Raw genomic sequence first — 72,089 nt, forward strand, 5'->3', positions numbered from 1 at the left:
CTGATATATCCTCTGTCACCCCTACCACCATACCTCCCACATCCAGGTCCAACCCAACTGGACCCACAGAAGATCTGACTCTTCCTGCTCCTTCTGATTTCAGATGAAAGATTCCACCATGATACATGATCAACTCTTTCAGTGGCTACCTGGAGAGGTAAGGCAACACCACCTGGAAGAACAGGTGAGCTAACATAACACCCTACAGGGCAAATGTGGACCGGTAAGACAGATGTCTTCCTCCCCCTCCCAGACTGACTTCCCTGCAGGGAAATACTTCCATTCAGCCTGTCTAAAGATGTCCTTGGTGCCAATAATGAGCTGTGTTTTCCTATGAACCTGTGGCCAGCTCCAGTGAGCCTCCTTGTATTTGCTTTTTCTCCTTCCGTGTCCCACTTCCCCTTTACCCTTTCTCTTGCTGCCCTGGTATTACACCTCCCAATAAAGTCTTAACATGCAATTCTTACTTCCTTCTTTTTCTTTTCTTTTTTTTTTTTTTTCTAGTGGTATGGAGATCAGAGAACCTATTTGAACATTAATCTTGAATGAGGCTTAGCCAAAGAAAATAAATCAGAGAAGTTATTCAAAGCTTTTCACCTCAAAGGCATCCAAGATATACTTCATTTCCAACTAGTAAAACCCTATTAAGCAGAAATGAATATAAGCCCTGAGATCAGACAAATCTAATTTCAGTACTTGGTTCTGCCGTCTACTTGGTCTGGCCAAGTCACTCATCCTTTCTTGAGCCTTAGTATCTTTATTTGAAAAATGGAAGTAATCATATCTGTTTAATAGAGACACTTTTAAAAGACAGCCAGTCACCATACAAAGAACTGGTACATCACTAAGCATATAATAGGTAGTTGATAAATATTAGCTCCCCAGTTTGAGGTCCTAACTCCTAGGGATCATGAGTTCTGTGAATATCCTAATTCCAGACCTCTCTAGCTTCTTCTTTTCACTTAAGTCCTAGACAGACCATATATCAGAAGGAACCAGTGGTGGTTGCCAGGGACAATACATTTTCTGAATGGTATCCACATGGCATGGGATTGATATTTCTGGCACCCAGGTGGCCCATTTCCTCCCAGATGCCTGTCACATCTCAGAGACCTTATGTCATTCTTCAGAACTATCTTGCCAGGGGACAACTTCCACATGTGGCTTCTACCTATGCTCCCCTTTTGGCAGAAGACAAATGAGAAGATATAATTCATAATCATTTTCATACAGTACAGAAAAGCAGCTTGATATTTAATCTGGCAACCCTTCCCAACAAAGTTCTCCTGAATCTTAGGATCAAGTTCTATGAATAAATTGTCATTTTCAACCTTCTGTGTGGGATATTCTTTCCCATTGAATCCAGGAATATATCTACATAAGTATGAATATTAACATGCAAATGCATGGAAATGAGGCCCAAACGGGGCTAAATTTAGGGTTGTAAACGAAGATTAACTTGTATATGTGAGCATATGAATGCTCTATATGAAAAAGGCATTCAGTTATTGCTCTCTACATTCATGAAATCTACTCAAGAAGAAATTGCCTACAACAAGAGAGATCTTAATTAAACATAGGGAAGAACTACTTAATTTTCTCAGAGCAGGGAGATAAGCACAAGTCTAGAATGGGCTGCTGAGGAAAAGTATGGCATCTCTGTCCAGTCGGTTTTAGCCATAACATAGAAAATGTTTGGACATCAATATGCCTGGAGGCAGGAAGAAGGAAAAGACTTGTTTCACAAGACGTCAAGGCAGGGAGAGATCTGAACACTTATGCACTCTAGGCCTTCCACTATCCTATTCTATATGTAAGGAAACTAAGGCCCAGGACAATAAGGAGGACTTTATCCCTTGGGACTTCTGCTGCCCCCATACTGATGGAACATTCTGGAAAAAGACCTGAGGAAAAGAAAGAGAGAAATGTGAGCTGGGTGGGAGCAAAGGGAAGCAAGGGAGAGTGAGACCTCCATGGGGCAGAGAGGTCTTTGGCAATTTCACCCTACTCCTCATCAGAGTGATCACCAGCATTCATTCCAGGCTGGGGTTCATTCTTGACAATCTGAGACATATCTCCAACGTGAACCTAGGTCCCAAGCTCACCTCCCTAGGACACTGCTTCTTCTGGGCTGCACCTAGAGCTGCGGGGCAGATCATCTGGGGAAGATCAGAGGGATATTCAGAATGGACCTGTGCAAAGATGCTCCTCTCCTACGTGGGAAATTATTTCTGGAGAGAGGCTAAGGAGCTGTGTCTTATTCATCAAGTAGGCCCCTTAGCACACAATACAGAGCCTTTTAAATAGTGGATTCTTGAATAAAGTGCCCCACACATCCCACCACTAACTTACTCAGACTTCACTAGGTTTCCCTGACATGACTGCCAGCCAGGCAGAGTCAGCATCTTTCAGCAGTCAACCAGCCAGGTTGCCTTCCCAGACTTATTGTCCCCATGGAGCTGGGGCCATCAATGTAGCCCCATACCCAAGGGAAGAGCCTCCAAGCTCCTTTTTTGTCATTTGTCCCTTTGCCTACTGATCTGCTAAGATCTTCCAAAACCCTCCTGTCTCCACGGTCTTTCCATTTCAGAAGTGAAGCCTGGGTGGACTCATCTGAAGCTCAGATGGAGCGTGCCTTTTCTCTCTAGGATAAAAATCCAGTCCCTTAAAGGAGTAAAACAAAGGATGGAGGAGGAGAGAGAGTAGGGATGAGAAGAACACAACCAAAAGGCACAATTCTGACCTTGCCTAACAAAGAAGCCCCTGTTTACCTCCTCTGTGTGTCACAGAGAAAGTACTCTGGTTTATTTTGAGTTTTCTGGAAGGACACAGAAGAGTGAGATGAGCTTTTTAACAAGATACTAGGGACAAGAAGGGAGGTTAGGTGGGCAGAGGCCCAGAGGTATGCAGAAGGGGGGTCTGTTTGAGAAGATCAACGTGACCTCCCACTAGAATGTGCCTAGGCTGCAACCTTCAGACAATTTTTCTAAACTGTGGTATTTGAGCCAGACAGCCAAGAAGAGATGGTGGGGTAACAATAGGTTCTGAATCCCCACTCTTTGCTTCATTTACAAGGGACCAGGAAGAGAGAACACGTTTGTCAGACCTGGCCTGAGGAAACAGGCCCTGCCTGGGTTTGCTTACTTTCCTTGAGGGCACAAGAGGGAGGAAGAGCAAGAAAGAGGAACACTAGGGCTCCTGCCTGTATGGCAGGGGAGCTCTCCTCCTGGTCCAAGGTCACTTAGTGTATGTCTTGGGTTCTTACCAGTCCTATTCTTCCTCCTCCCTTGCCAAGTGGGCTTGCCTGGAAGTGTGGGGAAGAGGCCAGCCTGGCAGGAGCAGATGGTTGAGAACCTACTTCTCCCACACTCGGCATCCAGAGACATGCAACATAAACAATTTTGTACATAGAAATAATAATAGAAATAATAGCTAACATTTATTGAAGCAACACTGAGGCCTGCATTGAAAAGTGTCTAGCACAGAAGATCTGCCTTACAGATATTATCTACTTTAATTCTCACAAAAATCCCACAAGGGCTGCACTACTAGTGTCATCTCTATTCAACAGATGAGGAAACAGAGACACAGGGAAGCTCTATGATCTGTGATCCAGAGAAGTACAAAATGTTCTGGAAGCCCATGTAGGTGTGTATCAGGGGGAAGGTCATGTGACCCAACTTGAAGGGAATATAGAAATACTATAAAAAATAATGACTTTGGAGTCATCCTTGACTCCTCTTTCTTTCATTCCCCACATACAGTATGAGAAATACTTCCAGCTCTATCCTGAGCATATATCAGTATCTGACCGCCCCTCCCCTGGTGCCACTCTGGTCCAAGCTGCCATCACCCCTGGCCTGATCTGCAGTAACTTCCTAGTTGGTCTCTCTGTTTCCACTCCTGTTCCCCTTCAGCTTATGTCAGCCCATCAAGCAGAACTTGTTAAAACCTATGTCGGTTCATGCCACTCTTCTGCTGGGGACCCCCAAATGGTTTCCCATCCCACCCAGAGTTAGACCAAAATCCTTAAAACAGCCAAAAGTTCTCTACAGGCTGACTCCAGTTTGCTGTCTGACTTCATTTTATATTTTTCTGCCCTTGTTTTGGTCACATTCCAGATGCCTTGGTCCCCTCCTTATCACGGGAATAGGCAAGGCACACCCTTTTCTCAGCACCTTTGCATGGCCTGCACCCCCTTCCTGATCCAACACCCTTTACCCAACATAATGCGTCTCCCTCAAGCACCCTTAAGTCTTGCAGCCCTCCAGTCTTTTCTTGAAAATCTTCTCTTAGTGAGGCTCTCGAGATAGCCAGTCTAAAATTCTCTTGCTGATTTTTCTCCTTAGCCCCAATTGATAACACTATTACCATACTCATCATTTCTAAGATGATTTGTTTTTCCTGTTTTAATGTCTTTGAGATCTTACAATTGATGACAAGTCTTGGCTTGGGTTCCCCCAAGGAACAGGGTTAGGCTTGAGGCACTAAATGCCAACACCCACCCCCACCTCCTGTGTCTTAACTCCCCCAATTTCAGGGTTATGTCTGTGGTCTGGGCTGAGAACTTCTGTGGCATCTGAAAAGCCAAGCATATTAATTAATTTATTTATTTATTAAATTATTTACTTATTGTTGTTGCTGTTTTTATTTATTTTTATTTATTTATTATTATGTTCAGTTAGCCACCATACAGTATATCATTAGTTTTTGATGTAGTGTTCAATGATTTATTAGTTGCATATAACACCCAGTGCTCCTCACCACATGTCCCCTCCTCAATACCCATCATCCGGTTACCCCATCCCCTCACCCCCCTCCCTTCTGAAACCCTCAGTTTGTTTCCCGAAGTCCAGAGTCTCTCATGGTTTGGCTCCCTCTCTGATTTCCTCCCAAGGGAGGGAAAACTGAATGGGAAGAAGCCAAGCAGATTTTTTAAAAAGTCATCCTGGTGCACATGGGATGCAGACCTCTGACAAACATGGGTGTGAACACCATAGCTGTGGGACATCAGGTGGCAGGAGGGGTCACAAGTGTCCACTACAGCACTTCTGAGTTTTCTTGGCATCGTATTTCTTTCTTAGTGGCCCATAAAAGAGTCGTACAAATTATAATCAATAATATATTTGACTTAATAAAAGATGGATATTTTCTTACTTACTGGGTGCCTTTGCCCCTGGAATCCAATCTCCATGTTAGCACCCAGTGCTCCAGGATGGGTACAAGAAGGACAAGCTGCCTTTCTTGAATATACCTGGCACACAATAGGATTTAACAAATTGTTGTTGGATGAATGAAGCAAGCAAATAAATAAATCCTATACGAAAATGCAACTAAATGAATCATCATAGAGAACGTCCTTCAAAATTCCAACCACAGGCGCAGTTAGCGGGATCATCTAAGTGACTCTACAACCAGAGATGGTCTCCTTGATATGGTTAGAGAAAATGGTCCCCAGAAAAGATCCAACACCCTTTACCCAACATATGCCAGAGAAGGAGGTTCGGATATGGACAAAGCCGAGGATGTTACTGGGCTGCCAAGTTGGGGAATGGGAGTGTTTGGCTGGGTGTTGGAGGTGGGACAAGAGAAAGGACTTTTGGAGTGGGGAGCAAGAGTTAGGTGAAGGCTCTCACATCAGTGTGGTATGGTCTTCCCTCTGGAAAGTCTTTAGTTCCTTTAGAATGTATCTTCTTCTCCTTCCCCACACTGGGGGCTGCTGCAGCATAAGGGACCAGAAGGAGAAGGGGCTTCCCTCACCTGTGAGATGTCAACCAGGAAGCAGCCCCAGGGACAACACACAGCTCTTGGACAGGCCTCTGTGGTCTAAGGGACAAAGGATCTCTTTCGTTGGCGAGCAGGGTTGGGACACATGCGGGTCACAAGTATTCCTTTGGACCCGATCCAGCTCTTCAGCCCTGGAATTTCCTACAGGGAACCAAAGCCAAACAAGTCACAAGTGTCAATTTTTTTCATTAAGTCCTATCCACCTGTTTCTCATGTGACATTTTACATCAGTTGGCAGCTGCAGGGGGAGAGGGGAGTTTGACATCATTTGAATATATGTCCATCACATTCCAAGGAACCTCTACAAAACCATTAATCATAAAGGGATAGTTCTGTGAATGTGTTTCTGGGGGCCTCTTACCATCTAGGTTTCTATAGCTCCAGAATCTATTATGGTGCCCACAAATAATAGAGATTCAATAAAGCTGTAAGAAAGAGAGTAGAGGGAAAGCTTCATAATAAATAAACCAATACTCACTGGCATTTTGCTTTAAACTTTCCTTTCCACTATTTTACATTGAAAATAAGCACAACAGGGCTCTGTTTAACCCTGGGCAAGTCACTTCTCATTCTGGGGTCCTATTTTTTCTTCTATAAAAAAGGGCACAATCTATATTATCCCTCATATCCTCCCTGTCTGTACTGTTTAATGGATAGATGTGATTCAGTTTCCTAGATTTCTGACCACTAATTGTTATCTCCAGTAATAAACCTCAAATGGGTCGATAATCAGAGGTCTCATATATCCTGGGATGAGGAGGATAAATATTTTAGAGAAGGGAAGGCTTTCCAAAAGTCCCTATTTTGGCCTGGATGATTACTTTTACCCCTGCCCCACCACACACAAATTCTTATGTTTTCAAAATACCCAAGTGAAACATTGGAATTTTCCTTAGACTTTTAGGTCCGTGAACTACTCCCTAACCACAAAAGCTTTATGTGATTCAGCATACCGACTGGTGGTATCTGTAAAGCAAAGAGAGAGGAAGCACCAGTATCCTCACAATTGCTTTCTTCTGTCCAGGCTTTCTGCGTCCCCTTCTGCTGCTGGGGGACCTTGCCACCCTCCCTTGGCATTACCGCCCTCCACTTACTCAGTGCGGGGGCCAAACTCCCTTCTGAGAACAAACACAGGAAGAAGGGCCAGTTCTGCAATAGACTGGAAGTGAGAGGCTAGGGCGACAGGAGAAACCAAATCAAATCTTAAAGATGAAGGGAGAGGAAGGGTGTTATCACTACCAGTGCAGCCCTCCTCCTGGGCAAGAAAGTTACACTGTAAGAATAACTCATTACCCCTCCACCTGTAATGCAATGTTTCCCAAACTAAGTAGTTACTTTACGGGCAACACACTGATGTAACAATGTTAAGGCCACACCTGTTCAGCAGAAGATCTGGTACAGAAACCCTGAGAGAGGCTTCCTTGCTTGACATCATGACCAGAAGGATGCATTTCAAGGAGGATCTACATGAAACAGAACATAGATCAAGTACAGAGATTTAAAGACCACCCTCATGTCTGAAAAGTTAACACCATTGTGCATTTCCTCGCTGGCATTTCTCCAGGTTAATTATGTTTTCCCCATTTGACAGATGGACAAATCAAGACAAGCCGAGAATGATCATTGACCTGCTCCAATCAGAAGATCATTTGGGTCTGTTTGTTTTTGCCTTTGGTACAATATAACAGCTGTACCATAATGGATTCCATATGTATCCATTAGGGATGCTTGGTCTGCAGGTAGTGGAAAACACAACACAGAGGGGCCCTGAGCAACAAAGACCTCAAATTACCTCATGGAACCCAAAGACCAGAGCTTTTGTTCTTCGGCTTAAGTGGGCCAGCAAACACTCAGACTCCTTCTAAATCCTCCTGGTCAACTGACCTCAGAGCCTCTGCCTTTCTTTTTCCTTTGTTTATTGCCTTAGGGTCACAGAAAAACTTTAGCTCCAGACACATCCTTTCAATAATATCCCTCTCAGGAAAAAGGGAAGAGGGGCTAAATGCTTTCTCTCTTTAGGCTCTGATTTTTATTTGAAAATGAAGCCCCTCACACACTCCCTCACTGGGCAGAGCTGGGTTATAGTATGCCAAACACTGGCAAAGACAATGGTGTTTCCATAGCAGCTTAAGATCAATGAAGATCGATTCTCAAGGGGCTACGGAGGGACGTCCTTTCCCAAAAGTCATCACACAAATGCTGCTGGTCAGACTGAGACCAGAACCTCGGGTCCCCTAACTGCTCCCTGCAAGGACTAGAGTCCTCACCATCAGAGCCTGATAAAAAACCACCAGCAAATCAACAGCTAAACTCGCATTATCCACTAAGGTATTTTTGAGGCCCATGTTTTAATATACAAATGGGAATGAAATGTCAGTCGCAATGCATTTTCTAAAGCCAAAGACTATCAACAGATCCTCTCTCCAGATGAATCAGAAAACAATGATTTGGAACATGGCTCTTGACCTAAATACCATTTCACAGAGCTTTGACCCTGGCATGAGAATCTCAGGCTCCCTCACCATCCAAACCAAACCGAGCCAGGCCCAACTACAAGCTGCTCTGTCTAAATAGATAGGAGCTGAGTATCAACACAGGGGCCGCTGAAGTGGAGTGAAGAGCCTGAATCTGGAGTTAGGACTGTGTTCCCCACACAGCTCTGACACTTGTAACCTCTCTGAACTACAGCTGTTCTGCATAAAGACAGGGAGCCCCTTCAAGGGAGGGGCTGTGCCAGGATCACCCCTAACTTCAGCTCACACCAGATGCCTAGCATACTGTTGAGACTCAGTACATTCATTCATTCATTCATTCAATCATTCATTCATTCATCTGTACCAGGTCCTATCCAGGTGGTGGAGACATACCAGTGAATAAAACAGATCTATCCATGTCTCCAGCACATACAGTCCAGCCAACAGTGATACAGACAATGAAATCAGCAGTTACTTTAGAGTACTATCAGTGTCTCTATGAGGGGAGGGCTCCTGCAGGAGCACGTATGAGGGGCAGCAGTTACAAGTCCAAGAAATCCTCATTTATTAGGGATGTGTCAGCTGGGCTCTGAAGCATGAGTGGAAATTAGCCAGGTGAGAAGGGAGGGGAGACGAAAAGCACCCCAGGGGGATGGAACAAAGACTTGAGAACAGGAGACAACTTGATGCCTTTGAGGAAGTAAAAGCAATTCCAAACAACTATAGTACAAAGTACACATGCACTTGGGGTCAGGCTTAGGGGGGAGGGATGGCTGCTGGTGTCAGCAGTGTTGAGAATAGAAGACAAGAACCTGGACAAGCAGACAAAAGCCAGAGCCTGAAGGTTTCTAGAAGCCCTGCAGTAATGTTTGTTCAATATCCCAAATGCGGGGAACGAGTTTAGGCAGAGGAATAAAATGATTGTATTTGCATTTTGTAAAATATCAATTTGGTTCCTGTGTAAAGAATGGATTAGACAGGGGCACCTGGGTGGCTCAGTTGTTAAGCGTCTGCCTTCGGCTCAGGTCATGATCCCAGGGTCCTGGGATCGAGCCCCGCATCGGGCTCCCTGCTCCACGGAAAGCCTGCTTCTCCCTCTCCTACTCCCCCTGCTTGTGTTCCCTCTCTCGCTGTGTCTCTCTCTGTTGAATAAATAAATAAAATCTTAAAAAAAAAAAAAAAGAATGGATTAGACAAGGCCAAGACTGATGGTGTGAAGATTAATTAAAAGGTTATTAAAGTAGTCCAGGCTAGAGATAACAGACAAAAACTATGAGACAGAAATGGTATTACTTGATCCATCTGTCCCACAGAATGTGCATTCATTCATTCTCCTGTTCATGGACTCACTCATCAACGTTCACTGAGCCCCCACTCATGAGTACCTAGTCCTACTACAGGGTGGTGCAGGCTCCCACTATGGCCATCAGGATTGCAGCCTAGTGGAAGAGAGAAACCATTGAGTTGGCATGGCAAACATTAGAAAGTAGAGTAGTAATCTGAGTTTCTTATTTGTTGCTTTGTTTTTGCTTATCCACCCTGCCTTTAACTTTTCTCCTAATACCAGAAACTGTCTTTCCTGTGGAAACCCATTCTATGTGGTTTGGGTGAAGATGAGCTAGTAAATCTGATCCCCTGACCATATAGTTATTTAAATTTGGATGTATAAATCTCCCAGACACAACCAAATCCCCACCATGAGATTTAGCACATAGACACTGAAAGAGAGAGGGTCTCTCTTCTTTAGGATCACAACTTGTACAGACAAGAAAGACTCAGTATTGCCGAGGGCCAACTTACGTCCACACCCAAAGATCTGCTGAGATTGAAGTGGAGGTAAGAGGGACTGAGAGAAAGGACACCAACTCCCTAACTGCAACATTTAAACCTTAAAGTAAACTCCATCATCTCCCTAGCCTAGCTATGTGAGCTAACAATTTCCCTCTTCAGACTGTGTGAGTTTGAGTCAAGTTTCTGTACAGAAGTTTCCTAGTATAAATAGATTCATGGGAATACAGAATAGGAAAGTAAAGCTGCTTGTAGAAAAAATGAGTTCCCAGAATTTGATCTTGAATGATAGGAGTGAATCCACCATGTGGGATGGGGAGAAGGAGGCATCTAAGCAGGGAGGAATGGAACGTGCAACATTTGAAGGCATGGAAGGCAGGGAATGTCAGGGAAGCCCATGTGCTTTAATGTTGTGGAATTCATGAGTGTCTGCAGGCAAGTGCATGTGTGTAGTGGGCTAGGATGGAGGCAAGGCTGGAGCCTTAAGGAAGGTCCATGGATGCTTCCTCCTTCTCCTGCCTATACATCTCCCCAAACTCACACATACCTGGACTGAGGAGAGGGAATGCTCTAAGCTGTTCTTACCTGACATGGACTTTAGAATCACCTGGGTTTATCATTATCTCATTTTTACATCTACAACCTGTGTTTATTTCCCCAAGCCTTGTTCATGGCATTCCCTACAGTTTGAGTTTTCCTTATTTTCCCTATTGTCTGAAACCCTTTAAAGACTTAAAACACACACACACACACACACACACACACACACACACACACACTTCCTTGGAGAAACCTCCCTTGATTTTACCAGGCAGAATTTACACCTCTGCTCCTGAGCTCCCACACCCTTGGTGTGTGTCACTTTTAAACACTCATTTCATTCTGCCTTATATGAAACTAATTTCTGTATGGCCCAAGTATCATGAAATCTTTGAGAGCAGGGACCTTGGCTCACTCATCTTTGAGGAGTCTAGCAGTGTCTGGCCACAAGATTTGTCAAATATGTGCTTTTTAAAAATTGTGCAACTGATAAATTGTTGAACACTGTATCTGAGACTAATGATGTACTATATGTTGGCTAATTGAATTTGTATAAAAATTTTTAAAAAATTAAAATGGTAGAAGCGTTGACAATAAAATTTTAATTGGTTCAAAGAGTATCAGTTTGAGCTCAATTGCAACATCTACACTGCAAATGCAAACCCGAAGGACATATTTGAACTTTCTGGGTTGGTTACAAATCTTCACCTACTCTACAAATAGTTACAAATCTTCAAGTTCTGAAACTTTTCATTAAATTAGAGGAACGTGTGAGACCAATTTTGCTCATAGTATTTCAGCTTGACAGTTTCTGGGCTCAGTTAGAGTCAATGAAGAAATTTAAATAATGGAAAAGTCCACCCACAAGGTCTTTTGGAGCAAGAAGAAGAGAAGTGAGGGAGCTTGACCGTCTCACTTCTGTGCTTCTGGGATGGTTTTTATAGTGCCAAACAGTCATGTTGAAAGAGAAAAAAAAATCCAGTTATCGTGCTCCAGGTTTGCAAATAATACATCTGGAAACTTGGCTTCATAAAGACCCTCACTGGAAAGCTCAGGTGATTTTTCATCATTCATACAGATGTTGTAATGTCAAGCAAACTCAACTCATGCAGCATGTTTCTACCAATATGGTTGCTGATTGATGGTTCAGAAGGAAGTAAACACGAAACAGATTCCTTGGGTATAAAGGAGTTTGAAAATACACATACAAAGAGCACACAGACCAATGAAGACAGCAGGTAACTCAGGACTTCCCGTCACCAACGTGGTGTGCACTGCGGCGGAAATGTGTCTGAGGTACCAGAGAGTCCGGGGGAAGGCAACAGCTTCTGGGGAAGAGAAGAGAGTTGGAGAGAGATTCAGAGGAAAAGATGTCTGGACTGGGTTATCACAAGTTGGATAATCATAAATTTCAACCGGAGGAGTGGGCGGGAGAACAACGTAGGCACACACGTGTGAAATGGAATCCCGCCACATCTGTGGAATGCTGAGGAGCCCCGTGAGTCTCTTCTCCTCAATTTATAGAATGCAACTGGAAGGACAGAATTATACTGACCGGATATATTGGGGTCTTCTTCGGGGCTGAACCAGCCAGTCAGTACCTGGTAGCAATTTATTGCAGTGGTAAATATCACTGGAAATGTGAGTTAGAGAAAATGTTGTTTATCAAAATGCTCTGGGAAAAGTATTCTGATAAGACATTTAGGGGCCAATGGAGAGTGAAACCTCCCCAGAGAGCTTGAAACCTCAGATGCGCAGAAAATAGACTTCCATGGAGAATAAAACTGGGTCCTCCTAGAACTTGCTCTGCAGGGTGAGAGCTGGTCTGTTGGGCTGAATCTTCAGTGGCCCCACCAAAGAATCGGAGTCCTACACTGGTAAGTCAGCCTCTTTCTCCAACTTTTCTTTATGCCAGATTCAGCCTTTTCCTGATATTGCTTAAAAATTGCTATTTTTATGCAACTCTGTTGCTTAATTATTGTTAGGCATATATTCAGTAAATATCAGCTTGGAGGGTACTGAGGTACAAATCTGCACAGACCTGTCTTGGTCTCCCCTGGTGACAGCCCTCTCTGTATAAGACAAATCTCAGGGCTTTCACCTCACTGGCTGATTCACCCTCGCAAGTTACTACTAAAAGGTTCATATAATATAGGCTAATTTTCCAAAATGAAGAGGCTGAGGCTCAGAGAAGGGAAGTGACTTTTCCAGGGTCTCAAAGCTAGAAGCATGACATCTAACAGGTGAATGCTTTATCCGGATTCAAACAAGAAATCTTGCCATAACACTCACCCCATGCCACATTCCCTTCCTTCTTCCTCCTCCAGCAAAGGGCACTAATTATCCCGAACTTCCCTCCCTCATGGAGTATCTGCAAGGATTTCACATGGTATCAGGGCAGACAATCTCTAAGTTCCAGTCCTAATAACTAACCATGTGACTGCCCCAAAATGAATTGATTACAGCACAGGGTAACCAACACCAGCCTTACCTACCCGGCTGGCCTTCCTTGGGGCTTCAGGGTGACACAGCTGGTTAGGTGATTAATGAGTTAATAATGAAGATGAAGGTTTCCAGGTGCTTGAGCAGAGGGTACCTGTCCACCAAAATGGATTAGCCTCATCCAACGGGTGTGGCCCTGAGGGGAGCCTAGCTTTATGCTCCTCCAGTGACCTTGTTTAGCACCAACAACTTGTCATAAGGATATATTAAAAGAAAAGTAGTTTGGGCTGCCTGCTTGGAAATGCTGGCTGCTTGATGATTTTAGGTCTGCAGAGCCAGTCCTACCCCAGAAGAGGGGGAACAGAAAGGGAGACAGAAGCCTGGCTTCTCTTCTCCTCTGGAGCTACTTTGTATGTGACCTTGAAGAAGTCACTCCCCTCTGAGCCTCAGGTTCCTCACATATAAAATAAGAGTATAGGACAAGGTGATGGCCAAGACCCTTTCTGGAAAAGATGATACATGATCCTATTATTTAAGCCACTGAGTAAACTGTCAGTAAGAAACAATTCACTGTCACCGAGAAGAGCATCTCCTGTTAAAATGGAGTCAAAGCCGTCAGTTGGAAGTTGCCTCCCAGTATGACACAACATAAGAATCATCTTAATTCAAAGCGTTAAAATCTCAGTCTCAGCTTCCACCATAGAAGGAAAGGATTATAAGTTCCAGGGGAGGATCCTGAAATCAGTGTTTTTAACAAACACCTTGGGCGATTTTGATGATCACGCAAGTTGGGAAACACTGGGATCCAGCAATATAGACTTGATGGTGCCACGTGGAGTCTACGGAGGTCCCAGACCCACAGCTGTCAAGCTTGGGAACCCGGGAAGCAAGCAGGAGCTTTACAAATCCTGCCACCCTAGTGCCATCAGACATTCAGACTGAATTGATCTGGGGTGTGGCCTGGGCTTTGGTGGTTTTAAAAATTCCCCAGATAATCCTTATATGCAGCCACGATTGAGAACCCCTGTCCCCACTCAAACTGTGTGATTCCTATGCCTTCAACATTCATCCTCTAGAACCAATGGGATAAGTGGCTGTCCAACCAAGCTCTGATGTTCCCATAAGGACTGTTGGCCATCCAGCACCCGGAGAGACTCTGAAGACCAGAGGATCAGGTCGTGTTCCACCACACATCAGCATGGAAGCAAGGGATAGGGGTCTCCTCTTGCAAAATGGGAACAGCCACGCCTCCCGCCATGTTGCCTGGAAGACAAAACTCAGGTAATGTCTCCTGAGATCATGAGTGCTCAGTGAGTGCTCATTGGATTGAAATCTGGGAAGGATCAGGAGGGTTTTTATGAGATGGCAGGGATCTTTCTCAGTCCTAACATACTCTCTAATAGCTGCCTATAAGCATGTTTACCATTTTATTCAATTTTTAAAAGCAGAAATAGTAGTAACTTTAGCTGCCATATTTTGTGCTCCAATGATGTCCTCTGTGCTGGGTGACACTCCACAGTTAGTGCTGCCACCCCTCACAGCAGCCAGAAAGTAGGAGTGTGACCCCACGTGTCTCAGGTGAGAACACTCAAGGTCAGAGATGAAAGCCACACAGCCAGAACAGAACAGAGGTCCAAATCCACATCCACCCGATGCCCATGCCACACCAGTCCTGCAATTTGTTTGGTAGATTGTTTTAGCTCTGAGTAATAAAGTCTCCCCCTCTGCCCATCACCTAATTCCATATAATTTACATGAGAGCTCTGTCACTGGAGTATTGTCTCTGTGGGAGATGTCAGCCCGTCTCAGCCTTTTGGAATGTCTAGAGCAGGAGCCGGGCGCCAATCTGTGGGAGGCGTTGTAGCACTTAAGTGATCAGCATGAGTCTATTAAGGGAGGAGCGTCCATTTTGAGTGACTTGACATTTTTAAAATGTCTATTTGTCACCAACAATATCCTTTCAAACCTTTCAAAATCCTCTAAAACCAACAAAATCAGCCACAATGTGAATCAGCCTGTCTTCCCTGTCACTGCTGAGTGGCGATATTTTAGCAATGAAGGAGATGCATGTGTACGTGTGTATATGTATGTGTGTGCATGTGTATGTGTACACATGTGTGCATGTATGTGTGTGCACATGCATGTGCCTGTGTGTATGTATATGCATGGCTGTACATGTGTGTATGTGCATGTGCCTATGTGCACGTGCATGTGTGGCCATGTGTGTGCATTGCATGTACATGTGAGTTTATGCATGTATGTGCATGTATGTGCATGCATATGTCTGTGTGTGTGCACTGGCATGTCTACTGCAGGCATACATGTTTCTGTGTGGGCACGTGTGGGGCACGTGTGGGGCATGTGCATGCCTATGTGTGTGGATGGATGTGTGTGTGTGGATGGATGTGTGTGTGTGGGCATGAGTGTGCATGTGCATGTATGTATGTGTGAGTGTGTGCATGTGTGTGGGCATGAGTGTGCATGTGCACGTATGTATGTGTGAGCATGTGCATGTGTGCAGGCATGGCTGTGCTTGCATGTGTGTGCGTTGAATCCACGGGCTGAGGAGGCCACGGGGACTAACATGTATAGACAAGACAGAAAACTAAAAGTGAAGTGGATGTAGAATGGCACCAGAAGGCCTGGGTTCCACCCACTTTCACCAGCCAAAGCAAAGACAAAGACACGGATCTGAAGGCATCACCAGCCCATGAATCCCAGCTCACACCCAGGGATTTAGCCAACAGATTAGGGACCCAGACCCTTCATCTGTAAAAGGAGAAAATAGTGACATATGGGATTGATTCCCACCTTGATCACCTGCAACTCCCAGCGAGTCATTTGTTTTCTTGGTGCCTCAGTTTCCCCATAGGACTGTAATGATGATTAAATGAGCTAATAAAAACAAAATATATGGCATATAATAAACATTGCTATTATTCCTAACTCAAAAATTTTATTGGTTCATTCTGCTTCACTATTCGGGGAAGAGATTAAAGACATATTTCCTTTAATATTCAAATTAGAAGAACTCCCACCCCCATGACTATAGATCAACAGAACATCCACTCTTTCTCCTGGGGTTTCCCTCTCCCCAAATTTTCCCGACTCTCCAAATACCGTTTATAGGTTCTACTAACCCACTCTGGTTACAGATTTTTCATTCTCCAGCTATCCATGCTCCAAATTGTCATTGCCCTAGAATTTCTTTAACAGAAAGTATCATGATTTATTCTAAGCTTAAACAAAACTCTCCTTAAACTTCTGCCCTAAATATCTCAGTATTGCATGGGGATATATAAAGCCTTACTCCATTCTTGAGGAATAAAGAAAAATAGAGCAAAGAATGGCTAAGATGCCTCCCAAAGTGGTCTGTGGACCTCACAAACTGTTGACAGGACCTCTGGATTTCATTTCACACCTGGCAGGCTTCTTATTGGAGGAGGCATCCAGCCTTTACTGATGAGACATCCCCGGCCATGCCCTCCTTCAGAAACCAGCCAGTCATTCCATGGCACACAGAAAGAAGGTCCCTTCTCACTCCCTGTCCAAACCCTGCACACACTGGTTTCTTTTTGAACCAGAATTAGAAATAGCAGGAGGATCTATTTCTTCTTTGGGAAACACCCTGCTCTCCTTCCACCCACAGGATGGAGCCTGAGTGTCTGGGACAGGACAGTTGCTCTTGCTGGCATTTCTTGAAGAGTGAGTTGTTCGATCTTAATTAGCACTTGTTGAGAGCACCAAGAGTTCTGCAGAAATCCAGATTTAGGAGAAGTAACCCTTCAAGGGCCCACACAGGAGAAAAGTACGCTCAAATTACATCAAAAATCCAAATGCTCAGTTCAGTAGACTAATAGATGGTAGGTTTTACGGCTATGTAAAATGAATCAGCACTAATTCTCCAAAAGGTAATTGATGTTCCCCAATTTCAGGAAGCAAATGTTATCTGTGACCCCAAAATGTCTATATTCCAATGAAAGAAAAAAAAATTAAAGGCTTCTTCCTTGGGCACCTCATCAACAGGGATGTGGTGAAGACAAAATGAAACGTGCTTTGTGAATTTTAGAACATTTAGCAAATGAGGGCACGGGGGGGCGGCCCTCAAGAGGAAGACACCAATTTTCCTGCAAATCAGGGTAAATAGATCCTAGAGCAGTAACTCAAAGCATTTAAGAAGTATCAGTGTTTTTGCCCCAAGCTGGTGACACCGGCCGTATCTGGAGCCTGAGGGAAGCTGTCTACCTTACAAGCTGTTGTGTGGAGTAAATAAAATAATGGATACAGATATTGCATTTCTGTGCAAATGGTTGTTCGCTCCCCACTACCTCTCTTTGCATGGCGCCCAGAACTGCACCGTATTCGTTGGAAAGCCTCAGACGCTTTTTATACAGTAAGTGATGAATATAAAGCTGGAGTCTGGGGAGGAGGTCAGGGGCACGCTCTGTTACTCCAGGATCAAAGGAAGTGAGGGCTCAAAGGGACCTCAGAGATCATGCCAGCCGAATCTCCTGCTGTGCAGATTAGGAAAAAGATGTCTGGAAGGACTGAGGAGACTTCCCATGACCACGGGATGAGCCTCCTCATTTCCAGATGGGAGGCCCCTCTAGAACAGCACATGGCCTCCTCTTCCCCTTCTGCTACATCACACACAGCCTCCAGCCTTTACTGCTGTGCATCATGACAAAGTACCAGCACCTAATTTTCCACCGGCAGATACATGCCTGCCCAAATACATTAAAGTCACCCCCCTCACTGAGCAATTCCTTAGGCACAAGCGTGTGGGCTGGCAAAAACAGAGAGGCGGATGGGGGTGTACAAGAACTGAGGAAGAGTGGGAGAGACATTTCACAATTTATCAAAGTTATGACCATTGGCACATCATCTTTCACAATAGAAGTGTTCTTTGTATAGACTACACATATGTGTGTGTGGAAAAGAGAAAAAAAATGATAAAATAAACTATTTCAGGTTTCCGTAGCCAAGGACAGAGTTGCTATTGTAAATGAGTATCAAACCCTCACCCTGGATCATTCCAAATGTCTTTTGATCAATCCTTTCCCACAGACTGCTTGGAATGGATAGAGCAAATCACATCACCCTGCAGATTGGTATCACTGTGAAGGAATCGTCGTTAGGCTCAGACAGCTTTTGTCCTTATTCTACATCCTGGAAGAGAGGAAAGCAAGAGGTGGGGTGCCTGCTCCAAGTGGGCACTAGGTGAGTGCTAGTAAGTTGTTCCCTATCTCATTAGTTTGGCCTAATCTGGGCAAAGAAGAGGATATTACGGCCATTGATTACAACAATCATGTGCCCATTGGGGCACCTTCATGACATTAGATGGGTCTCATGGATGGAGGCAAATTGTGTAGGCTTCTGTAAATGTCAGAGACACAGAGGCAGGGAAGGTAAACACCTGTCAGTTCCAGGAATGACAAATCACTACTCTGCAGAGTATGAGGACTCCGATGGAAGCGAGGTCCCACCAGTGGCTCGTGGTCTCCGTGTGGAACTGTGCCATAGCACGAGCTTGGTGTTGGTCTCTGCAGTTGACAGGTCAGATTTGTCAGCAACGAAACCCAGGTCAGCCTTGGTGAGAGGGAGCCCATGCTGTTGGGTCCATGCAGAGCAGTCCTAAGGCTCATTCTGCGGGCAGCTGAGGACAGAAGACAGAGCCAACATCCAGGAAGAATCTTGCCTTCCTGTTGTTTGAGGGTCTCCTTTGTGGTACATGAAGCCTGGTGGACAAAGAAACAGCATGTGCCTACACCCATAGACTCATCACCTGCCTCTTTCCCAAAGGTCCTTGTCTCTGATAGTCAAATCATGCTCCTTTTTGGCCTCTGATCAACCAGCCAAACCATTCTCCTTGGCTGGGATTCCGCACAGTCCTGTAACTCGGGCCACGTTTTCCCCCTTGTCCATTTGATGTGCTGTACGCAGCCCGGCCTCCTCACTATTCTTTTTCAGGGTGTCTTGCAAATCATCTACAATGCCCATTTTCAAATGACACAAACGTACAGAGCTGACCCATCCATGAACCAGGCCAGAATAGTTCTCCCTTCTCTCAGTTAGTTGCAGGGAACCATGCATAAATGAAACTATAGATGTGAGCTTAAGGTATAAGTGTTCTTATAATAGAACAGGTGACTGGGATCTGGGCCACCTCTCCAGGAACTTCCTTTTGCTCTCTGGAGCTGTTTAATCTTGATCCCGATTGTACCATCTCCATAGAATGGTGGATCGCTGATGTGCCCGCCCGAACTTATGATTGGGTGGGCCTGACTATATCCAGCTTATAAACGGTGGCTCTGGGTGCATATTTCCCAGTCCCATGATGTCTCATGATCAACATCTCAGTCTCCACTAGAGACCAGAAGCACAACAGTGACTGCTTGCTCAGCTGACAATGGTGGGACTTGAAGCCCCCTCTGCCTTCATTCCCTCAACCTTACAAGTATTCCCAAGTCACTTCTTGGAAACCTGAAGACTCAGTGAATCACTACTAGCAAATAAACAAATTGGGTATTTTTTCTGATGCCTTCCGATTTGGCGCTGATGTTTGTGATGTCATTCTTGGATCAATTTCTATTGTTGTAGAAGAAAAGCAAATAGAGACCCTCCCAGTTTCAACAGGTGACTACTGTGTCTCTTCCCTCAACATCCCCACGCCCCAGGTTGCCTCTTGCCCCACTATCAACTGCAGGTGACCAAGCAAGCTGCAATATTCTTCCCATTTGTTGCAGTTTGGGGTCTCATGCATCATACTGTCAATGGTGACCACAAGTCTTGGCAATCAAATGCCCACTGGTATTTATAGTCTGAATGCCGAAGTGGGCAGTGCCTCTTTCCTGGGGCAATCCTGTTCTTCCGTAAGAATTCACCATTTCTCATTTCACCTACCAGCCCCTTCCAAAATTACATTAGAAGCCTCTGATTTAACCCATCAGTCAAGTGTTATAGAGCAACATCTGGGGAGGAATGTAAATGACCAGGGTCCCGGTCCTCAAGAGCAATAGCAACTCAATCCCCCACCATTTACACACTAATTTCACACTCATTAAATAATTTCCTCGTTTCTGGCAAAAATATTTATGCCTGAGGTTCTTTGAAAAACCCATATATAAGCTGCAGAACCCAAATGAGGCACTTGGGACGTACCAGGGAGAAGGTGACCGAGAATGGACATCATGGGGAAGAACGTTTGAATAGGGAACAATAATGGGTTACCCTCGCTTTGAGTAATTTTCTTACCTCAAAAGCCAGTGATACTGAAATAATCTCCCAACTTCCTCAGCTGGGAGGAGGAGGCATGGCAGGGCTTCAACGCAGGCCACTGCGGAGGGCATCGTGGCAAAAGAGGAGCCTCGATGAAGGAGCACCCCTCCTCAGTATTTGTGTAGAGCTGTGGTATCACAAACAGGCATAGAGCCTTTGAAAGACGGCAGATGCTGCCACAAACCTTCCAGTTCAAACTTTAAGTCCCTGCAGAAGAAGAAGGATTTTAAAGTCTTGGGACACCAGCCCAATTAGAAGGAAGCCTGCATTTGCTATAGACCAACGGAAGCAACAGCAGATCCACACCCTCAAAGGGGAGTGTGAGAAACCTGCAGGAGGAGGTACAGACCTCAGAAACAAAACAAGAACCAGCAGAGCCAAGAACTCCTCTCTCAAGACCTCTGTCGGACTCCTGAGAGGAAGGGTTATTACTTAGCACCTGAAGGATACCTCGGAGGAGCTGTGATCTAAGACAGAGGCTTTGGGGATATGACAGACCTTAGTCTGCCCCATTATGTGCTAGTGTATGACCTAGGGGAAGTTCATTACCACCGCTAAGCATTCACTTCTTCTGGAAATAGGAATAATATTTAATTCACAGGGTGGTTGTAAGAATAAAATGGTGCCTGTAACTTTCTTAACATAATGTCTGATATAAAACAGGTGGTTAAAAGTGTCAGTTCCCCCTTTCCTTCTCCTTGCACACAATGTGATTAAACATATGTATTTTATATCTTAAAAAATATATATAATCTCACATGAAAAAGTTGTCTGCCTGGAGCCTACTTTGTGATGGTGCATGACACATGGAATAATTACTCATTATATTTTCATTGACATGAACACCATCGCCATCATCATTTAGTGAAGGCCCACTGGGCTGGCCAAGTTTTGAAAGACTGGATCTATACACTTGCATCTTTCTGCTTAGCTCTGCCACCAACAGCCTGTGGGATTTAGGCAAGATAATTAAAAAATCAAAGCCTCAGTTTGCTACTATGAAATGAACATTTAGCCAGGTCACCTTTCTAGCCTGTTACCAAGAAAGCAGTGCAGACACAAAGGGAGTTCTGAAAGAGATGGGGACTCGGGCTGGAGCAGTGTTGGGGTGCTTCCGGTTGGAGGCAAATATTTGGGTGTTCCACTGTGCCATCCAGGTGGGAACCGACCAGAAAATAAAACAGCGGCTTGTGAAAGTCAAGCATTTCTGACAGTAAGTTGGAATAAAAGAAAATACATGTGCAGATTCATTACATGGGATATACTCAAATGTGTTGAAAAAGAAAGGTTGCCAGTTATTAATGTGAAGTTATTTTGGCTTACTCTAATTAATCAATCCAAACACAATTCTTCATTCTACTGTTTTCCACAGTGGCTGCACCAGTTTTCATTCCCACCAAGAGTTCCTCAAAAAGTTAAAAAGAGAACTACCCTATGATCCAGTAATTGAACCACTGGGTATTTACACCCCCCTCCAAAAAAAAAAAAAAACACGAAAGAAAAGAAACATACAAAAGCACTAGTTGAAAGGGATACATGCACCCCTATGTTTATAGTAGCATTATCTACAACAGCCAACTTATGGAAGCAGCACAGGTGTCCAGCGATAGATGAACAGATAAAGAAGATGTGGTATGCATGCGCAATGGAATATTATTCAGTCATAAAAGAATAAAATCTTGCCATTTGCAATGACATAGATGGAGCTAGAGAGTATAATGTTAAGTGAAATAAGTCAGTCAGAGAAAGACAAATATCATATGATTTCACTCATGTGGAATTTAAGAAACAAAAAAAAAATGAGCAGAGGAAAAAAAAAGAGAAAGAGAAACAAACCAAGAAACAGACTCTTAACACTATGAAGAACAAACTGATGGTTACCAGGGGGAAGGTGTGTGGGAGATGGGTAAAACAGTCAGTGAGGATTAAGGAGAACACTTGTCATGATGAGCACCGGGTGATGTATGGAATTGTTGAATCACTACATCATGCCCCTAAAACTAATACAACACTGTTAATTATAATGGAACTTAAAATTTAAAAAATTAAGATTTATTTATTTGTTTATTTTGAGATAGAGAGCAAGTGAAGGAGCGTGGGGGGAGGGGCAAAGGGAGAGGGAGAGAGAGCATCTCAAGGACTCCCCCTGAGCATGGAGCCTGATGTGGGGCTCAATCCCATGACCCTGAGATATTACCCAAGTCAAAACCAAAAGAGTCAGATAGATGCATAACCTGACTGAGCCACCCAGGTGCCCCTTGAATCAGATTTTTTTTAAAAACTCTTCATTCTACCCTCAAACTGGCTCACCTTTATGACTTTTTTATGCTTAATACTTGTCATAAGTGACATGACCATCTCACCAGTCACAAGACCAAAAATCTTAGAGTCACATATGACAGCTATCAACATGGCACCCTCCCTCCCACTATCCCTACACCATCACTACTCTTTTCCCTAGATAACCGGTCCCATACTATCCCCATTTTCTCTTATACAAATGGTACTAAATCTTGCTGTTCATGGTATCTTTCAAAAATAGACAAAACAATTTTGATGGTTCACCATTGCCTACTGAATGCAAAATCAACTCCTCTTTGGTAGTCTCCCTTAGAATCCTTAGCACCCACCTTGGGCAGGGAACCATTCAAGTAAGAGGATAAAGGGATGAGTGGAGCCTGGTCCCTGCCCCTGAGAATCAAACATTCTGAGAAAAGATGATGAAATCAACAAGTCAACAGAGAATATTAACACTGTGCTGTGCGTGTGTCTGGGGGAGAGCTGCCTGATGAAAGAGTACCGAGGGAGGGAACGGTTTGATTTTACTCACATCTGCATTCTAGTGTCGAGAACACGGGTCTTCAGACTATGGTCCATGGACTGAATCCAGCCCACTATCTATTTCTATAGGCCTTCAGACAAGAAACAGTGTTTAAAGATGACCATTTTGGTCAACAATTTGACAATAGAAAACCCTAACCTGAACCCCAGTTAAGTGAAATGTTATCCCCCTGTATTAGAGTTCTCCAGAAAAACAGAACCAATAAGCTGTTTTACAGAAACTAGGCTCTACATGTCTTGGTCCAGCATGTGAAAGCCTTCTCATTATCTAAGCTGTGACTACCGGTGCGTCCCTCCTTCCACCCCATTTTTAGTTCATATCATGTATCAGTGTCCTATGTCTTGTAACAATGTCTGAAGCTTGAGCTTTTAGGTGCCAAGGGCAAGAGCAGGAAGTTCACCAAGCAAATACACAAATGGATAATAAGTATAGGAAAAATATTTAACTGCACCAATTATAAAAAAAAGCCTTCATATAATCACACCGAAATATCATTTTATTTATGAAATTAATCAAAACCTTTTTCAGTTAACACTCACAGCTGCTGATGTTCAGCAAAATGGAACCTCTGAAGCACTAGAATGTCCACACCCCCCGCGACCCCGTTAGGTAGATGTGATCTCTATTTCATAGTCAGGGAAATGAGTCTCCAAGAAGATAAAGCCTCTGACTGTTTAAATCATCCCACCCCCAATCCCAAATCCTCTTCATCCCTTAAGACTATTTTCAGGCATTATCCCTTTCAGGAAACTTTCTAGGATATGGCATTTTAAGCTGGGCTTGGCACACCCCATAATCTCCTGTGCAAATCTCCTGTGCATCCCTCCAACTCTGAACTTCCACAGCATTTTATATGCGTTTGCTTAGAGATCATCTTCTCCAATAGACTGTGATCATCATGAAAGTATTGACTGCTTCAGTTAATCTCTGCATGCCTCCTCCCACATCTGCTGCTCCCCCCTTACCATGAACTGGGCCGGCCTCCATGAATGTGTATTAAATTAAGACTGAAAGATGGGGAGCCAGATCCAAGGCTCTGCCTTTCTGACCTCACCACTCAGGCTCTTTCTGATGCATAAGGCTGCCTTGCCGCATTTCCTGAAGTCTAGCTTCTGATGGGCTTGTAAATGCACCCGCAGAGCCGGCAAGCCAAGACTCCTCTCCTTTGCCTGGTACAGAGGCTACACCTTGCCTGAAAAAAGCTTGCTTCACCTCAACAAGTGTCCAACAATAAGCATCGCATTCTCTAGGGAATCCCTCCAGGAAGCCTTACCTGTTCTTCACATGCCAGGCAAACAGAGACTCTGAAACACACCTTACTCAGTGTGATTGACAACTTATTCCTATTCTCTCCTGGCTTCTGGATAAACAAAGTCCAGGATCCCCTGATAAACGAACTCTAAAATGGAGATTCCTTGAGCTTTTATGTGCTCTAGGCAATAAGCTATTTTATTTGATTTATCAAATTTGACCTCAAGCTAATTTGAGGCTGACTTTAGAATCTCTACTTTTCGGCTAAGGATATTACAGTTCAGAGAGGTGAGAAAGTTGGCTCATGGTTGCCCGGAGCCTGAGAGTCAGAGTTGGAGTAGAACCGGGTCCATCTGACTCCTGGCCATGATGCTCTATATGGCCGAGGCCTCCTGCCTTTCCCTTCATGCTTTGTGATTCAGTCCTGCAGAGCCACCTCTGGGGAGTCCCACTGACCCAGCCAATCTACAGTGACAATGTTTTGTGCCTGCACTTCTGATTCCAGTCACTCACCCCTCCGCACTGCTGTGTGACAGCGACCTCTGCCCCTCGAAGCCACACTCCCCTCCATCCCCACCTGCCCACAGCTTTTCTGGACCTCTCCAGATTCAGCACAAATTTTCCCATTATATTAGCCAGCTACAGGTCAGCACCTCTCTCCGATTGAAAATTATTATAGATAGGCTTCACACAACTTTATTTTTCTTCCTCTGTGTGTACATTTCAGAAAATAGAGATGTTTTATTTCTCCACCTTCTCATCTCCTTTGGCAGCTGAGGTGGACAAGTGGTTTCTCCTCTAGTTTCCTCTGGGCAGCATCTTTCCCTCAATGCCTTTTATTCAGTCGAATTTAAAACCCCAGACAAAAATAAATACATGGCAGGCAGCAGGCAATTCTCAGGAAGAAAAGAAGGGAGGCTGTCAGGCAGATGAGCTGCTTACACTAAATTTAATTCAGTCCAATGCATCTTTGTTGATCATCGTCTCCAGGGAAAGGAGGCAAAGAAAGACAATGGCTGTTTACTGAGTATCTACTCTGTACCAGGCCAGTGCTAGGCGAGTCACAACTGCATCATAAGATATTTTCCTCATTTTTAAATGAGGGACCTGATATTACTCCAACATGTGTAGTAGACAGGGATTTATCAGAAACTAAGTTGATAGCAAATCATGCAGACAGAGAGATCTGATATTATTTCTGCAGTCATGGGATCCAGCCAGCCACAGACACCCACGGGCCCCACCATCAGGCTCAGCTTCCCAAAGCTCAGGACAGAGCCAGAAGGGCAGCAGCAGGATGCTCCCGCAACACCAAGAGAGTCTGGACATCGTGGGTCTTGGACTTGGTGACCATTAGGATCCCCCTGCTCTTCTAACTCAGTCTCTGGGATTGGGCACCGCCCCTCCTACAGGCCACTCATGTTCCTCGTTTATAATTGAAACCCCTATGGACACCTGGACACCCGTCTCAGACCTGCCTATACTCGGCCGGATCCCAGTCTGCACCCTGGCCTCCTGCTCTGCCTTTGCGTCCCGCACACTGGCCCGGGCTCTGCCGTGAACGTACTGTCCGCGAACACTCAGAACATAATGAGCACATTTTATGCTCTGTGCCAAGGTGATATTCCTATGTCATCTGTGTGTGTTTTTTCCTACAGAGCTGTGGCCCTGCCTCCCCATCCACATCTCCACACTGGCTTCCCTCTTGTGCAGTCTGGTTGTCCTGCACTGGGTGTTGAGCTGAGTGGTAATCTCATGGGACAAACCTGGCAGACTTTCCCTTGAGCCTTCAGGCTCTTATGCTCTGCGGCTGGACACCAAGGTCCTCCGTCTCCCCCAACTCCTTCTTGGGAGGAAGACTGAACAGAATGGCTTTAGCCTTGGACTTGTCCAGGGTGCTTGCCCAGCAGGGAAGATTGTCCATCTGCTCTGCTGTTGGGAAGTCACTGAAGCTGGCTGAGAACAACTCCGAGTTCTCTATTATCCATGGCTATGGGCAATCCCCCAAAAAGTTTGAGATGGATGAAGGTTAGCTACTCCCCACCAATCTTGCTATTATGTTATATCAAATCATGTCTTATGCCAAATTCTATCACAAAGTTGGATATCATTAAATAACCTCTTGGTAGGAAAGACGGCAAAAATAGTTCATAAAATCTGTATAAACAGGCCTTCCCTTCCAGGGACGATGAACACTCCCTGCATGAAAGGCTCAAGAGAGGCAAACACCAAGACTCGAGGTCCAGGGCTCTGTTTATGTACAATCAACAGCATCCAAAATCACAGTGGGATGTGGATCCTTAGGGATTAGCACCAGGTATCCCCGACAGTGAAGGGTACTGGCCTCGCTGGACTTTACAACCTATTCACCAAGGGCAGAAGTATCTCTAAAAGTCAGGCATATATCTGAATACCTTGACGTTTATCAAAAAGAGCTTTGTCAGTATTTATCAGGCTAATAAACAAGTCACTGGTCTCACCAATAAGAGTTTATCTTTAGGTTCAGTATGTTCATTAGCCACTCCTCCCTTGGGGCGAGGGAGATCGTATGTTTGTAGTGGCTGCCTCTGGATTTTAGCTCTCTGGATATGGGTTAAAATTCCACATTGTCCTGCCAAAATTGAAAAGGTCTGAAAGCAAAAAAAATTGGTAACACATTTGCAGGAAAAATCTGACCTGTACTGAACTTGTTGGCTGCAATATCTTATGTGAACTATAGTGAGACCATTTAGGGCCTTGACAATCCGACTTCACTTGAATATTAACATTTTACTGCAAAAGAGTTACAGGTATTGTATTACAGGGTACAGTCTCCAACCCCACTGAGTGATACATAATACCCAGGGTATGCACAGTGTCACCTTCCTAAAATCCAGAAAACAATTTTTAACATATCCCCACCCTTCTCAAAGAGTTCAGATAAGAGATACTGGATCCATGAAGTACAAGGCAATTGCTCCTAGACCTGCAGGGGTGGGGACATGCAGAGTGACTAGCTCTGCTTTTAGCCCTTGGTTCCTCCCTTCCCAGACTTCCAAGGCTGAGGAGTTAGCACCTAGGAGCCCATCCCTAACTGCCTCTTCCACCAGGTTTAGAGGTAAACCTTGGCCTCAGAAGTGCCCGAAGGAGGAGAGAAAGCAGGACCTGAGCCCTTGGCTCTCCCCTCAGCTCTAAATGGGGGAGCAAGACTAGAGTCTGACCTCAGACCCTTTCCCAGCACCAACTGCCTGAGTAGCAAATACCTGCAGGGGAATATGAGCTCAAAATGCAAGACCCCTACGACTACCTCAAAACCAAAACCAGAACCTGGAAGATACACACCAGCAAAAGCTGAAGGATAAATGGTCCAAGAATAGAAAATAAGCATTCTCAAGGCACATCAGGAACAAGGGAAGAGGTTAGCTATATGAAACTAGTTTTTCCTTAAACACTCATCTGTAAAAAGATCTGGTCTTGCTAACCCTGCTAATAACATATACGTATGCTTTAATAGTGGATCTTCCCATGCTACCCCCTAATTAACTCTCTTCAACTGTGTTCTAAACTAGAGGTTCCCCCTTCCCACTTTCCTTCTCCTTCTCTTTTTCCTTCCCATCACCTTCAGGGGTCCCCCAATATCCCAGCATGATTTTTCCCACATTGCATCTCCAAGGGTCCCAGCAGGAGACAGAAGCCACATTGAAATTAGGCAAAGTTTAGGACAGCTTAATAAAAGGTCTGTGTCAGGGGTGAAGGCAAGGCATGGGCAGACCACAAGGTTGGCATGGCCCCAGGCTTATAACCACTCATAGGCTTGCAGGGATTAGGGGAAGGAATGATTGTCTGAATCCAGAAGATCTTCCTTCTAAAGATACAGCCCAATGGAGGTGTGACTGTTCAGCAGGAGAGTTAGTGAATACTTGAACCATTTTCCTTCCTCTCATGTCTTACTGGGGCTCCCACTGGCTGAATCCATTGTCATTTGACCTAATCTATAGAAGTCAGCTTCCTGGGGCAGAAAGTAAATTAGAGAGCAAACATGTTACCCATCACACCAGACCTCACCCAAATCACTGAGGAAGAAAACGAGGTGGTTCACAACCAACCTGGCAGATGCAATGCATGGCACGAAACACTGGGAGATAGTTTGGTGCACTTGTCATCACTGGGTCTACTTGTTTGTGGCAGCTCTTGAGGAACAGAGTGGTTTGCTCATCTTCCTTTAACCAGCACCCAGCCCCAAACCTGGGCTGTACCATGTGCTCAGTCAATTGTAGATGAATGAAATTCTGAAGTCATGGTGTGACCCTGAGTGAGTCATGTGCTCTTTCAGATCTAGTTGGTTTTGTTTTATCTGGGGAGGTGGGAGGAGCACTTGGACTGGATCATCTCTAAGTTACATGAGAACACTGGTCATCCTTGTGGCCATGACTCTAAGAGCATTTCATTCATCTTTGTCAGTGAACTTTGAAAATGCCCATTGTTGTTATTCAGCCCCTGGGGATTCCGGTCAGCCCAAAAAAACTGTAACAGGAACTGGAGCCTTTGGGTAAAGTTAACAAGTGAGCCCAGATCCTCTACCGCCTACCGCCCTCCCAGCTGCATGGCTCATTCATGCCTTTGTTAATTCATGGCTGCTGTGTCCCATCTGCCCTGCTGTGGCCTCCATGGCCAAATTTCCAGCTATTCAGGAAACCCCAGCTGCCTCTGCTGCATGAGCACAATGGCATCTCGGGAAGCCAAGCATATTATATGAGAAAGACACTTTCAGATTCATCTCATCTGGTGCTTTATTGGTTTGCAAAAAATGTTCTGTGCACACACCTAGTAGAGAGGAAGGAACTAGAATTTACTAAGCACCTGCTCGGTTGCCTTATTTAATCCCTGCAGGAGTCCTTAGACCCTAAGTCCTCTGCCATGCAAGGAGAAGAGACATGTCCAGGCTAGATGAGACCCTAAGGCAGCAAGTCACTGTCAGTGTCTCCCAGAAAATGAGTGGCAGAGCAGGGTGAAATAAGTCCAGTCTTCCTGATCCCAATCTAGCCCTGCTTTCTGGAAGTGTTTGTCTAATGATTACTATACAGTTTTCACACATCTGCTGGGCCAGTTTTAGCGTGCTGAGCATGCCTACTCGAACTGTAGTTCAGAAACCTCTGCTCTTGCTGCCTGGCAGCTAACAAAGCTAATGCACATGCTCTAATGGTGCTGATAGTAATGTTAGCATTATTGATACCATTTAATTTAATAGTAATAATAATAGGAGCAATATTTAAGCAGTTACTCTGTGCCTATCTATCCCTCACCAAAAACTTTATTCACAGGAACCCCTTTACCTCTTACAATCACCTTCTGCTGCAAGGATCAATATTATTATCCCCATTTTACCCACAAGGAAGCTGGGACAGAGAGAAGTTAAATCCCTGGGCTGACGCCTGGCCGGCAGCAAGTAGGGAAGCTGAGATCCAGCACAGGCTCTGTGTGCTTTACTGTCTAACTCGCAGGTACTTGGCAGGGAGTGCAGGGCAGGGCTTCATTAGTAGTATTTCATAGATCAGGAAGCCGAGGTGAGCAGAGGGGACTTGCTAATAAAGAGAATACTGTTTCAGGGGTTAGTGGATGGGTCTAAAGTACTGTTGAGCCAGGAGTGTCTCCCAGGTCCAACATCCTGAGAATATATGTCCATTTCTACGTCTTTGGGCACTGGGGGATTGTATCGGATAATGGAATTGGAAGCATGTAGTAAAGAATTAGTTCCTCAGCTACCTTTTGTTTCTTTACAGTTTCTATTCTCTCTCTCTCTCTCTCACACACACACACACAATCTGAAGTCCCTTTGGTAAGTAGTCCTGATGCTTTGAAATATGTATACACGAGAGAGAGAGAAATTTTAGAGAATAATAAGAAAGGTACACACCTCATTCATTCTAAGGCTAGCTTAATATGTTCTAAACCCCTAAAGACAGTACCAGGAAAGAAAGTTGTTAGAGATCATCTCATTCAGGAACATAGGTGTCATGATTGTAATCAGAGTATTAGCAGCCCTAACTCAGAAATAGATGGTAGACAGATAGATCTGTCTGTCCTTAAGACTCTGCCAACTGCTCTCAGCTTTATATGAATGAGCTCATCAGCTTCCATACAAGATGAAATTTAGGGGGAGCAGAATTCTGGAAGGGGAAATAGGGTAGCCTTGATTGGAGACCTTGGGTAGTTCAAGCTAAACTGAAAGTCCAGATGGCATCTAGAGATGGGATCAAGTATCAAATGAAGGAGGGAGGACACCAAGGAAAACCCCAAAGACTTCAGCATGGAAAGTCTGGACAGCAGTCTCATTGTAAGCATTAGAGAAATGTGTCACTCTTCATCATTCACCATGCTTTTGACAGATATTTATTGGGCACTCTATATTATGTTCCAACTTCTGTCCATCCAAGATGAGTACAATGTATGATCCCTTCCCGCAGGGAACTTACTGTCCAAAGGAGGGTACAGATAAGTAAGCAGGGCCTTGAAATACGAGCTAAGAAGTGTCACAGTGGGGCAGTGGGCCCAAACACGAAGCACTTAAGAATCCCGGGCAGCTTTTTTAAAAAGAATTTTATTTGAATTCAATTAAGGTAACATATAGTGTATTACTAGTTTCAGGGATAGAATTCAGTGATTCATCAGTTGCATACAACACCCAGTGCTCACTACATCAAGTGCCCTCCTTCATGCCCATCACCCAGTTATCCCATCCCCCACCCACCTCTCCTCCAGCAACCCTCAGTTTGTTCCTTAGAGTTAAGAGTCTCTTATGGTTTATCTCCCTCTCTGTTTTCATCTTATTTTATTTTTCCTTCCCTTCTCCTGTGTTGATCAGTTTTGTTTCTTGAATTCCAGATATGAGTGGGGCACCTGGGTGGCTCAGTCGTTAAGTGTCTGCCTTCGGCTCAGGTCATGATCCCAGGATCCTGGGATCGAGCCCCGCATTGGGCTCCCTGCTCGGCGGGAGGCCTGCTTCTCCCTCTTCCACCCCCTCTGCTTGTGTTCCCTCTCTCACTGTGTCTCTCTCTGTCAAATAAATAAATAAAAAGATCTTTAAAAAAAAATTCCAGATATGAGTGAAATCATCTGATATTTGTCTTTCTCTAACTGATTTATTTCATTTAGCATAATACCCTCTAGTTCCATCCCTGTCATTGCAAATGGCAAGATTTCATTCTTTTTGCTGGCTGAGTTATATTCCATTGTATACAATGTATATATAATGTATATTCCATGGTGTGTATATATAATGTATATTCCATGTGAATGTATATATAATGTATATTCCATGGTGTGTATATATATATATATATATATATATATATATATATATATATACACCACCTCTTCTTTATCCATTCATCTGTTGATGAACATCTCAGCTCTTTCTGTATTTTGACTATTGTGGACATTGCTGTTATAAACATTGGGGTGCATGTGCCCCTTTGAATCATAGCCTTTGGATAAATACCTAGTAGTGCAATTGCTGGATCATAGAGTAGTTCTATTTTTAACTTTTTGAGGAACCTCCATACTGTTTTCCAGAGTGGCTGCACCAGCTTGCATTCCCACCAACAGTGTAAGAGGGCTCCCCTTTCTCCATATCCTCTCCAAAATCTGTTGTTTCATGAGTTGTTATTTCAGCCATTCTGACCAGGGTGAGGTGGTATCTCATCATGGTTTTGATTTGTTATTTCCCTGATGCCAAATGATGTTGTGCATCTTTTCACATACCTGTTAGTCATCTGTATGTCTTCTTTGGAGAAATGTCTGTTCATGTCTTCTGCCCACTTCTTGACTGGATTATTTGTTGTTTGGGTGTTTTTGATAAGTTCTTTATAGATCTTGGATACTAGCCCTTTATCTGATATGTCATTTGCAAATATCTTCTCCCATTCTGTAGGTTGTCTTTTAGTTTTGTTGTTTCCTTCACTATGCAGAAGCTTTTTATCCCAATAAAGTCCCAATAATTCATTTATGCCTTTGTTTCCCTTGCCTTTGGAGATGTGTCTAGCAAGAAACTGCTGCAACCGAGGTCAAATAGGTTGCTACCTGCATTCACCTCCAGGATTTTGATGGACAGATTTTTAAAATCAATGGTGCCAGGGACTACCCCACACTATTTGAATCAGAATCTGCAGAGGTAGGACCTAGGAATCATTATGAGAGCTCTCCAAGGGAAGCTCTGAAGGGAAGTTGGGCCAGTCAGCTGTGACTCCCCAGTCAGATCTCAACTCAAACATCACTTCCTCCTAGCTCTCCTGATACACAAGATGCAACTAAATCCTGCACACCTGCACTCCTTCTTCATGGTGTTCACCACATTTGCAGTTATTTGGTCAGCATCTGACTTCCCTGAGAATCTTTCAAGTCATCACAGTCAGGATCCACACGCCTGGTTTACAGTGATATTCCAATAACCTGGCACCATGCCTGGCATACAGCTGCAGCTCAATAAATGTTGATTGGGTAAGTAAGTGGGTGGAACCATGAATAAATGGATAGGTGGAGGTTGGAGTGAAAGAGCAGTAAAATTTGTGAGATTCCTTTCTCCTCGAGGTATACCTAACTTCTAGCATCTAGTCTCCAGGAGAACAGGGTGCTACTGCTGCATTTCACTATTCTTAAGCCTTATCCTGGGGTTAACCTACCAGCTAATGCAGGCTCGGATAGGTACAGACAGGCTGGGATTCCTTTGTACCTTCGGCAAGTGACATAAAATCACTGAGCCTCAATTTCCCCCCTTTAAATTGAAAATAGTAACACCACCTTGTAGGGATTTCTAAGGAGGAAATCAGCAGAGCACCATATAGACTGCTGGGTACTCAGCTGAAATGCAAGAGAGAAATTTTCCCCTCCCTTCCCTCATCCTTGCTCCTTCCTCAAGCTAGTTGTCTGTTCAGTTTTTGCACCACAGTATCTGGATGCAGGGAGCTCTTTTCTTCCTCACCTGTGTTCAGAACCTATCAAGAAATAGAAAATACAGAAATGAAGATCCAAATATCAGTTTAATTATTGACCCACCTGTATCAGAGGAGGTGGCTTAGATGGGTGGCCACATTGGGCTTGCTAATTAGATCTGTTCTGCAATTGGCACAGCTGGACCACCAAGACCTCCCACCCCAACTCCAGCACACTGATGGAATTTTCAGAACTATTTCTGGCCCTGAGAGAGGATTATAATTCCCCATTCCTTTGACCTCAGGCTTGGCCATATGACTTTTGGGAGTAATGAAAATGTAAGCAGAAGAGATAAGTAAAACTTCTGAGTACAAGTTCTAATGCCAGAGGGCCTTTGCCACAGGACCGGAGTGTTGGTTGGCTTGGGCTGCCATAGGAAAATACCACAGACAGGTGGCTTAACCAACAAAAATTTATTTCTCACAATTCTGGAGGCTGAAAGTCCAAGATCAGGGTGGCAGCATGGTAGAGTTCTGGTGACATACTTCTTCCTCACTGTGTCCTCACATGGCAGAAAAAGAGAGAGAAAGTAGTCTCTCTGGTGTGTCTTCCCATAAGAGCACTAATCCCATCATGAGGGCCCCACCTTCATGATCTCATCTAAACCTAATTATCTCCCAAATACCATCACACTGGGGTCAGGGCTTCAATATATGAATTTTGAGAGGGAATAGAACAGTCCAGAAAGAGGCTTTTCAATAAGTCTGGGCCCAGGTGCAAAGACCCTGTGGAGTAGAGACAGCCGACTCTGGTGGACAAGTGTCTTAGTACCTGTAGCCTCAGAAGCTTTGAGGCATTTGTCATTGCAGCATGCCCTCGCCCATCCTGACCAAAATACCACCCTACTCCCTAACATTTGCTCCATGGATAAATGGAAAACTCACCCTCTGTCTGGACAGACAGATTTGAAAGCAAGGAGAGAGACACAGATTTGGACATGCTCAGTTTCTTTTCCCAAATTCACTAATCAGTTATTTCTGCATCAGTCTGGGATTGTTCACTTCGTATTTTCCCCTCCTGGAGAGAGAAGTAAAAATCCCCATCTTATTGTGGAAGCATATTCAGTGGCAAATAAAGTTAACTTATTTTCACATACGTCTGGTCAGTTCAAGACACTGATACTAAGAACAGAAACAATATGAGATTTTTTTAAGGGCCACATAAACACTATAATTTTAGTATTCCCATTTGAACCCCAGACGCTGGAGTATTCTACAACATGTCCTGTCCTTAGAATTGATCCCCAATACTCCGTTTTTGCTCCCTCCTTGGTTGTCTCTACCATGAGGTCCTTGCAAGGATGGTACCATGTCTGCTTCAGATAATGTTCCTCACATAGCCTCTACCCTTCCAGCCAAGGTCAGCTCTTGGCATTAGTAGGTTTTTCAATAAATAATTGTTTATTATGTCTTTGCAACTTGAGGTGTGCCCCAAGTCCCTGCCATCTCCTCTTTCCCATTCTCCTTTTTCCTCAATCTCCATTCCCTAGGATTCAGAAACACATTCTGAATGTAAACACATTCAGAAACACATTCTGAATCCTAGGGAATGCCTACTCAGAGCCCTGGGGCCAGTGAGGAGGCATCATCTAACCCTTTCACATGGCATTATGCATTTCTGACAATCCTGAATCTCTTCTCATCTTGCTCCCTCCTGGCTAGGGATCCACCAGCTCACTGTCACAGCTGCTCCTGCCAAATCCCATCTCCAGGGAGTACACTTGGCTCTTTTGCAGTGCTAGCTCCAATCCTCCTGCCAAGAATAGAGGAAGGCAAATGACACTGTGCACAGATGAAATAAATACCAGCTACAGAAATCGTGCTGTATTTTTTTAGACCTTAAGATTAAAAAAAAAAAAATAGACAAGTCAGGAAAGATCTTACATAACATTTGGCCCAATCTTCTAACTTCCCACATTGAGAAAAATAAGACTGAAAGAATTTGTGGGATTTGGTCATGGTTATACAATGAAGAGAGTCACGTCTCTTTCAAGCATTGCCCTGCAGACCACTGATTAATTAGAGTGCTGCACATCTCAGGAATATTCTCATATTATAAAGATATAAGTAAATATTTAAAGTCACCTCAACAGTCAGCGTACTGAACATCTTGGTTAATGAATGTTTCCCTTAGGCCAGATCATCCGGTAGAGTAGAGAGAAACTTCCATGACCACATCAGGCAATTTTTTTTAGAGTAAGTATCTCTCTCTGTCTCTGCCTCTCTGTCCCTCTTTCTCTCATCCCCCATTGATTCAATAGTAATTCTGTTTCTCTGGAGAACTTGGACTAATATAATACCTCAATGAGACAATGGTGTGGCTTGATACCCAGTTAATGAGGCCATCGTTAAACTAGTACCTCTTTCCCTCCACCCCACCACCTGTGTCAGCTTTAGATCTTTGTTTTCTCTCCCCTGGATTATTGCAACTGCTGATTAATGGTTTCTCTGTTCTCTTTTCCATCCCTTTCTAATTCATCGTCCTCATTATTATAAAATTCATTTGTCTAGAAGTCCATTTGCCTAACTTTTCCTTCTAAAAACTCATGAATAATAACAATATAGCCAGACTAGCTTAAAGGCATGATTCTAAATGTTTTACATAATCCAACTCATTAAATTCTCCCAACAACACTATGAAGTGAATACTTTTGTTATTCCCACTTTGCAGATGAGGAAATTAAGGCAGAGAGTGGATAAGTAACTTGTCCACACCACACAGTGGTAAACAAGGATACAAGCCCTGGTAGTGTGTCTTAAGCTCTACGCTATCGTACATCTCATTTCTGTCATCAGGAAAAACCCTTGTCCTTAGCACACAGGCCTTGGCGGCATTGCCTTAGAGGTGCCCCATGGACAACTCCAAAAGCATCACTCAAGGCCTAGTGAACCTTGCCAGGTGTGAATTCTCATGACTCAGTATTTTAAACTCTTGCATATGTTATGCTCCATCATCAGGAGATTACTTAAAAATCCTCAAACATACCACACAGATTACAACATTGCTTCCTTACACAGGTGGCTATCTCCACCTGGGGTCACCTTCCCTGTGGGCCACTTGAGAAACCCCCTCTTTGGAGTCCCCACTCATCTTACCTCCTCTTTAACTCCTCCTCTGAGATCCCAGGTGCCATGCAGGGCCCCCAAGTGCCCACCCTCTCCATCCCAGAATAACCCATTTTTAACTGGAGTCCTCTATTTTATACTTCTGCTTCTCTGGGCCTATGGCTGTGTATAGACTCTTCTAGACCATCATATATTCTAACTGAATAGACTAAATAAGTCACTAAATGAATGGGTTCTTAGGGTTTATTGAAACAGAGGGTATTAGAGATTCCAGAGGATTAACAAGAACCATAGTGGCCAGGCTGACCTAATTCTCGGATAGAGACACAGAGCCACGTCCTCAGAAGTGCTGTCTTGCTGATTAGTTAAAGCCCATGATTCTACCATTAGCATTTGACTCTTCTAGGTTAAAGCTGTAACCAACTTAAGAAGCAAGTCCTCCTGTGAGCGGTCACACCAAAGCTATAACCATTTAACTACATATCAGTGAGGAGAATCAATCCAGTACTTCCCCAAAAACAGGTCTGGAGAGGGTCAGAGTCCATGGAGAAGAGAAGGGGTCAGGCTGGTGGGCAGAGGCAGTGGACCACTGAGTCATTTTTCTGGGCTTGTCAGGTGAGGACGTGGAGTCAACAGCCCGAGCCTCACATTCAATAATTTTATGGTGACCTTTTCTTCTTACAGACATATCCCTCCTCCATGCTTTGTCCTCAGGCTAAGTCATGCCAACTGGGTCACACTATTTTTTGTTTTTTTGCTTTTTTGTTGTTGTTGTTTTATTTTGTGAGGTGAAGGGAGGTAGTGGAAAGAACACTGATTTGGAGTCATAGCCTCCACCCTCAGCCCTAGCTCTGCCCTTTCCAGCTGTGCGTGTGGCCCTGGCTGTCACTTTACCTCCCACACATCAGATTTTCCCTCCACGTCAGTCCCTCTCCTCAAGATTTCTCATCTAACATCTTCCCTCAACTCTGTGAAGCAGGTAGTTCTTTCATCATGTTACATATGAGAACAAAGGGGTCCAGGGACATGGCCAAAGTCGCAGGACCAACAGCAAGTTCCCTTGCACCTCTGTTCTGCCTGTGTTCCCATGAGCCTCACTCAGTTTCTCCATCTGTAAAAAGAAGGGGCTGGAATGACTTGATAGTCACTCATGATTGGGGCAGGTTCAAAATTACTTCAGAGACCTGGCGTCTGCCAAACTGTAATCAAATTGGCTGCCCAGTCTGAGGTCCAATGAAAAATACTGTGTCCGTGGCTCAGCCCAGCTGGATGGTGGCAGCGGCACAATTCCCGGGGTTTCTGGAGCCTGCCCGGGGGGCTGGCCTGTGTCACTTCACCCCTTACCCTCAGCACAGTAAGACGCCAGGCTTTCAAAACACGTCAGCATGTTCCTTTTTGCTGCATCAAGACCTCTGCCCATCTGATGACTCAATCACTGTGATTTATTTTAATTGAGAAGTCTACTGGCCACCTTTTGCCAAAGCATCTGGCCACCTCCTTCTTATTTGATTTCCGACCAGAAAACACCCCGCTAGGTTGCAATGACGGCACAGGCCAAAGAGGGGAGGGGCGGGTTGTGACAGGCCATTTGGCTTCAGCCTGACGTTTAAGAAGATCTTCAAATTCAGATTTTAAACTTGTTTTCCAAATGATAATATATATATAAATCATTACGTGGACTTTGGCAGCAGTTTTAAAAGCAGTTATTTTTAATAAGTAGCACTTGATATTTTACCCTGTTTTGATCATTTTTTTTCTTCTTTAAATTTAGTGAAAGCAACAAACACATGTGAGAAGCCAGGGTCCCCTCAGTGGCTAAGATAGGGGGCGGCCCAGCCTTCATGCCTCTTTCCTGCCCCGAGTCTACATAAATTCCGCATATGAGTGAGATCATAAGGTATTTCTCTTTCTCTGACTGACTTATTTCTCTCAGCGTAATACCCTCTAACTCCATCCACATCTTTGCAAATGGCAAGTTTGCATTCTTTCTGATCGCTGAGTAATATTCCCGTGTATATATAGACCACATCTACGGCCACACTACCCTGGATGTACCTGTGTACATCCCTGCATCTTCAGATGACTTGCTTAATTTCTCTTCACCTTGGCTTTCTCATCTGTAAAGCTGAGCTAATACCACCTGCATGTGAGCGGTTTAGCTTGCTTGTTTCTCTTTATCCTTTTTCCTTTCTTCTTTCTCCCCTTCACTATTTGCAAGCTTGTTCTTTTTTTTTTTTTCTTTTTGGCGCAGATCAGCTGAGAAAGCATCCAAACATATATTTACAAGTTAAATGGGACCAGGAAAAATTAAGAAATGTCTATTGTTATCAGGGAAAGTGAAGGGGAAGAAATACAAAAAGGAAAACGATGTGGAAGCCAAGTCGGGAGAGAGGAGGCAACAAGAGGAGAGGCTACGGAAGAGGTGGGGTGAGAATCGTTTCTGTGCAGGGCACCGTTCTTCCATATTTTCCCAGCTTATCCTCCTTTCATTTTCCAAAAAAGGCCCGTGATCAATGATTTCTCATTCTTACTTTACAGATGGGGAAAACCAGGCTCAAAGAGTTTGCAAAACTTCTCCCAAGTAACTCTCTTGTGAGGACAGGGGTCAAGATCTAAATGTAGCTTTTCCCATTCCAGAGTCCAGGCAATGTTCCCCACATGGGAGTAGTGGACATACCACCAGAGGGTCCATTCCAGGGTGGCTCAGAGGTGCATCCAGAGTCATCAAGGGCGTCATGAGGTTGTTAAGCTCCTATGGGGTGGATTCGACAACAGGGGAAGTGATAAAAACAAACTTGGCACATTTGTATATTGGTAGGAAGCAGATACGGTTGTGGCAGTTCCCAGGAAGATACAAAGGGGGGAAAATCCCTTCTGATACTTCATGAATTTATAGCATTGTAGGGATGGAAGGAAACCAGTCCAACTTCTGCCCGGTGCAGGAAGCCTTGATACAACCTCACAACGAATGGGCTCTTAACCTCGGCCTGATTACCTCCAGCCAATGAGGAGCTCACTCGTCACAAGGGCAGGAATATCCTAGCATTCCTAGACTGAACTGACAAAATGTATTCATTGGTGGTAGCTCTGCCCTCTAATCTTAATCTCTGTGGGTCATGAGGGACTTTACAATATAGGTTCTCTTCTGAAGATTCCTATTTAGAAAAATAAAACTTATGACAATTCCTCCCATGACATGGTCATTGCATGTTTGTTAGGCTGATATTCATGACCCACTATATGGCATATGTGTACAGCAAGATCTTTTGATGTCTTGCTTGTGAGAGCACCTGTCTGTTAAGCTCCCACTCCCTCCCTTTCTCTTTATAATATTGACTGGGTTTTCTTCTGATTAATGAAGTAATACGTATCAATTGTAGACACCTTAGAAAGTTATGTGGACAAACAGATCATTATTACCTTCTAATTCTGAACCAGGCACTGTGTTACACTTTAACACACATTATCTCATTGAAAATTCACAACAGCCCTGCGGCATCATCTTTACTTCCATTTTAGAAAGAAGACTCAGAGGATATAGGTTATTTTCTAAAGTTCACACCCATTAAAAGAGGTTTCAAACCCAAGTCTCTACCATTGCCCAACAAAGCCAATGAAAACCACTAGTAGGCTGGAGGAATTATGCCAGAGTATTTTAATAGATCTTCCCTGTGTTTATTTTGCCCATAGACATTCATATTTTTTCATCAGATTGGAAACATACTGTATGTACTGGACAATGGTAGATATAAAGTACCATTCAGTGGCTATGCTGCCAATTTATTCAAACTTTTCCCTGTTGATAAACATTTAGATAGTTCTCTGCTCGTTTGCTAACATGAATAATTCTGTGAAACACATTCTTATAAATATATATTTGTGCAAATTGCACTATTATTTTCTTCAAATAAATTCCTAGAAGTAGAATTCTCTTACGATAGTACCTGGAGATGACCACAATCCCCCAAAAGGGTTACTACTACACGTAAGATAAAAACAACTGTGCCCAGGGGCGCCTGGGTGGCTCAGTCGTTAAGCATCTGCCTTCGGCTCAGGTCATGATCCCAGGGTCCTGGGATCGAGCCCCACATCGGGCTCCCTGCTCGGCGGAGAGCCTGCTTCTCCCTCTCCCACTCCCCCTGCTTGTGTTCCCTCTCTCGCTGTCTCTCTCTCCATCAAATAAATAAATAAAATCTTAAAAAAAAAAAAAAACAACTGTGCCCAGAAAATGTTTTACCTTTTTCCTGGAAATTATATGAAGGCAGCATCCTTGATTAATTCAGTAGGCTTTGGAATACAAAGCCTAGAACAACATCTGGCATATACTAATATCTGTTGAATGACTGATTACATGAATGAATGAAATGAAAGTGATTTCATTGAGCCTCCTTTAGGGAGGAGAAGGTCCTCATATTCCCTGAGATTCCTGGGGAGGGAATGACCAAACCTATGAAACTAATACAAACAAATATGGGAAAGCTCACAAGCTTTAGACTCCAAAGCAGTTGGAACACATTCCAGTTCTCCTCCATACACTAGCATGTGCCATTCTTCAGGATGTACCCATGTGCATATATAAGCTGGAACAACCTGACATCTCCAGATGGCAGCCCCTCATCACCCACAGCTGGTTAGATCACATGACATCCAGGTAAAATTCTCTATGTCTGAGTCAATAAGAGACCTTGTCTTTGAAGGTAGGAATTGGATAAAAAGAAAGTAATTTGGAAGACCTCAGCTAGTTGATAATCTGATTTCCATTTCTGTAGCACTTTACAGTTTATATCAACTTGCATACATTTACACCATACAATAAGGTATACATTATTATCTCCATTTTACAGATTTGGGAAGTAGTATCTGAAATTTATTTTCTTAACTAACTCAAGATCACATAGGGAGTATGTGGCAGCATTATCATCTGTAGCCATGCCTGTCTGGAAACCAAGCTGGTATTCTCTGCTCTACACTACTCTGCTGACCCCACTACCTGCCTCCTACCTCGCTTCCCCCGTCTGATAATGCTCCCTCCAACTTCTGTATTTCCCTAAGGTCTCCAGTCACACATGGACATGCTCAGATCTGCCAACCAAGGATACCAGGCTACCTCTCCAAACAGCTAGCTCCTGCCTTCTGCCTCAGGGACCATGCCCACAGAGAAGAAGGGGACAGGCGTGGTGTTGAGTCTGTCCTCACCATAAAAATAAGAAACAATTATTCACTAGGGCCTGGCTTGAAAACATACCACTTCTCAGTCACACTGCAGCCCAGCTGTCAAACGGAAGCACTTTTTATCACCAGGAATCTGGCTGTTTTCAAACCAGTGACCTCAAGGTAAAAAGATTCAGCCAAGTAGCTCATTAACAAGCCAGAAAGGCTTTGAAGCCAGCCATTCTGCCCCAACTGGCTTGCCCAAATGTGGGATCATTTAGGAGGATATAGTGATGGGTGCCATCTGTGGTGATGAATTTAACTGGTGTCATCTTTATTTCCCAGGGGGAGCTCTGTGCATTCCAAGTTTCCTTGCCCAGCCTTGGAATAAATCAAAGACAGCAGCTGAGACCTTGGCTTTCATAGAAATAGTGCTATTTTAAAGCAAGGGACACTTCTTGATCATTCAGAGATTAGGAATGGCCAGTGGCATTTTGAAGGGGCCAGTCCTGGGTATGGCTGAAATGGTGACTATGGACAGAGTCTGGGAACTGGGGTCTCCAGTAAGGACCCTGGGAGGCAGATAAAACTGTGGAAGTATAGGAGGGTAGAAATGAGTCAATGGGTGAGAAAGCACAGTTGCACAAATTAAATTTGAGAACGAACGCTGAACAAGAATGGATCCATCTCAGGAAATTCATTCATTCATTCATCCATTCATTTACCAAATGTTTATTGAAACACCATTCTGGGTCATGAAAGTCTATCACTGAACAAAATTGACAAATATCTCTGTCCCAGTGCAGGTTGTATTCTGGTGGGGGATGACAAACAAAAGACAACTAACTTAAGAAGAAAATAAATTATAAGTTTTTTTTATTTATTCATTTGTCAGAGAGAGAGAGAGTGCGCACGCACAAGCGGGGGAACGGCAGGCAGAGAGAGAAGCAGGCTTCCCGCTGAGCAGGGAGCCCGATGCGGGGCTTGATCCCAGAACCCTAGGATCATGACCTGAGCCAAGGGCAGACGCTTAACCACTGAGCCACCTAGACATCCCAAACATAAATAAATTATAGAAATGTTACTATAGAACAAGAATGAAACCCCAAGGAAGGGCTCAGAAGCCAAGATAGGATAAAATGTAAAGGCAGGTGCAGGTAAGAATTTAGAGGTGAGACCAAATGGACCAGGGCAGGGAGTTGAAGAGCCCACAGGGACAGATGGAGAGTTGGTTTGTTTTGATGCCACTCAGGGGGTTGATATTCATTCTCTTTCACTCATTCAGTTAATGATTGTGCATCACCTACTTCTGTATATGAGTCACTCTGCCAAGCACACAATGTTTATGAGAGATGCTCACCCCCCAAGGAATTCACAATTCAGGAAATAGTTTTGAATACACATAACATCATCTTGGAAAGATACTAAATTCAAACTTCCAACCTTCACTCTTAAAGAGACTGATTCTATATCATTGGCATTTTCAACAAGATTTCCAGGTGGATTGACATATAAATCATTAATGATAAATAGGAAAGAGCAGAGGTAGACACTAGCACAGGGAAGTCATTTAATGCAAACTAAAAGCTACATCCGCAAAGGCTTCCTGGAAAAGAAGTCTTCACCTAATTCCTCAAGGTTAAGTGGGAGTTGCCCAGGCAGGTATGAAGAAGGGGACTCTAGCAGCCAGAGGGGAAAGCATGAGCAATGGCACAAAAATTGGATGGGTTGCATGGGGAATGATCACCATTTGGCATTGCTGGAAGCCAAAGTGATTAGAGTTAGTGAGAGAAAGTTAGGGCAGGAGAAGTCTTATTGAACAAGCAACCGAAACAGATTTCTGAAACAGAATAGCGAATCCACAAATGTTTGTTAGTAAATTCATTTACTAACAATCACAAGCATTGATTTGGGGAGATGCTGCACAGAGATGACATTTACATTGTATCTTAAAAATTTACCAAGGGTACTCACAAAAAATGCATAGGATATATAAGAATCCAAGCCTACTTGGGAAATTATGATGGCTTCAGTAAGGTTGGTCAGCAATTGTCAGGGGAAGTAGGAAACGAGGCTAGTTAAAAAGGTTAAAGACAGATTTTGAGTGTCTTGAATGTTACACAAAACAGACTGAACTTTATTCTGAAATAAAGGGGCCATTTGTTTTTTCATTTATTTATTTGTTTTAAATATGGGTTGAACATTTGTTATACACTGGTCATTGTGATAGGAACTGAAGATAAACAATGATCAGAGGTGTTTCTGTCTTCTTAGAACTTATAGCCTAGATGGAAAAAGAGACAACAGACCAGTGCATTGGGGTGAGTGTCTAGCACTGTCCCAGCTGGAAGAGAGATCCTACGTTGGCTACCCTGGTGATATATGAAGGTCTTCCCTTCACCCCACCACAAACCCTCTGGTAGCCCCAGGTCCTACCCTCTAACCCTGAGGAATCACGAATGTCCTAGAGAACTGAACAAGATGGTGACTACTCAGGCAGGTCAGATTGAGAACTGAGTAGAGCATGGGATATAGACAAGTGTCATGTCTAGCTGATCATTCAAAAGCAATACATCAGCTGTTGTCAGCAAGAGGCCTTCAGTGGTTGGTAACAAGAAAGAAAACTGGGTGCTGCCCAGGCTTGCACATTGCTCTGGTTCCCTGATGCTGGTCATGGAGACTTGATCCAGTCCACAAGTAGGAATACTCTTCACAGTGATTGACTGTTGGCATCTTTCTGCCTTATATTGGAAACAGTGCCTTTAAATCTTTAAATAGTCAAGTACACCAAACAAATGTAATCACAAAATGCCAAGAAGCAAAACCCACATAAATAAATGATCATTTTCCTTCTCACCGCTTTCTGAAAGCTCATTATATCTGAACTCACTAAACAAGATTTCACAGACTCTATTTGTCTAGCTTGTAATTAAAGCACTAGTTTTCCCCTGTCTGAAGTCACGTGGGGGGAGAAAAACTTTAGCAAATTGTTCTCAAAATGGCATTCTTTCTAAATTAGTTGTAAAATTTACATGGCAACCTACTCCCCATTAATAAAGTCTATATTTTAAATTCATGTTATTCTAACTTAATTGGCTATTTGCTACTCAGGAAAAAGGTAATCAGGAAGGCAGGGGATGGAAAATGCACAATGTGTATGTCCAATAACTGTTTAATAATTACACTGGAACCTTCATAGCCATACAGCTCAAGCACTCCAAAGTCCAAGAGTGCTGGTTTTTCTCTACTGGAGGATTCACCTACAGAACAATCTCTAGGCTTTATTAGAAGGAAAACAGGTGGTAGGACTGTGAACTTTGTCTTAAATTCTCCCAAATGATAACATGGAACAAGATGAGAACTGTAGTTAAAAAGAGTTGTATCAGTTAATTTAAGGTCTGCCTGAGAATGTTAGGGCATCCAGACTAATACTTAAGCAAAATACAAATATATTTCTCTCTCCCATAAAAGAGGTATGGATATTGGCAATATTGGGCAGAGTAGCTCTTTTAATTTGTTGGGACCAAAGTCCCTTCTATCTTGCTGTTCTGGCATCCTTGGCACAGAGCTTCTACCTCAGAGTCCCATATGGCTGCTGAAGTACCAGCCATCACATCTCCCAGCAGAAGGAGGAAGGTAAACAAGCAGGCTGCCTTTAAGAACATTTCCTCCAAATCATACATGACCTGCTTAGATGAGCCAGAACATGGTCATTTAGACACACTGGACTGTGTAAGAGGATAGGAAATGTAGTTCTATTCATGACAAGCACTCATTCAGCTAAAATTTGTTTATGAATGAAGCATAAAAGAATATTTGGAGGAAAAAAATCAGTCTCTGCTGAGGTCAGAGAGTAAGGTACAATTTCTTTACCCAAGAGGAGCACCCATCCTAGGGACAAGAGGAAAATTAGCTTGAGCACTTGCTGGGTGCAGAAAGCCTCAGGGCTTCTAGAACACATCAACTGCTTTCTCAGATGCCATAGAATCATCTTGCCTTTCATTTCCCTTGCTGAAAAAGAAGAAACATACAAAAACTCTGCACATCTGTGAGGGAGATTTTTGGCTCCTTTTCCCTCCACACTAACCGATGAAAGCTTCCCTTGTTCACTGAGAAAGAGTTCAAATCATTTCATATTTCAGATGGAATTTTCATATATATATTCATTTTGATCTGATTAAGAGACCTACCTGGTACAGCTATTCATGCTCCTTCAGATGACATTGGTAGGCTGTGGGCAGGAAGGAAACAAAGAGGGTTACTGTCCATAGTGAGACACCAAGTGTTTGCCAAGAGAGAAAAGGCTGGCATGCCAGAAATCCAGCTTCTGGGAAACCACCCAAGGATTGTTTGCGCATTCATCCCTGCTGTTGGGAGGAAACAGCCCTTCTTTTTACAAAAGTTCCATCCTTTTGTTCTTACAAATTCTTCAAATGCATACTCTTGAGAGAGGGGGGAAAACACAACAATCAAATGTCAGATCTCATCCCAGATTCATGAAGTGGAGATAAGGGGAAAAATCAGGGTCAAGCGTGGTTTTGTTCAAAGATAAAAATCCAAGTGTTGCAGAGTGGTGTTAGAATCAGAAATGAAGCACAGAAATGCTAGGTGACATCTTGCAGTCCCTTGGGTATCTCTCTTGGCCCTATTTTTGTGTTTATTATGTTAAACCAGTTTTTACCATTTCAAAAACATTCCTTGTTAATTTCAGATCTTATGAAAAATAAAGTAATACAAAAACTAAATGAGAAAGTAGAAATTCCCTCTTGTTATGGGAGGTTCTCCTTTAAATACCCTGGTTGTCAGACCTCTCTGACCACCAAGCAATGTTTTCTATTGCTCTTCATATGGGGTTTCCTATTGCTATTATGGAAGATATTCTAAGGTCTATATGAACATTGTGTGGAATTCCTGGAACTATACTAGATTTAAAGGATACCAACAATCTGGCCAGTTTAAGATAATACAGCTAAGCCCCCTCCTGATATAAAATCACATATTGCTGAAAAAGTATAATAAACTGTTTAACACAGAAATTGACTCGAAAGAAATAAAGGGCTTCCCAGACTTCAGGAAAAAAGGAGAATTAAAATCAGTGATAAACTCAGACTGATGCTGGGAAGGACCTCGGGGTTTGGCACCAAGATATGTGTAATAGGTGATGAGAACTTGAGTTCTACTATCCAGGAAGATGCCGGAGATACGATTGTAAGTCCATGAAAGCAAAGAGCTGGAGCTGAGTCTTTAAATAAATTCCAGATGCTTAAAGGGTCTCACCCCAGTGAAAACACTGCTCACTGCCCAGGAGGTAACAAGGAAGCTTGACTCTGTCAAGAGTATTAAATGTACTTAAAAGGCACTAATGAGAAACTGACACCCAAGCCTGTGTCATTAAGATCATAAATTACAGTAAAAACCAGTCTGATAATAATGAATACATGTCATTATACATTTGTCCAAACTCACACAATGTGCAATACCAACAGTGAACCCTAATCTAAAGTATGAATTTGGAGTAATAATGAAGTGTCAATATAGGTTCATCAATAGTAACAAAATGCACAGGGCCGCCTGGGTGACTCAGTCGGTTAAGCATCTGCCTTCAGCTCAAGTCATGAGCCCGGGGTCCTGGGATCAAGCCCGGCATCGGGCTCCCTGCTCAGCAGGAAGTCCTCCTCCCTCTCCCTCTACGTCTCTCCCCTACTCATGCTCTCTTGCTCTCTCGCTCTCTCTCAAATGAATAAATGAAATCTTAAAAAAATAAAAAGTAACAAATGCACCATTCTGAAAAATAAAAGAAAAAGAAAAAAGATGTATCATTCTGATGAGGGATGTTAATAATGGGAAAGGCTGTGCATGTGTAGGGCATGGGGTATATGAGAAATTTCTGTGTCTTCCTCTCAATCTTGCTGTGAACATAAAACTGCTCTAAAAAATAGTCTTTAAAAAAAGCCGATTCTAGGCAATTAAAAATCTCAGACTCCCCCAGAATGATTAAGAAACACCTCATAGCACTCCCACAGGGAGAAAAAAAAGTGATAAAAATATTTTCAAAAAAAACTTAACAACCACATAAGGAAACAAGCTACCACAATGGATCATCAGGTGAAATGCATTTAAGAATTAATGTTTTAAGAACTGGCAATAACCGCAACAACCACCAAAGCAACAACAAGAATTAAGATCGAATATTAAATATATATCCTTTTAAATAAAAAGTAAATACTGAAGACAGAAATTAAAATGTAAGCATCAAAAATAACTTAAACAGCAAATACAGTGTGAAAAAAGCAAGCAAATTTGAAAATGTCCAAAATAAGACTTTCACTCATAAACAAATAGGTTACTGTAGTTTAAGTTGAATAAATTTAACTAAATTTCAGTATTATTGAAATAACTTTTAGTAAACTGAACGATCTGACAGAGCTATGAAGAACGTAGGAGAGCAAGAGATGGAGAATCAGTAGCAAAGAGAGAAAGAGAGAGACATAGAGATAAAGGAAGTCCAACATACTCCAACTAAGAGGAGTTCAAAGACTGGAGAGAAAAAGAGGAGCTTATATTTGAGGAAACACAAATGAGAAGTTTTTCAGCATTGAAGAAAGAAGGGCATCTCCAGCTTGATGAATTACAAGTTCTCAGCAAGACAAATACAAATACATTATAGTTTTCCCACGAAAAACCAAACAGAACTACAGAACGTCAAAGTAAAACAACCAGAAAAAAATAAAGATTAATTCCAGGAAGAACAAATAGAAAGTCAGTAGACTTTTCATCAGGAACAATAGATGCCAGAAAATAATGAAGCATTGTCTTCAAAGTAGCAAAGAAGATCACTGTCAGCTCAGACTTCTAAAGCCAGAGAAATTACCATTCAAAAGGGAGGGCAACACAAAGACATTTTTAGATCAATGCTTATAGGCTCTTCCTCAAAAATGCTACATAAAAATGCATTTCAGAATAAAGGAACTTGTGAAGTCAGAAAGAAAGAGTGCAGTACAGTAAGCGCAGGTGAACAAACAAAATCCATGAACCTGTGGGTTTAAAAGAATTGCTTTGTCTTAGGGCCACCGCACATTCATCCTCACATTCATGGGATGAGCTCCATATTTATCATTTATTTTAAGAAAGTGTTTGAATCTTGGTTTGAATTTGTTGGCCTAACAGCGTTCTTTGTTGTTTTTTTCCCAAGGCAGTTACACTTTTCTAAAAGCCTATGTCTCATATCAGATTAAATAAGCCTTAATTGTAAGAATAAAAACTATGAGAATGATAATTTGGATTGGCATAAAAACAAGGTGGAGCTTGAACTTTAGATTGTATTATGAGGAAGGAAAAAAGTATTAATTAACTTTACACATTGTATGAACGCCTAATAACAATTGAAGAGGGCCACGAAATAATTATAATAATTAAGTTTAACTTCCAAACAAGAAAAGGAAAACAGATTTAGATAAAACTCAAGCTTTCAAGCAGAAGGTGGAAAAAGAAGAAAACAAAACAATAAAAAGTTAAATACAAAAATGCAAAATAAGATGTGGAAATAAACCCAAATATCAGCCCAATCCCAATAAATATTGCCTCGGATTTGGTTTAAAAAGTAGGTTGTTTACACTTATTCAGACCTAAAACAGGATCTCTCATTTCAGCAGGTATTTATTATCCATCCGCAAGTCACTGTGGATACACCAATAAATAGAATAGATGATTATCTTATCTTTATAGAATTTATATTCTAAGAGGGTGAAGCAATAGTAAACAAATACATAATATCGATATAAGTAAGTCTTTAGTGAGTTGAATAGTGTCCCCCAAAATTCATGCCCACCTAGAACCTCTGGTGTGAACTTCTTGGGAATAAGGTCTTTGAGGATAAAATTAGCTAAGTTAAGGTGAAGTCATACTGAATTAGAACGGGTCCTGGGTCCAGTGACCTGTCATTGTAAGAGGAGATGACTCACAGAGACACACACATGGGGAGGTGGGCCTTGTGTAGATGGAGGCAGAAGCCAAGTGATGGGCCAACAAGCCAAGGAACACGAAGGAGTCCACCTTGGTGCCAGAAACCACCTGACACTAGGAAGAGACAAGGAAGGATTCTTCCTTAAGGCCTTCAGAGGGAGCATGGCCCTGTTGACAGCTTGATTTCAGGATTCCAGCCTCCAGAACTGTGAGGGAGTAAGTTGTTCGTTGTTTTAAGCCAACCAGTTGTGATACTTTGTTATAGCAGCCCTAGGGAGCAAATACAAGGTCTTTTGGGTTTTGTTTGTTTGTTTGTTTTATTATTGAAGTATAGTTGACATACAACGTTATATTACTTTCAGGTTCACAACAATTGTGATTCAACAGTTCTATACATGAGGCAAAGCTCACCACGATAAGTGTAGTCACCATCTGTCACCATTCAACATTATTACAATGTTATTGATTATATTCCGTGTGCTGTACTTTTCACCCCTGTGACTTATTTAATAACTGGAGGTTTATAGCTCTTCATCTCCTTCACCTATTTCACCCATCTTCCGACCCCCTCCCCTCTGGCAACCACCCGTTTGTTTTCTGTATTTAGAGTTTGTTTCTGGTTTGTTTGTTTTTTATTTTTGTTTTTGTTCTGCTTTGCTTTTCCTTTTGTTCTTTTATTTTGTTTTTTCGATTCCACATATAAGTGAAATCACATATTTGTCTCTCTCAGCCTGACTTATTTCACTTAGCATAATACACCCTTTAGGTCCATCCATATTGTGGCAAATGGCAGGATCTCACCCTTTTGGAAAAATAAAGCTGGTTAAGGCATAATGAGTGACTGCAGGGCCAGGAATGTTAGCTAGGAGTGCTGAGAATGACCTCTCAGAGGATTAAAACGTGAGCAGAGAGTGAGCCCTGAGGAGAGCAGGGGAGGGGTGCTCATGGTAGGTAGAGGACAAAGCCCTAGAGAGAAAACATTCTTAGTTCCTTTTCTGAGCAACAAGGAGGCTGGTGTTCTAAGTGGTCAAAATGACGAGAGGATTGGTAGGAAACCCTCAGAAATAGCCAGGGAACTATTTTATTGGACCTTATAATCCATGGTAAGGAGTTTGAGTTTTATCGTATGTGTTCTTGGAAGATCTTGAAGTCTTTAAGGTAGGGAGCATACTTAGCCTATTTAATAAGAAGTAAAATGAATGGTAAAAATGAATCAGCATATAAAGGTTCTTAAGGAAGGAACGGAAGAACAAAGGCTGAGAAATATAAATCAAAGGACAGCTGGTATAGTCCATTAATATCTACCAAAATAAACAAAATAAGTAAAAAGAACTTGCTAAATAATGATAAAAGAATAATACATAAAGGTCATAAAACAATTGTTAACTTCTATGTATCAAACAATTTAACCTCAAAATAAATTTGAAGAAGGAGGAGGAGGTGAAGGACAAGAGAATCACAACAAAAATGACAAATACAGAGAATAGAAGAGTTAGAAACATCTCTCTGAGATAAAAAAAAAATACAGACAGAGATTTTGGACAAGTCAATTAGCTAGTTTGATTGCATGTATAAAGTTTAGTTCATTGATACAGCCCTGTATCCTACAGAAATTATATTTTATTTGCAAGCATATATGGAGTATTTATAGAAGTCGGTCACACAGTGAAAGAAAATGACATCACATAACTCATATTCTCTGAACATCATGTAATAAAATTAGAAGACAAGTAAAGGCGGGGTGAACTCTGACTAGTCTTTCTCTTAGTCAGTATACACTGAGTATATAATAAGTGCCAGATATTTTTCTGTGTTTTATGTATCAGTTCCTAACAACCCCAATAGTGCACTCCTTTCAAGATAAGGAAAGAGGATTGGGAGTTTAAACAACTTACCATGGGCAGGCAGAACTGTTGGGTGGAGATCTTGTTGGCTCATTCTGTGCTGCCTTTTCATCGATTTAGATAATTGTATATTAAATCCCAGCCATAGGCTGGGTGGATGTTCATCTTTATGCTGTGAGGCTGCAGGTACATGGATGTGAGTAAAACCTCTGGAGCTAGATTGCTTGAGTCTGATTTTGAATTCAGACATTAGAGTGGAAAAACTCGGTTTCCCTCCTCTGTGTCTCCTTTACTGTCACAATCTGCCAATCGCAAGGGGCAGGTTCCCAGGTTACCCACAACTTCTGTCCAATTTGACTACAAATCAGAGCTTCCCATGACCCCCTCTTTAGATTTGATTAATTTGCTAGAGCAGCTCACAGGACTCAGGAAACACTTAACATTTACCAGCTTAGTAAAGGATGTGATAAAGGATAGAGATGAAGAGCCAGAAGAAGAGATACACAGGTGGGGTCTGAAAGGGTCCTGAGCTCAGGACCTTCTGTCCCCTTGGAGTTGGGGTATGTCACCCTCCCAGTGTGGATGTGTTCACCGACCTGGAAGCTCTCTTAACGCTGTACTATTGGGATTTTATGGAGGCTTTCTCACATAGGCAGAATGAAATATTAACTGCATTTGCAGCCCCTATCCCCTCTCCAGAAGATGGGGGGCAAGGCTAAAAATTCCAAGTTTCTAATCTTAACTTGGCCTTTTTGGTGACCAGCCTCCATCCAGCAGCTATCCAGGAGCTCACTCAGAGTTCCCTTCATTAGAATGAAAGATGCTCCGGGTGTTATGCACAAACAATGAATCATGGAACACTACATCGAAAACTAATGATGTAATGTATGGGGATTAACATAACAATAAAAAATTTAAAAAAAAAAAAGAATGAAAGATGCTCCTAGTGTTCTTAGCACTTGGGGATTTACACAGGTTTTAGGAGCTTTGTGCCAGGAACAGGGAGCAGAGACCAATATATATATATATATATATTTCCTATAATCTCACAGAAATCAAATGAATAATTAACTTCCTTTGACTTCATTTCCTCACCTATAAAATAGGATTAATAATAGTACATACTTCAAAAGCTTATTGAGAGAGTTAAATGAATTAATACATGTGATACATTTTAAGCCATGTGGGGCCCATGGTAATTACCTATTAGGGGCTCTCCTTTACTATGATAAATGCCCATGCCCTTAGGCTTCCATGATCTACTGTATTATCAATAGTACAGTCTACCTTGGGCAAGTTTTAAATTCCCACTCATTTCAACTCCCATCCCTATACTGATGATAATGACCTTCCTCCGGGTGGTCACACTAGGGACCACAGAGTTCTGCCACACCCTCACCATCTACTCCTACTCCTACTTGACACCTCCTTCCCCAGTTCTGATCATTCCATCTTCTTAAACTGTCCATTCGGGATCATTTTAATTATTTGAGGTCAAGGGCCTCATATCAAAGATGTTCAGTGATTCATTTCCTTCTGTTTGACTCTCACTGATCCTGGCCTCTTTGATTCACTCATTATTTTTCATACCAACTATTCCAACATCCTTTTAACAAGCCCCTTATGCCTTCAGCCAGTGTCCTTCCAATCTACCACAAATTCAATTTAATTTTCCAAATAATTATCAAATTTCCCACAATACTAGTCTATTTAATATTTTCTCTTAATTCACTAATATTTATCTAGTTGGCCTCTTTGGTATGTCTAAAAAGACTTAACTTAGTAGAAATGTAAATTTAATCATGGCACTTCTCTTCTTTCCATTGTATCAGCCACTCCCTGATGCTACCAAACCAACCCGAGTCCCTCAGAAGGACACGCAAGGTCCCTCCTCAGGATCATAGGATCTCAGGAGCCAAGTGGAATGACCCTGAGTTCCTTATTTTTTTTTTTTTTAAAGATTTTATTTATTTATTTGAGAGAGAGAGAATGAGAGAGAGAGAACACCTGAGAGGGGGGAGGGTCAGAGGACGAAGCAGACTCCCTGCCGAGCAGGAAGCCCGATGCGGGACTCGATCCAGGGACTCCAGGATCATGACCTCAGCCGAAGGCAGTCGCTTAACCAACTGAGCCACCCAGGCGCCCCAGACCCTGAGTTCCTTAAAGAGTAATTGCTGGTTCATGTTTGCATGCCATTTCAGGCAGTTCTCACTCTGCTTAAAGTGCCTTTCCCTCTTCTCTCTCTCTGGAGAATGACTACCTACAGATAAAATGACAACGCAAACACTGTAGCTCTCAGTATATCTTTTCTACTGACTTGTGGCTTTCTGCATAATAGCCAATCACCATGATTTATAAAAGGTATAATTAAATGTCTTGTAAATTTATAGTTTTGTGACTTTTTGTATAAGAGGGTCCACACATCAGAAAAGAATTTGTTGGCAGATCCCATGTCTCCATGTGGGGTTTGCAGAACCTGGTGAATGGTGAGTTTGGGATCTTTCTGAGTGGGGTGGAGCAATTCCTTAAGCTCTGGAGTACTAGGCAGGGAGTTCTGGATTGTTCGTTTCAAATCCAAACCTCAAAGACTCTGATTTTGCTATTTGTGTTAGTCTAAAGCACATAATTTAACCTCCCTACTTGGAGGAAAGAATTATCCAACCAGCTTTTTCTCAACCCAAATTTGGAGAGTCAGGAAATGAACAAATCAAAAACCTGGTTTACTTTTCCCTAGTAGTACTCAGAGGTTGGAAACCATTAAGGGGATTCTTAAAAGGAAAGAATAAAAAAATAAAAGTAAAAATTAAGTTCTATGCCTAGTGCTTGGGGTAAACTTGAACAGTGTGTGTTCAGGAAACACAAAATAATTATACTTAGTTAATACATGCCAGGCTTGTTTATCCAGAGTAAACTAACCTCAAAAATTCAAATCACACGGGTCTTTCTATCCATAAACACAAACTAAGTGAACGAAAATCAGGTCTTGTCTTCTGTATTAGGGGGTGCAAAAAAAGATATGAGTAAGAAACTGTATTTATGATGGCTGAGCCCTAGGTACCAGACACCACACAATGCACTGTCCATGGATCCACCCTGCCAGGGTGGTGGTGCTACCCCCATTTCACAAAGGACAATGACTGATCATCGAGAAGTCAAGAGATGTGACTCAATCCACACAGCTCATAAACCAGATGTTGTGAAAACTGCATGTAGTAATGCATATAAAGTACTGAGAAAAATGACTAGCACATAGCATGCCTTCAATAATGTTGGACGTTAATATTATATTGGACAAAATTTGACAGTTTGTAAGGTGTGTATGATATATGCAGTTGTGTTGGTTGAGTCAAGTTTCAAAATAACATCAGAGAAGAAAAACTACGGAAGGATAAGCAAGAAACTGCTAGTGGGGAAGGGGACTTGTGGTTTGGTAAGAAGATTTCATTTAATTGTACATCCTTTTGATACTTTGGATTTTTTTTGCTTATGCATCTATATTTTTATTTTTAAGAAGCCATCATGTTCTTTACCCACTATAGATTAAGATCAGAATGCATATTCCAATTTTAGCTCTAATGCTCTCAACACAGAAGGATGATGTCACTCAGATTATGGTTTGGGCTGGGGGAGGAGGTGGCCTGGGAAAGGTTATACAATGATTAATCTTACAGTAATTGGTCATCTGCTTCATCTACTCCCCCAAATCCCTCACCATACCCAGATACCAGGCAGACAGGCAGAAATTCTATCTTCTAAGTTCTCTGTCTTAAAGTAAATTTGCTCACAGATCCATTCAACTTGAAGATGGTCATATTGAAATTCTGCTCTGCAAGTGTTTGTTAAATCTAGTCCTAAATTTAGTCCTGTACATATGAAAATTTGTTGAATTACTTCCTTGTTTTGCTTCAAGGATGAATTACTTCATCATACTAGATAAATTTTTATTTTTTATGTTCCATATTTTTGCTTCTTATTTGTAAGAGCTTTATGGAAGCATAATTGATATATGATGAACTGTACATATTGAATGTGTACAATTTGACATTTGAACATATGCACATACCCAGGATACCATCACCATCATCGAAGTAATAGACATAGCACCTATAGTTAAAAACACAGTTTTATGTGCTCAAAAATTTAAGAGTTAGATCTCATGTTAAGTATTCTCACCACCAAAAAAAAAACAAAAAACAAAAAAAAACAAGGAGACAAGGAAGGTGTTGGATATGTCAATCAACATTTATGGAGTAAAGAGATACTAACGCTTACCAAGCATTTTCTATTATCACTCTCAATTTAATAATATGAAAAAGAAGTTTAGGGAATTAGTGACACATTCAAGGTCACACAGTAAGAAGAGGAGGCAAGACACAAACCCGATCCCACTGACTTCCAAGACTCATGACTCATGACAACAATGTTGCCATAATAAATAAAAGCTATTCCTATTTCTAGCTACTAGCCATTTTAAGAGTCACTGGCTTCTCTCATAGCTGTGAAAAATGTTTTAAGTGTCCTAACAACCACTAAAACATCCACTTTCTTTTCCTTTCACACCTCAAATGTTTGACCATTACTTGTAAACACTGTGCAGACGACTGACCTTCCAACCCATCCAACCAGGTTGTGATGCAGCATCCCAGTGTAGACATAGACTCAGACCTCCTTTAGACTGGTTTCCTCCCCGCATCCTTCAGGGGCTCCCAGGGTAATATTTTTTATGATTTGAATTCAAATGATGAAGAATGCTTATCCTGAAATGAGACTAAAGAATATGTTTCCACCTCTTTTTGCTGTATCCCTGAAATTCAGAACCGTCGCATCAAGTCTGACTTCGTCCAAAGCGTGGTGAGGTCCTTTTCTTTCTCTGTCCCCACACAGCAGCTTAAAGCCTGGCACTCTGCCCACATTGTATCATATTTCCTTTCATTTGGAGTTTTGCTTTATTCTTCCCCCTCTGCTATGAGAGTGATTCCCTCCCAGAGCTGTGGAGCTTGGGTGCCATATAAATTAAAATTTAATATGTGTTATTATGATCACTATTATTATCATTACTGTTATTAATAATGTTCTTTTTGGCAGCATTTGGAAGCCATTCCAGCAGTGACATTTGGCTCCCAGGATAATGGATCTTTTTATGTACAGGCTTGTAGACTTGGTTCCTGCTGTTTTCATTGCAGAGAGAGCAATTGCCTGACATCAGGAGGCCTGCGGGAGCTGGGAAACTCTGCGAGTCTTGGTCGTATTTTCCAGTGTGAACCAAATCTCTCCAGGTGACCAAGATGGAAACAGTCTGCCACAGTCACGGATGAAAACGATGAACCCATGCAACTATTTATTCATTCATTCATGTAATAAAAGTTCGTTGTTCACTTGTGGACCATTTATTTTATTCTTTTTAAAATAAAATAGGGGCAAGCACTGTTGTAAATGATGGGGATAATAGGGTGGCAGACTCTAGCTTTTCTTGCCATTATGGAGCTGAGAGTCTTGCAGCAGAGGGTAAAGCACAACTGAGACAAGTGCTATGAGAGCTGGGGGCCTGAGAGTGATGAGGTGGTGCAGGTGAGAGGGATCGTGTCTCCGAGGGAACAATGATCAGGCAAGAATCTGAAGAATGAGTAGGAGCTCGCCAAACACAAGAAGGGGCGAGCGTTCCAGAGAGACAAAGTAACACCTGCCAGAGCCCAGTGGATGAAGATGAGAGCAGGTCCTAGCCCTGGCAGTGTTGGAGGAGGCTGTGCCTTGTTGTCACTGGTTGATGAGAGCTGCCATCTGCGAACAACAGGGAAGGGGTGCAGAATGAATCCCACCTTGCTTATAGTATAGCAGGGAAATAAGGCATGGCTGACGGTGCACTAAGCTCCACGTGCTAGAAAATAAATGATTTGCTTTTAGAAAAGACAGAGAGAACTGACAGCTGTAGGCTATCAGGAGAGCTCCCTGAAGCAGGTAGAATTTGAACATAATGATGACAATCCAGCTCCCAGATCCATGTTAAGCCTAGGGGGTTTCAGACTAGGCAACACCACCCAGAGTTTAGTGTGGGCATTTGGGACAGAGGATGTGTGAGGGGGCTGCAAGGCATGAAGCCAGAAAGGGTAATCAGGGAACAGCATTTGGGGAGAAAATGAGCCCAAATGGGAGGCACATCATGGACCCAAGTTGTGGTCCAGATAGGGGAGCCCCATTGCAAGTCACTGGAGGAGCACCCAGCAGGACACCTGGTCAAGGGAATATGCAAAGTGGAAGGTGGTGGGTGGTGCTGGGAAAAACTCCCTGGCCAGCAGGAAGTGGCTCAAGCCTGTTTTGCAGGTGTTAAAGACTGTCCTGAGAGAGGAGAGAGCCAGGAAAGATCCATCCGGCCTGGGTGGCTTTTCCCTTGTCCAGGCACAAGGCCATGCTGCTCTGGCAGGCCGACCTGAAACAAGCATCTAAACCCCTGATTTTCAACCTCATGTTACTTTATCACTCTGCCTTGATTTTATTTATTTTCTTGTTTTTACCAAACACAACTTGCTTGGCCCAGAACAACTTGGCTTTTCCAACCCTGAGGGTATGAGCAAAGCAGCAGCTATGGAAAGAGAAGTCTCTGAGGTCCGATATGCAAATGGCCACATTTTTCATGTGCCTGAGGGTTCTCAGAATCCCAACTCCCAATAGTTAAATATCCTCCAGAAAGTGGCAGGACGGAAAATTACCTTTTTTTTTTTTTGGAGTGTTTAACCTAATTTATAGAGAATGAATTCCCTTAAACATTTTAAAGATTTTCTGATTCAGACTCACTGCTAGATTACTTTGGAAGTTAAACCCAAAATTGTTCTTTCCTATTTTTCTGCTAACTGGGAATCTTGGGAAGGTTGACCTGGTAGGACTTGATGCTCCTCCATCTGCACTGGGGAGACACTCAGCAGCCTTGGGAATTCACATTTCCTTGTATGGTGTGAAAATGCTTTCAAAGACGTTCATGCACATGTGCTCATTGGTCACCACCGTTTAATTGCCAGGGAGCTGCTTCTAGTCACATTCTCCAGGGACAAACCTGAGGTCTTGTAGGATCATGCCAACTCCCCAGGTTCGTGGAGACCACCTGTGTCTGTCTGATCCCAAGCCCTGTGCTCTTTCTGCTTCATCCTGAGGACTTTCTCTCCAGCGGGAGCACAGGAAACCCCACCTTGTCTTGGTAGTCATGGCCTCTTTAGAGTGTGAGAACAGAGTGGAGAGAGATACTGGGAAGGCTGTCAGGTATATAAAGTCAGGGTCTCCTTCCCTCTGCGGAACAAGGGGAAACACTATTTGTGACCAAACCACCCAGGGCTTCAGGTGACCTATGAGGCATTTAAATTCTAGATTTTGGTAGTTATTGGTAATTACAATTTGGCTGTAGTGATTGAGTCATTCATTTAAAAAAATTTTTTTCATTTGTTTATTGCATTCCTTTTCTTAGGCTGGCACTTATCTGCTATTTTCTTTCAAGCTCCAGTCTAATTTAACTAGATTAATCTGTCCCCAAATGGACCACTAGAGGTACATTTAGTACATGCAGATTTACTTCTGGATCTGTTTTGGGATTTTTTTTTTTGCATTTTTAAAAATTTTATTATGTTATGTTAATCACCATACATTACATCATTAGTTTTTGATGTAGTGTTCCATGATTCATTGTTTGCGTATAACACCCGGTGCTCCATTCAGTACGTGCCCTCTTTAATACCCATCACCAGGCTAACCCATCCCCCCACCCCCCTCCCCTCTAGAACCCTCAGTTTTTTTCTGAGTCCATAGTCTCTCATGGTTCGTCTCCCCCTCCGATTTCCCCCCCTTCATTTTTCCCTTCCTACTATCTTCTTATTTTTTTTTTAACATATACTGTATTATTTGTTTCAGAGGTACAGGTCTGTGATTCAACAGTCTTACACAATTCACAGCACTCACCATAGCACATACTTCTGGATCCATTTTACACAAGGGCATAAACTTGGAGCAAGTAAACATTCAGTTAGTGACATACTAAATGCAAAGTCCAAACCAGTGAAGTAGTGACTCAGTCTCAAGTATCTTTCTTGCTCTCAGTAAGGTTGACCTTCTTCCACGCTCATTCCTCCAGCTGTGGCTCTTATCTCTTCCAAGACTCATCAAAATGAATTCCCCCTGATCTCTTTTATTATACGCATTTCCAATGCATGTAAATATCAAAAACATAACCTTGGATGCCATCCTTTATAAAATTGCAAAATCCGATACTAATTAGAATACTATGACATGTGAATCCTCATCCTACCAAAAAGGAAGTGAATGAAGATAATAAAGCAAGGTCCATTTCCCTTCCTACTATCTTCACTGGCTAAGTGCTTTAACAAACCCCCTTCCCCATAAACCATCCTGAAGAGGACATGCCTCCTTCTCACAAAAGGTAAGGGATATTTTAAATTATTTCCCCATCCCAAATAAGAAAGGGAGAAAAAAGAACCAGAGCTAAAGTACCATGCAGATGAGTTCAGTAGCATGACAGGAAATCTGGTGATCCCCTAAAGACTGATACGGAGAATTGCAAGCTGTCTCCGTAGGTTCTGCAGGACAAGGTGCAGGTGAAAGATGAAAGCAAGTTGAAGAGAACAGGAGAAAGAATCCGTGAACTCAAAGACAAATCAACATAATGTTGGATCTGATGAACAAAGTGGAAAGTGATTTTTTTTTTTTTAATGATCAGGGCCTTGGTGAGATGTAGGATAATTTCGACAAGTCAACCATAATGTGAAATCAGACTCCTAGAGAAGAAATGAATGAGGCATAAAAAATATATGGAAATTAAATTTATGGCCAAAATTTCCCCAAATTTCATATTATTATTAATAATAACTTTAACTTACAGATTTAAGAATGTACTCAGTAGATTTACTGAGTTAAATAAGTAAAATGAAACACAAAGCGTTGATATATTATAACCAAACTTCTGAAAACCTAAAATGAAGACAAAGATCTTAAAAACACAAAAACAAGCAAACAAAATCTCTACAGTAAGAAACAACAGAGGGGGAAAGACTGCTTAGCAGAAATAACAGAAGTCAATAGACAATAGAAATCCTTAAAATGCTGAAAGAAACAAGTGAACCCAAATTTCCACATACAGTTAAAGTGTCCTCCAAATTTAAGGACAAAAATAAAACCTTTATGGAGAAACAATATCTGAAAAAACTTGTGGACACTAACCTGCGCTGCAAGAAATGTCAAAGGAATTTAGGCTAAAGAAAAATGATACCAGTGGGAAACCAAATCTACCAGAAAGAATAGAAGTATCTGAAATACGCTCCTAAGTAAGTAGAAAAGTTATTTTTTCTTTTACAGTTTTGTAGTTTTAGCACTTATGTTTAGGACTTCGAGCCACTTTGAGTTAATTTTTGTATATGTTGTGAACTAAGGGCCCAACTTCATTCTTTTGCATGTGGCTATTCAGTTGTCCCAGTCGGCCATTTGTTGACATCTATTCTTTCCTCATTGACTGGTTTTGGCACCTTTGTTGAAAATTAGCTGACCATTGAGGTAAGGTTTATTTCTGGACTCTCAATTCTCTTCCATTAATCTATACATCTATCCTTGTGCCAATACCATGCTGTCTTGATTACTGTTGCTTTATAGTAAGTTGAAATCAGAAAGTGTGAGAGCTACTTCATGCTTCTTTTTCAGGATTGTTTTGACTATGTGTGATTTTTTTTTCCATTTTATATTAACTTGAACGTTTCAAACTGTGTAGGGAAGTAAATGTGTTATTTTCCCTAAAATGTCTTTAGAATTTATATCCATTTCTATTGAGATATAATTGACATATAACATTATATTAGTTTCAGGTATACAACATGATTTTTTTGAAGATTTATTTATTTTAAAGAGAGACAGAGGGAGCATGAGTGGGGGGAGGGGCAGAGGGAGAGAGAGAATCTTCAGTCTTCCCGCTGAGCATGGAGCCCAATGTGGGGCTTGATTCCAGGACCCTGAGATCACGACCTGAGATGAAATTAAGAGTCAGCCACTCAACCAACTGAGCCACCCAGGTGCCCCAACATAATTTTATTCTTTTTTTTTTTAAGATTTTATTTATTTATTTGAGAGAGAGTGAGGGAACACAAGCAGGGGAAGTGGCAGGCAGAGGGAGAAGCAGACTCCCTGCTAAGCAGGGAGCCTGATATGGGACTCAATCCCAGGACCCTGGGATCATGACCTGAGCTGAAGGCAGACCCTTAACCGACTGAGCCACCCAGGCACCCCAACATAATTTTATTCTTGTATATATTATGAAATGATCACAATGAGTCTAGTTAACATCTCTCAACACACATAGTTATAATTTTTTTCCTGTGATAAGAACTTTTAAAATCTATTCTCTTAACTTTTAAATATACAATTTAGTATTATTAACTTTAGTCACCATGCTATACATTACATCCCCATGACTTATTTATTTTATAACTGGAAGTTTGTATATTTTGACCAATGGGTGAAGGTAGTTTTATGAATTTTATACTCAACTCATTGATTTCTACAAAAAAAGTCATCTGGGATTATGATAGGCATTCGTTACACTGAATATATAGTTTAGTTTGGGGAACTAATATTAAGTCTTTCAATTCAGGAATATGGAATATCTTTCCATTTATTAGATCTTCTTTATTTGGATCTGCTTTCACAAATGTTTTACAGTATTAGTTTTTCACTTTTGTCTTTCGTTTTTGTTTTTCACTATTGTGAATAGGTTTGTTCTCTGAATTTTGTTTTTGGATTGTTCATTGTAAATGTGTCAGAATATAACTGATTTTTTGTATTGATTTTATATCTCACAATCTTGCTAAACTCATTAATCCTAATAATTTTTAGAGGATTCTTTAGAATGTTCTATATGAAAGATTATGTCACCTGTGAATAGAGAGAGATTTACTTCTTCCTTTCCAATATAGACGCCCTTTATTTCTTTTTCTTGCCTAATTGTCCTGGCCAGAACCTCCAGTAAATGTTGAATAGAAGTGGCAAGAGCAGATATGCTTGTTGTCTTTTTCCTGATCTTAAAGAGATAGCATTAAATCTTTCACCATTAAGTATGATGCTAGCTGAGGGTTTTTGTAGATGCCCTTTATATCAAGTTGAGGACATTTCCTTCTAGTCTCACCTGTTGAATGTTTACACAAAGCTTCTTTTGTTTGTCTGTTTTGTTTTTTGTTATGGCTCAAACAATTCTTGCACCTTATTCTCTTTATTTATTTAATCTTGCCTTTCCTCTCTCCCTTCCTTCCTTATGTTAGCAGGGAATAAAATATATACTAAAAAGTTGGTAATTCCTTGGTAAACATTCTTTCTACATTTCAGGGTTTCTCTGCAAGGCAGGCTGGAACTGGAGACTGGATCTTGCTGAGCCTCAGTGTTTAAATAAGAACAGCCAAGAAAAGATGAATATAAGCTTCTAGGACAAGTACAAACAATCTGTAAGAAAGAGCTGATGGCTCAAATTAGGTAAGCCAATTATGTCAAGACAAGAGGACAGCATGAGACCAGAGACTGGAGATTAAGCCAAAAAGTTTAGGAATCAGACAAGCCTAAAACTAAGCTGGGAAACAAAGAGCAAGACAAGAAATAGGTAAGAGGGTTCTAGACTAGGTACATGAGCCCAGCTTGAGTGATCGAAGCTTCCTAACTGGAGGCCAACTAGGTAGCTTGTGGTAGCAAGCCTGGCTGTTTCAAAGGCCCAGCACCATGATACAACATGGAGATGAAGCAATGTGATCACTCAGAAGGAACAAGTGAGGTATGCAAGACGAGCTGCTTATTCTCAGACCCTGTGGAAAGAGTGTTCTCCAGAAGTCTAAAGGAAGTTAGAAAAGGGTGGAAATAAGTTCACTCTGCAAGTTGTTAAGAGTAGCTGTTTTCTCATTTTAAAGTTTATTTTATTAATTGAGTATTGCAAGACATGCTACAAAAAAAAACACCCTCCAAATCCAGTAGACTTGCTAAAAAATGAATTTAGTCTGTATGCCTACTAAAATTATCTGTCCTCATATTATAAGAGAAAAACCAAAGAAATGAATGGCAGTAAAAACAGAATCTTGACACAAAAACATGAAAGAACTATTCTTCAGAATACTTAATTAAAATATATTCTGCTTTGAAATTAGATAACCCATGACATAAGATTTGCTGAAGCTCCATGACAGTCTGGTCTTGCAAGAATGGAATATAGGGCAAGGCAGCCAGAATGTTTGTGTTCCCCCAAAATTCATATGTTGAACCCTAATCTCAATGTGATGATATCCAGATGTGGGGCCTTTGGGAGGTGAGCCCATAAGGGTGGAGCCTCATGGGATCAATGCCCTTATAAAAGAGGTCAGAGAGCTAGCTAGCTTTTTTTTTCTGCCATGTGAGGACACAGCAGGAAAAAGTCCCTCTGTAAACCAGCAAGAGGGTGTTCACCAAGAACTTGACCATGCTGGCACCCTGATCTCAGATTTCCAGGTTCTGGAACAGTGAGAAAATACATGTTTGTTGTTTAAGCCTCCCAGCTTGTGGTAATTTGTTATAGCAGTCCAAACTGACTAAGGCACAGGTTATAAGGCTAGAAAGTCAAAGCACCAGGAGAAGGATCAGGGTTTAAAACTATCTAATGCTTTGCAGTCAGGATCCAGATACAAAACCATCTTGGACCGAGGATACAATCTCAGAGGTCAAAGTCTAGAGGCTGGAAGTTGAAGATCAGGTTGCCATCATGGTCTGGTTCTTGGTGAGTGCCTCTTCCTGGCTTACAGAGGATCATCTTCTTGCTGTGCTAGACACGTCTCCAAAGGCAAGGGAAACAAAAGCAAAAATGAACTTTTGGGACTTCATCCAGATAAAAAGCTTCTGCACAGCAAAGGAAACAGTCAACAAAACAAAAAGGCAACCTACAGAATGGAAGAAAATATTTGCAAATGACGTATCAAATAAAGGGCTAGTATCCAAGATCTATAAAGAATTTATCAAACTCAACACCTAAAAAACAAATAATCCAGTCGAGAAGTGGGCAGAAGACATGAATAGATATTTCTCCAAAGAAGACCTACAAATGTCCAACAGACACATGAAAAAATGCTCCACATCCTGTGGCATCAGGGAAATACAAATCAAAACCAAAATGAGATACCACCCCACACCAGTCAGAATAGCTAAAATTAACAAGACAGGAAACAACAAATGTTGGCAAGGATTCAGAGAAACGGGAACCCTCCTACACTGTTGGTGGGAATGCAAGCTGGTGCAACCACTCTGGAAAACAATATGGAGTTTCCTCAAGAAGTTAAAAATAGAGCTGCCCTATGATCTAGCAATTGCACTACTAGGTATCTACCCCATAAATACAAATATAGTGATCCGAAGGGGCATCTGTACCCCAACGTTCATAGCAACAGTGTCCACGATAGCCAAACTATGAAAAGAGCTGAGATGTCCACGGACAGATGAATGGATACAGAAGATGTGGTGTATATATATATATATATATCCATCCATCAAAAAGGATGAAATCTTACCATTGGCATTGATGTGGCTGGAACTGGTGGGTGTTATGTTGAGTGAAATAGGTCAATCAGAGAAAGACAATTACCATATGGTTTCACTCATATGTGGAATATAAGGAATAGCACAGATGATCTTAAGGGAAGGGAAGGGAAACAGAATGGGAAGTCATCAGAGAGGGAGAAAGACTATGAGAGACCCTTAACTCTAGGAAACAAACTGAGGCTTGCTGCAGGAGAGGTGGGTGGGGGATGGGATAACTGGGTGATGGGCATTAAGGAGGGCATGTGACGTGATGAGCACCGGGTGTTATACAAAACTGATAAATTACTGAATTCTACATCTAAAACTAATAATGTACTTTATGTTGGCTAAATGATTTTAAATAAAATAAAAAACGAATTACTGCCTATTCCCCCAAATAATCCAAGTTTGTTTGGTTATTCTTGGTTGGGAGAAGAATGGTTGTATGAGAAAAACAGGGTAGTGGGAGGGAACAGAGGTCATTAGAAGTCATCCCATTTAGGAATTTAAGGGAAAAATGGCTTGCTCATTCCAAGGAAGATGGTTGTGCTTCTGAGTGGCTTCACACTTTGCTTTTCTTCTGGGAGCCCATTAGCCTCAGATTTACTGTGGGGAGAAGATGTACTGGCCCCCAGTCAGCAAAGATAAGAGGTTTCCTGGCGAGAAATAAACAAAAAAGACAGGAAGCAATGAAGAGGGCCAGAGAAAGAATAGGAGAAAATGCTGTCCTAGCAGCAGTAAATAAATCATTTGCTAAAAAGGATATTTGGCTAAATTGCCTCCCAGTGTCTATTCTCACTGGACATTTTTGGTTAGCAAATGCAAAGCATCAAGAAAAGAGTTCAGATGCTGGGACTGTGTTTCCTTGAGAATATGGAGGTTGCAAGGGAGAAGCCATGTTGCCAAAGTGCATGGGGGCTCCATTCATAACTACCAACTTCCAAGCTGTATGACTTTGAGCTAGAAATAAATCCAGAGGTTGCCCTTTGTCATCTGTAATACAGAGATGATGTGGGGTGAAATCACATGACGCCTGGCTCATTGTGCTAGTTCCCTTAACCATTTCTTCTCATAACATATAAAAGGAACAAAACACAACAAGTTCCTTTTTCAGCATGGTCTACCATATTTTCATAAAAGACTTACTAATGATTAGGGCTAATTAGGAGGTTTAAAAAGGGCAGCTGAAACCCTGAAGCTCGGGACTTGGAGCCTGGGTTTCCAAGGCCAATGTTTGAGTCTTGCCTCCTGAATGTTATTAACCTGTGTCAGCTTGCTCAGATTGCCTGGCTCTCTAAATATCAATTTCCTAATCTATAAACTGAGGAAAAGGACAGCCATTTAAAAAGATTGTTGTGACTTTTAAATGATGGATATAAATTTGTTTTATAAGCTATAAAGCCCTGTACCAAAAAGTAGTGTGTGCGTATTCTGTGTTGTTTGATGTGATGGTCGCTCAGGCACAGTCATAAGAGAAGGCACAAGAGAGTCTCAGGAAAACAAAGTTTATTGCACGCAAAGGTCCTAGAAATAGGAGAAACAGCACATCACATGGGGCCACATAGGGAAGAACTAGTGTATTCAGGAGGCAGAAGATCAGGAGTGAGGGACAAGACTAGGCACGGACTTTATTGCCGTTTTCACAGGAAAGGCAAGCTAGGGCAGGGTAAACATTTTAGGATTAGCTAGTTTGAATACTTTCAGAGCGTTATAATCTGAATGGGGCAGGGAGTCCCTAGTTACCTGGTACCAGAAGAGAAATACTGTTTTCTGGGGTGTACAGACCCAGACAGAGAAGATATGGCTTTAGATTGGTTAGTTTGCATATCAAAACCATGCTCCTAGATGAGCCCTTTGCTCTAAGAATTGGCTAGTCCCTGGAGGGGTAGGCTCTTCCCAGGCAGAAAAGTTTTTAAGATGTGAAAACATCATAAAATACAGGGAAAAAAAAGTGTGTGTGTGTGTGCATGCACACACATATGTCTGGGGCACCATATAGTTTACAGAGGACATTGGCAATGCTTGCAATACCTCTGTGATTCAGGTATAAAATGATGGTGCCCATTTTATAGATGAGGATCAGATTAAATATGACTACTAATTATGGAGAAAGAATGGAAATTGCAGATGGTCCAAATCGATCTACCTGGATAGTGTCAATCAAAGTCACTAAGCTAAATGTTAGGACTGAAAATGCTTGATTTGGTGGACCTGAAACCAAAGGAAAGGAGAATTTTCCAAGTAAAACCATTCATACTTCCAAACATTGTTATTCTGGGTTCTTCCCTACTCACTCACTCTCCCTCCCAAAGACAAAAGATGAAGTTAAGACTTATGTCCTTCATACCTGAACGACATCCCTGTAGATCTCAGTTTTATCCTCAATGCCTGGTCCACAGCTGGTCCATACAATACATTCAGTAAGTATTGGCTGAATGAATGAAGCATTGGCTGAACATTGAAATAACTCACCCATAGTCTGGTTCCAGCCACCAATCTGTCAATTCTAGGATCTTGGACTAGACACTAGAGGAAACAGACAAAATACTCGTTTGTTTTTCTAAGGGTGCTAACAAATGTTGGCATCTGGGGATTCAGACAAAACATAGATAAATCTTTTGTCCTGTTCAAACTCTGACTCTATGACTCCATTTCTTTTCTTTTTTGACATTCAGGTTTTAGAAAAGTTCATTGCTTACAAAGCAAAGAGCACAGAGAACTTAAATAAAATCTCTAGTTCCTTCAACTTACAATTGTATCTCCTCTGCTTGAGATGATGTCTTTCTTTTTTCTCTTCTCCTCTCTTCTTTCTTACACCTTCCTTCTCTCACATTTGCCTTTCCTTCTCCTTGTCCTCACTTTGACACTGATTCTTATTGCAAAATGGAAATAATTGAGATTTTGTCTATTAAGAATATTAAGACTTCATGAGGATTAAATTAGATAATATGTGTAATGAGTTTATCACAATTGCCACATATTAAGAGCTCAAGAAGTGGTTTGTCATTATCTCCGTTACATTTAACACAACAACCTTAGTAGGTAAAGAAGTGACTCACCCAAGGCCAATTACTAAAATTGAGATCTGTGTATAGGTCTTCTGATTACAGAGTCTATAATGACCCATCTTCCCAGCCTGGAAGAGAAGACAGAGAGGTGCATGGGACTGAGCTTGCCCTCTGAGACAGGTAGAAAAGTTGCTGGAAGGAACCAACCGAACCATGTAAGGTACAGCCCGTTGTCATGGGGAAGGCCCAGTACAACTACTACTTAAAATAGAAGTGGACAATGGACCACAGAGAGCCAGGCTGTAGGAAGTATCAGTACTAGGTTACACTCAAGTCAGAGGGATGTCCACAGGCTAGAACATTCAGAGATACAAGTCTGCAAGAAAGGAGAGGCAACAGCAAGTCTGGACTGCATTCACTGCCAAGAATTGGAGCCAAAAACTTGGGGAAAGAGAACAAAGCCGAATGAAGTTCTATCATATAGACAGGCTCCCCAAGGGTGAGGATCAGGAGGAAGTGTGAACTATTAATAAAAGATATATTTTATTGACCTTCTGGTTTTTTTCAGGCGCCTTATATTGTGGTTTAATTTATTTCTGGCATCATCTCTTTACAGTAGGTGTAATTATTTCTGATAGCCAAAGATACTTAGACTCGAAGAAGGTAAATAATTTCTCTTAAATTGTCAATGAGTATATGAGAGCTAGAAATTCCAGATGGCTTCCCAGAGTAATTCCACCAAACATTTAAAGTAGAACTAATAACTATTCTTCTGAAGCTGCTTCAAAAAATAGAAATGGAAGGAAAACTTCCAAACTCGTTCTATGAGGCCAGCATTACCTTGATCCCAAAACCAAACAAAGACCCCATCAAAAAGGATAATTACAGACCAATATCCCTGATGAACATGGATGCCAAAATTCTCACCAAGATACTAGCCAATAGGATCCAACAGTACATTAAAAGGATTATTCACCACGACCAAATGGGATTTATTCCTGGGCTTCAAAGTGGTGCAACATTTGCAAATCAATAAAAGTGATACATAACATTAATAAAAGAAAGGACAAGAACCATATGATCCTCTCAATTGATGCAGAAAAAGCATTTCACAAAATACAGCATCCTTTCTTTATTAAAACTCTGCACAGTGTAGGGATAGAGGTAACATACCTCAATATCATAAAAGCCATCTACGAAAAGCCCACAGCGGATATCATCCTCAGTGGGGAAAAACTGAGAGCTTTTCCCCTAAGGTCAGGAACACGACAGGGATGCCACTCTTACCACTATTGTTCAACATAGTACTAGAAATCCTAGTCTCAGCAATCAGACAACAAAAAGAAATAAAAGGCATTCAAATTGGCAAAGAAGTCAAACTCTCACTCTTCGTAGATGACATGATTCTTTATGTGGAAAACCCGAAAGACTCTACCCCAAAATTGCTAGAACTCATATAGGAATTCAGCAAAGTGGCAGGATATAAAATCAATGCACAGAAATCAGTTGCATTTTTATACACTAACAATGAAACAGAAGAAAAAGGAATTAAGGAATCGATCCCATTTACAATTGCACCAAAAACCATGAGAGAACTAGGAACAAACCTAACCAAAGAGGTAAAGCATCTGTACTCCAATAACTCAAAACATTTATGAAAGAAATTGAGGAAGACACAAAGAAATGGAAAAACATGCCATGCTCATGGATTGGAAGAATAAATATTGTTAAAACGTCTATGCTACCCAGAGTAATCTACACATTCAATGCAATCCCTATCAAAATACTATCAACATTTTTCACAGACCTGGAACAAATAATCCTAAATTTTGTATGGAACCAGAAAAGACCCCGAATAGCCAGAGGAATGTTGAAAAAGAAAACCAAAGCTGGTGGCATCACAATGCCAGACTTCAAGCTATATTATAAAGCTATAATCATCAAGACAGTATGGTACTGGCACAAAAACAGACATAGATCAATGGAAGAGAATAGAGAAACCAGAAGTGGATCCTCAAATCTATGGTCAAATAATCTTCAACAAAGCAGGAAAGAATATCCTATGGAAAAAGAACAGTCTCTTCAATAAATGGTGCTGGGAAAATTAGACAGCCCCATGTAGAAGAATGAATCTGGATCATTTTGTTACACCATACACAAAGATAAATTCAAAATGGATGAAAGACCTAAATGTGAGACAGGAATCCATCAAAATCCTAGAGGAAAACATAGGCAGCAACCTCTTTGACCTCAGCTGCAGCAACTTCTTGTTAGACATGTCTCCAAAGGGAAAGGAAACAAGGGCAAAAATGAACTACTGCATGGAGGACTGGGTGTTATATAAAAACAATGAATCATGGATCACTACATCAGAAACTAATGATGTATTGTATGGTGACTAACATAACATAATAAAATAAAATAAAATTTTAAAAAAATGAACTATTAGGACTTCATCAAGATAAAAAGCTTCTGCACAGCAAAGGAAACAGTCAACAAAACAAAAAGGCAACCTACAGAATGGAAGAAGATATTTGCAAATGACATATCAAATAAAGGGCTAGTATCCAAGATCTATAAAGAACTTATCAAACTCAACACCGAAAAAACAAATAATCCAGTCGAGAAGTGGGCAGAAGACATGAATAGACATTTCTCCAAAGAAGACCTACAAATGTCCAACAGACACATGAAAAAATGCTCCACATCCCGTGGCATCAGGGAAATACAAATCAAAACCAAAATGAGATACCACCCACACCAGTCAGAATAGCTAAAATTAATAAGACAGGAAACAACAAATGTTGGCAAGGATTCAGAAAACGGGAACCCTCCTACACTGTTGGTGGGAATGCAAGCTGGTGCAACCACTCTGGAAAACAATATGGAGTTTCCTCAAGAAGTTAAAAATAGAGCTACCCTATGATCTAGCAATTGCACTACTAGGTATTTACCCCATAAATACAAGTACCCCAATGTTCATAGCAACAGTGTCCACGATAGCCAAACTATGAAAAGAGCTGAGATGTCCATGGACAGATGAATGGATACAGAAGATGTGGTGTATATATATATATAATGGAATATTACTCATCCATCAAAAAGGATGAAATCTTACCATTGGCATTGATGTGGCTGGAACTGGTGGGTGTTATGTTGAGTGAAATAGGTCAATCAGAGAAAGACAATTACCATATGGTTTCACTCATATGTGGAATATAAGGAATAGCACAGATGATCATAAGGGAAGGGAGGGAAAACAAAATGGGAAGTCATCAGAGAGGGAGAAAAACCACGAGAGACTCTTAACTCTAGGAAACAAACTGAGGGTTGCTGGAAGGGAGGTGGATGGGGGGATGGGGTAACTGGGTGATGGGCATTAAGGAGGGCATGTGACGTGATCAGCACTGGGTGTTATACAAAACTGATAAATTACTGAACACCAAAAAAAGAGAGAGAGCTAGAAATTCAAAGTCAGTTCTGTTCTATGCCAAGGTAAGTGTTCTTTCCCTTGTATCACTGACTTTGTAAATTATATTCAAGGTATTCAGAGCCTCATTTTTTGTGTAGAGTGTTCTGGAGGCATATCTGTATCTCCAGATGGAAGAGTTAAATGGTGAAAGCCATGGGGAAGAGCTGAACTCAAGAGTTTTTCTGGGTCTGAAATTCCCTTTTGGGATGACTGACCATCTTTTCTTCCATTTTGGCCCTGGATAGGCTTCTTCCCTCGAATAAGATTAATTGTGTAAATATCACTACAAGTGCACTTTCCTTATTTCCCCCCAAAAGGCTAACTTTTGTCCTCCAGCCCATCTCCCCTCCCACCTTGACTTTCTGCCCTTCCCTTCTATGAAAGGTAAGTCCTGGTCCCAGGACTTCTCTCTGAAGACAAGCCACTGGACTGTGTTTCATCAAATGAAGTCATCCAAGCAGAATAAAGAATGATACGCTATCAGGGAAATGTTCCCCTGGTGATGGTATCAGGGCAATCTATCACCAGGAGGGAGGCACATGGCAACATAACTTACCTCATATGCGTGACCTGCACTGCCTTCTCCCCAAACACTATTGATACCTATTGTTCCTATTGATAGAGACTCTTATATACTCCAGTGGATTTTCTCAGACACAAC

The 72,089-nt window shown here is 42.1% G+C and overlaps 1 long non-coding RNA gene across 4 annotated transcripts; it reads left to right on the plus strand.

Moving 5' to 3' along the window:
* Positions 1-11,996: 11,996 nt before the first annotated feature.
* Positions 11,997-56,730, plus strand: LOC118520135 (uncharacterized). 4 transcript variants are annotated; one of them, XR_004909554.2, is made up of 4 exons: positions 11,997-12,466; positions 14,108-14,312; positions 18,099-18,251; positions 20,329-21,023. It is a non-coding gene; the product is annotated as an uncharacterized LOC118520135 (long non-coding RNA). The 4 variants fall into 4 exon arrangements; XR_004909555.2 differs by lacking the exons at positions 18,099-18,251; positions 20,329-21,023 and adding an exon at positions 56,575-56,730; XR_013447463.1 differs by lacking the exons at positions 18,099-18,251; positions 20,329-21,023 and adding an exon at positions 56,477-56,588.
* Positions 56,731-72,089: the final 15,359 nt, after the last annotated feature.

Source organism: Halichoerus grypus, chromosome 5 (genome assembly GCF_964656455.1).
Source record: "Halichoerus grypus chromosome 5, mHalGry1.hap1.1, whole genome shotgun sequence".
Lineage (NCBI taxonomy): Eukaryota > Metazoa > Chordata > Mammalia > Carnivora > Phocidae > Halichoerus > Halichoerus grypus.